Source organism: Mustelus asterias, chromosome 24, assembly GCF_964213995.1.
Source record: "Mustelus asterias chromosome 24, sMusAst1.hap1.1, whole genome shotgun sequence".
In the NCBI taxonomy this organism is placed as follows: Eukaryota; Metazoa; Chordata; class Chondrichthyes; order Carcharhiniformes; family Triakidae; genus Mustelus; species Mustelus asterias.
In genome coordinates, this window is record NC_135824.1 from 21,104,569 (window position 1) to 21,176,657 (window position 72,089).

At 43.5% G+C, this 72,089-nt stretch overlaps 2 protein-coding genes across 9 annotated transcripts in view; one reads left to right on the forward strand and one right to left on the reverse strand.

The window, feature by feature from the left end:
* secisbp2l (SECIS binding protein 2-like) overlaps window positions 1-13,495 on the forward strand; it is an 84,723-nt gene extending 71,228 nt beyond the window's left edge. For all 8 annotated transcript variants that reach the window (XM_078241390.1, XM_078241399.1, XM_078241396.1 and 5 more), the window contains 2 exons: window positions 7,196-7,412; window positions 9,408-13,495. In XM_078241390.1, coding sequence (XP_078097516.1) covers window positions 7,196-7,412; window positions 9,408-10,048 — 858 coding nt within the window. In that variant the 3' untranslated portion in view covers window positions 10,049-13,495. The remainder of the gene's footprint in view (window positions 1-7,195; window positions 7,413-9,407) is intronic.
* Window positions 13,496-20,852: 7,357 nt separating this feature from the next.
* LOC144511051 (regulator of G-protein signaling 7-binding protein-like) lies at window positions 20,853-57,906 on the reverse strand. The gene is made up of 6 exons (XM_078241019.1): window positions 57,874-57,906; window positions 57,442-57,608; window positions 35,890-36,020; window positions 29,281-29,440; window positions 26,845-26,915; window positions 20,853-20,938 (listed from the first exon to the last, which is right to left on the reverse strand). Exons 1-6 carry the CDS (start codon window positions 57,904-57,906, stop codon window positions 20,853-20,855), a joined length of 648 nt encoding a protein of 215 aa, XP_078097145.1.
* Window positions 57,907-72,089: the final 14,183 nt, after the last annotated feature.

The following is a 72,089-nucleotide window of genomic DNA, read 5'->3' on the forward strand; positions in this document are numbered from 1 at the left end:
CGAAGTAGGGAAGGAGGTAGAAGAGGGGGAGGGGTAGCATTATTGGTCAGAGATTGTATCACAGTGTCAGAGAGGAGGTTTGATGAGGACTTATCTGTTGAGGTAGTATGGGCGGAGATTAGAAATAGGAGAGGAGAGGTCACCCTGTTGGGAGTCTTTTATAGACCTCCTAAAAGTTCTAGAGAGGTTGAGGAAAGGATTGCGGAGTCAATCCTGCTTAGGAGTGATAGTAATAGGGCAATTGTTATGGGGGATTTTAACTTGACTAATATTGACTGGAATTGTTATAGCTCTAGCTCGTTAGAGGGGTCAGTTTTTGTTCAAAGCGTGCAGGAAGGTTTTTTGACTCAGTATGTAGACAGGCCAACTAGAGGTGAGGCTATATTGGATCTGGTGCTGGGAAATGAGCCAGACCAGGTGCTAGACTTGGAAGTTGGTGTGCATTTTGGTGATAGTGACCACAATTCGGTTACGTTCACCTTAGTGATGGAAAGGGATAGGCATGAACCTCGGGCCAGTGGTTTTAGCTGGGGGAAGGGTAATTATGAGGCTATTAGGAGAGAATTAGGAAACATAGGTTGGACTAGGAGATTACAGGGACTGGGAACGTCCGACATGTGGAGTTTTTTCAAGGAGCAGCTACTGCGAGTCTGTGATAGGTATGTCCCTGTCAGGCAAGGAGGAATTGGTAGGGCTAGGGAACCGTGGTGCACCAAAAAAGTTTCTTTGTTGGTTAAAAAGAAAAAGGAGGCTTATGTTCGGATGAGACGTGAGCACTCGGGTAGTGCACTAGAAAGCTTTAGATTGGCTAAGAGGGAGTTGAAGAGCGAGCTTAGAAGGGCTAAAAGGGGACATGAGAAGACTTTGGCGGATAGGGTTAAAGAGAATCCTAAGGCGTTCTATAGGTATGTCAAGAACAGAAGGTTGGTTAGGGCAAGTTTAGGGCCAGTTATAGATGGCAGAGGGAAGTTATGTGTGGAACCGGAGGAGATTGGTGAAGCATTGAACCAATATTTCTCTTCGGTGTTCACGCAAGGGGACATGAATATAGCTGAGGAGGACACTGGGTTGCAAGGGAGTAGAATAGACAGTATTACAGTTGATAAGGAGGATGTGCAGGATATTCTGGAGGGTCTGAAAATAGATAAATCCCCTGGTCCGGATGGGATTTATCCAAGGATTCTCTGGGAGGCAAGAGAAGTGATTGCAGAGCCTCTGGCTCTGATCTTCAGGTCGTCGTTGGCCTCTGGTATAGTACCAGAAGATTGGAGGTTAGCGAATGTTGTCCCATTGTTTAAGAAGGGGAACAGAGACTTCCCCGGGAATTATAGACCGGTGAGTCTCACTTCTGTTGTCGGCAAGATGTTGGAAAAAATTATAAGGGATAGGATTTATAGTTATTTGGAGAGTAATGAATTGATAGGTGATAGTCAGCATGGTTTTGTGGCAGGTAGGTCGTGCCTTACTAACCTTATTGAGTTTTTTGAGAAAGTGACCAAGGAGGTGGATGGGGGCAGGGCAGTGGACGTGGTATATATGGATTTTAGTAAGGCGTTTGATAAGGTTCACCATGGTAGGCTTCTGCAGAAAATGCAGATGTATGGGATTGGGGGTGATCTAGGAAATTGGATCAGGAATTGGCTAGCGGATAGGAAACAGAGGGTGGTGGTTGATAGTAAATATTCATCATGGAGTGCGGTTACAAGTGGTGTACCTCAGGGATCTGTTTTGGGGCCACTGCTGTTTGTAATATTTATTAATGATCTGGATGAGGGTATAGTTGGGTGGATTAGCAAATTTGCTGATGACACTAAAGTCGGTGGCGTGGTAGACAGTGAGGAAGGGTGTCGTAGTTTGCAGGAAGACTTAGACAGGTTGCAAAGTTGGGCCGAGAGGTGGCGGATGGAGTTTAATGCGGAGAAGTGTGAGGTAATTCACTTTGGTAGGAATAACAGATGTGTTGAGTATAGGGCTAACGGGAGGACTTTGAATAGTGTGGAGGAGCAGAGGGATCTAGGTATATGTGTGCATAGATCCCTGAAAGTTGGGAATCAAGTAGATAAGGTTGTTAAGAAGGCATATGGTGTCTTGGCGTTTATTGGTAGGGGGATTGAATTTAGGAGTCGTAGCGTTATGTTGCAACTGTACACAACTCTGGTGCGGCCGCACTTGGAGTACTGTGTGCAGTTCTGGTCCCCACATTACAGGAAGGATGTGGAGGCTTTGGAGAGGGTGCAGAGGAGGTTTACCAGGATGTTGCCTGGTATGGAGGGGAGATCCTATGAGGAGAGGCTGAGGGATTTGGGATTGTTTTCGCTGGAAAGGCGGCGGCTAAGAGGGGATCTTATTGAAACATATAAGATGATTAGAGGTTTAGATAGGGTGGATAGTGATAGCCTTTTTCCTCTGATGGAGAAATCCAGCACGAGGGGGCATGGCTTTAAATTGAGGGGGGGTAGTTATAGAACCGATGTCAGGGGTAGGTTCTTTACCCAGAGGGTGGTGAGGGATTGGAATGCCCTGCCAGCATCAGTAGTAAATGCGCCTAGTTTGGGGGCGTTTAAGAGATCCGTAGATAGGTTCATGGACGAAAAGAAATTGGTTTAGGTTGGAGGGTCACAGTTTTTTTTTTAACTGGTCGGTGCAACATCGTGGGCCGAAGGGCCTGTTCTGCGCTGTAATGTTCTATGTTCTATGTTCTATGTTCTATTCTGACTGCCACAGAGTGCCCTAGCAGGATTCCCTCTGAAAATCTCGAGCGGGGCCTAGTCCCGCTTGATAGGCTGGCAGCATAGCACTGAGCAGGCCACTGCACATACGCCAACCTGTCAATGCCAATATTGGCGCATGTGCACTGGCCCCGCATTGCCAGCCTTCCGATCGCTGGCCAGGCCTGCAACACCCCCTCACTGGCCTCCCAGACCTCTCCAGGCAAGCTTCGTTCTCCAAATTTCCAACAGTCCCGACCACCTAGATGGCCAGCCCCATCACCTCCCTGTGATCCTCTGGCAGAGAGGCCTGAAAAGGCTGATTTAACTGATTTGCAGTATTGAAGTGCTACAGGAGCAAATTTTCATTGACAGTGCTGGAAAAGCTAACAATATGGCATACCATCAGTCAGCTGTTCCTCGATTCAAGGGTGATGTCTACTCAGGATCATGGATTTCTGCCATTGGCCTCCATATGACTGAACAGGCCTCTTCATGGATCTTTGGGATGTCCCACGAGGTCATGGACTCCATAGTGCAGGAATTGTTTTCCTTTTCTGACCTTCTCTGCCAGCATTCTGTCTCCAAGACATTGTGACTCAAAGTGTGATGCAGCTTGATGGATGAGTTTTTGCCAGTTTGAATGGTTGGTAGCAAGCTCTTCCCATTCATTACTGTCAGTGCTGCCGGATTTCAGGAAGAGCGTCAGAGTGTCTTTGAAGCATTTTCTTTGTTCTTCCCAGGTACGTTGGCCGTTTGAGAAAACAAGAACCGGTGGGAGGGGTTGGGGAAGAGATGATTTTCAACCATCAAGTCCATCAAAGTTGATTTTGCAGGAGCTTTGCCTGAATGCTTGTGGAGCTGGCTTCACAAAGGCCATAGCGTTTGTTTGACAGTCCTCCATTGAATCCGGCAGAGGCATTGCTGATGAAATTTCTCTGGTGCTCTTACGTGTTGCTGATGCACAGTCCAGGTCTCACTGCAGTACAGGAACATGGTGACAGTTTTGTTAACTTACACTCTTAGTTGTCAAACACTTGCTGCCGTAGTGAGCTGATGCAACTGATCTGGTGTTGGATCTCCTCATTAATGAGTTAGGTGGTTAGGTGCATTGACCCAAACGGGCGCCGGACTGTGGTAACTAGGGGAATTTCACTTCATTGCAGTGTTAATGTAAGCCTTATTTGTAACTAATAAGTTTTAACTTAATGGGTGGCTTTTTGAGAGTGGTGGTTGCCAAGGTATGGGGAATGTTCAACATTTTTCAGAGTCTCTCCTTCAACATAGTGCCTGGAACATGTTGCCGGGGGAGGTAGTGGAAGCGGATACGGTAGTGACTTTTAAGGGACGTCTTGACAAATACATGAATAGGATGGGAATAGAGGGATATGGTCCCCGGAAGGGTAAGGGGTTTTAGTTAAGTCGGGCAGCATGGTAGATGCAGGCTTGGAGGGCCGAAGGGCCTGTTCCTGTGCTGTAATTTTCTTTGTTCTTTTATATATTAGGGAGGTGGAATATTTGGCTGACCAGATGTTTTTGTTTTTCCAACGGTCACAACATGTCAAACATCTTTATGCAGATTCGAAGAGATTGTAGGGTGGCTTGCAAATGGGCCATGATTTGGCAGTCATCTGCAAACTATAGATCATGGTCAATTTGGTTTTCACATGGAGGCGATTGAGGTTAAAGAGCTTTCCATGCAGGTGTTATTTTAATACTGACACCAAAGGGCAATTGATCTTTGAGGGTGAATGGCCATTGTCAGGCAGTTTGCATCAAATCAAAGAAATATCAGGCAGTTTGTAAATAGTTTGGCAGCTGTCAGACAATCTTGCTTTATCCCGCTTCTGAAGGTGTCAGTTTCAGATCTCCTACCCAAGACAATTGTAGTCATGTCATCATCATGAAGCAATAGCAGAATTGTGATTAAAGTTTCTTGGACATCCAAACTTTTTTTTTTAAGAACAATCCGTAGGGCCTTGCAATTTACTGAGTCAAATGCTTTGGTCATGATTGTGAAGAAGAGTTCCTAGTGATCTCACTTTTCTTGGATTTGTCTGGCAACAGAGGCCATATTGGCGTTTCCGCTGGAAAGTCTAAACTCGCACTCTGGCTTTGGGAGGGTTTCCTCAGCCACAGGAAGTAGGTGATTCAGGAGAATGTATGTCAAGATTTTTCCCGCTATAGACGAGGGGAAACTATCTTGATAGTTACCAAAGAATGATCAATCTCCCATTCTTGAAGATGGTTACAATTGTCACATTCCACAATTATGCGGTTGGGGTAAGTTCTCTTTCCTCCCAAATCCGTAGGATGAATGCCTGGAGTTTTAATGTGAGTAAATGTCCTCCAGTATTTGAAGATCTCAGCTGATACCATCAAGGCCAAAGGTTTTGTCCTTTTTTCATCCATTTGGTTGCTTGTTGCAACTCTGCCATTGTTGCTGGTTCACCCATAGATTCCCCACCAGGGAATAACCTGGAGAGTATCACCTGTTCCTGTGGATTCCCAGTGGAGGAGTTGTTCAAAATGTTTTTTTCAGTGGTGACCTTGTCATCATTAAGAAATGTTGATTCCAAAGGTTTCAAAAAAGCTTTGCCTGTCATGATGCCCAGCATATTGTTGGATCTCTCAGGCTTTCCCTTCCCACCGTATGTCTTTATCTTTTGGATTTGGGAAATGCTGCTTCCTTAAGTCGAACGTTGGGTTGTTCTGCCAGGCAATGAAGGCTGCTCATTCTTGTTCTAGGAGTAACATTGTCGGCAAACCCGCCTTGGTGTTGACTATGCTCGTACACCATGGTCAGGGTACAGGAGTATGGATAACTGATCAATACAGTACGTGGCAGTTGGACCCTGGGTCGAAGTCTGCGCATGACTTTATTTAACATGGGGACTTTGGTGCACTGTCACGGTCCACACGATCTTGACAGGTTGGTGATCAAATTTTGGTGACATGTCAAATCACAATGGCCGGGATCACCTTGCCACTGTAGCCGTCCTGTGTCTTCGCAGCCGGTGGTACACACATTGCTTTTGCCTGCTCTGCCAGTAAAGACTTCTTGGATCACGCTTTGTCTGGCATCATCTTACTAGCAAAAGTTGCTTTTGCTACCAAATAAACCTGTTGGATTTTAACCTGGTGTTGTTAAACTTCTTACTGGGTTTACCCCAGTCCAACGCCGGCATCTCCACATCTTACTGCCAAGGGTAGCCCTATGAGGAGCAAGGAGCTCCTGATAGCATCACTCAAAAGATCATCGGAACGCACAAGCCTCTAACAAGTCAGGGTAGTGATCCATGCAGAGGAATATAGTGTATAAATCACGGTGAACAGATTCCACTGATCACAGGGGTCCAATTTGAGCGCCTTCGGTTTATTCCTATACTTGTTTCCTATTATTTGGCCAATTTGTTGTTTGATTTATTACTTCATTTATCTCAAGAATTTGAACTCTAGGTTCAAGAAAGTTAAGAGGCATCTTTTTGGATTATTTCTTCATATCTAATTACTCCCAACCAATAAAATCCTTAAATTTTCAAAATAATTCACACTTTTTTGAATGACATGCCTTTTTTTAAAAGAAAACTCAATTGGCTTTGAATGGCTGCCTTTTAATTTTATGTGCTTTAAATATTATAATGTTTTTCATAGTATAACTTTAAACCCATGGACCAATAATTTGCAAGGTATTTTAATCTTTGTTCTTAAAATTGGCAAATTGAAAAATAGGTAATCTTCTGGTACAGTTATGAACTACAAAACTTCTTATCCATAGCAACCCAAGTGGCTCTAATTTCCTATCTGTGCCGTGGGACTCTTAACCAGAAAAATGTTTTAAATGACCCGCAATTTCCTCTGGCTAAACATTGGAAAGACCAAAGCCATTATCATAACATTAGCCGTCTCCACTCCTGCCTTAATCCATGTTTTTCTGAAACTCTCTTGTCCATGCCTTTGTCACTTCCTGGATTCAAGTGTTCTCTTAGCCAACCTTCCCTTCTTTAATGCTATCTAAATTTCACCTCTTACATAAATTTGTATCCTATCCCTCACCAAGCTCACTGTCACAACATTGACTCCTAGTCCTCCCAATGCCTCTAATTTAATATTCTCATCGCTTTATTTAATTTCCTTCACGTCTTTGCTCTTCCTATCTCTGTAACCTCCTCCCACCCTGAAACCCACCACATCTCTAAAGCTCTTCATTCCTCCCCTACTGGGTCCTGGAATATCTTGTATTTATGTTCAGCCACCTGGCCCCATATTCCCTAGCTCCCTTACTAAATTCTTGAGCCACCCTCCCTTCCTTATCAACTCAGTAGCTTCACACATCATGGACAGGTAGGATTATTAACTGTTAAAGTATCTTAAGTGAACAATGTCCTTTGCGATTTTATCACTCTGGCTTACTGCGGTATGTTGATGGCTTCCTTTTGATAGATAATGTAACTTCAAATAAACAGTTGTTTAATTTCCATATTTAGAGCTTGTTCAATAAATTGGTGGCATTAACTGAGGAAGCCCGTAAGGCATACCGCGATATGGTGACGGCTTTGGAACAAGAGCAAGCTGAGGAGGCCTTGAAGCACACCAGAAAGGTACCGCACATGGGCCATTCTCGCAACCCTTCTGCAGCAAGTGCAATTTCATTCTGCAGCGTAATATCTGAACCCATTTCCGAAGTGAATGAGAAGGAATATGGTAAGCAATCAATCTTGGATCACATTTGCCATCTGGGTAACATTGTGTAATGCGCATCACTTCCACCACATTAAACAATAATGGAATGTCTTATGGTCTTATGGTCTAATTATGTAATAATGCAGACCTATTAGTTAATGTTAATCCCAAATTTTAAAAAGGCATTGGTTAACTATACTGTAAAAGGCAAAGTGTCTTTGTTAGCAAGATTGTGATTGGCCTTGATTTTCAAAAAGTTTACAGATTAGCCATTATGTCATTGAATGGCAGAGCAGCCTCAAGGGGCCGAATGGCCTACTTCCATTTTGTATGTTTATTGTTCTGGTGCATGTTTGAATTTTACTTTGTTATTAAAGACATATTTGTTATGTTAGAGTTGCCTTGGAATAGATCTATATTGCAGTAATTCAAAAGTAAAATACTGCAGATTTTGGAAATCAGAAATAAAAACTGATCCAATGAAGAATCATTGACCTGAACCATTAATAGAAACAAAGAAACTAGAAGCAAGAGTAGGCCATTTGGCCCTTCGAGCCTGCTCCACCATTCGTTTTGATCATGGCTGATCATCGAATTCAATATCCTGATTTCCGTCCCCCCCCCCCCCCCCCCTCCTCCCATATCCCTTGATCCCTTTAGCCCCAAGAGCTATATCTAATTTCTTCTTGAAATCAGCCAATGTTTTGGCCTCAACTACTTTCTGTGCGAGTGAATTCCACAGATTCAACACCCTCTGGTTGAAGAAATTTCTCCTCACCTCGGTTCTAAATGATTTACCCCTTAACCTCAAACTATGACCTCTAGTTTTGGACTCCCCCACCATTCGGAACATTCTTTCTGAATCTACCCTGTCTAACCCTGTTAGAATTTTATAAGTTTATATGAGATCCTCGCTCATTAACTCTCTTATCTCTCCACTGATGCTGTCTGACCGAAGTATTTCCAGCATTTTCTGTTTTTGCGTCTATATTGCCGCTTGCTTTCCCAAATGTAATATGTAAAATAGTGATTGGGATGCATGATTGAATTTGAGTAGCAGTAAAATTTTGTACAGATTAATTTACAAGCACATTCAGTTTTTCTATTGCACTTTTATATTGAGCTATAGGGAAAAGGTTAAATCGTGGATATTTTGTGGGTTACATCTCGCAGGTTTCTACCCTGTCTTTAGCATCAATCTTTATTTGAAAAATAGCCATTTGGATTCACTAAGACTTAAGAATTGGGTTTCTTTTATTGTATGGTGTATTATAGTTGTATGGAACTCTGTGTCCTGTGAAAATAACTCTTATCGTCTTGTTCATTTCTGTAATGTATCATGTTAAGATGCACAGTCTTTGAGAATTGAATAGTCATACAGTCATAGAGGTTTACAGCATGGAAACAGGCCCTTTGGCCCAGCTTGTCCATGCTGTCCATTTTTTAAGCCCTAAGCTAATCCCAATTGCCCACATTTGGCCCATATCCCTCTATACCCACCCTTGCCCATGTAACTGGTTTTTAAAAGACAAAATTGTACCTGCCTCTACTGCTACCTCTGGCAGCTTGTTCCAGAGACTCACCACCCTCTGTGTGAAAAAATTGCCCCTCTGGACCCTTTTGTATCTCTCCCCTCTCACCTTAAATCTATGCCCTCTAGGTTTAGACTTCCCTACCTTTGGGAAAAGATATTGACTCGCTGATCTATGCCGCTCATTATTTTATAGACCTCTATAAGATCATCCCTAAGCCTCCTACGCTCCAGAGACAGAAGTCCCAGTCTATCCAGCCTCTCCTTATAACTCAAACCGTCAAGTCCCAGTAGTATCCTAGTAAATCTTTTCTGCACTCTTTCTAGTTTAATAATATCCTTTCTACAATAGGATGACCAAAATGAAAAGTAATTTCAAAATGCCATCATTCTCAAGAATTTAGAAGATTTCTTGCAATGTTCCCTTTTTATGTACCTCCACAAATGTCATTTCATAATTTTAAAATGCCTTTTTTCTTATTTAGAAACAAACTGGCGAAATATGGTCGAGGCCACTGATGCACCTGAATGTCCTGAGAGTGAGAAACCCACACCAAGTGCAACAACTGTTCTGGATAAGTCTTCAAGTTTGCCAGCAGTCGTAGGCAGTGCCAGCAAACCAATCTTGGGGATAACCACTGGCTCTTCTGTGGGTCAGACAACCCATACTACAAAATCCTCTGGTTCAGACAAGGAAGAAGGGAAGACCGACGATATGTTAGAATGGGCCTCTCAGCAAAGCACTGAGACGGGATCCCTTGATGGTAGCTGCAGAGATGTTCTTAATTCCTCCATGATAAGCACCACCAGCACTCTTGTACCAGATATGCTTGAGGAGGAGGAGGAAGAGGATGATGATGATGTTGATGATGATGATGAAGAGGAGGAAGATTATGCCCCTGAACCTGTTGCCATTGTGGTAACATTTAGCAGCAGAATTGATGATTGGGTATCAGAAGCACAAAAAACACTGGAAACATTGCAGCTTGGCAAAAATATTGATAGTACAGAGGAAGATCACAATGGACAAAGTGACATAGAAGAACTAGATACAGTGGAACAGATGGATGCAACAACAGAGAGTGAAAGCTCTCAGCCTGCAGAATCAGAGAGCCAAGCCCACTAATAATTCTAGAACCTGGACCAGCAGCTCTTTTATACAACTACATTTATTTTAGGTAGACTCGTGGGATTACAAAAATCGTTTTGTCATTTCTTGCATTGAAACACAAGCAGCTGTTAAAAACATTGTGCTCCCCCCATTCAAGGTTACACTTTATTTGAAGCAGGTTAACTATCTAGTTTAGTACATATTGTTTCCCCAAGTCTGTAGTGTAAAAGCCATGTGTACAAAACCGCAAAATAATTGGAAGTTTCTTTCTTTAATACATTAAAGAATTAATTTGATTTATTTCTCCCTCTTGCAAAGTCTGAATTTATTTTGATCTTCTATCCTAGTAACTTACTATTTTCTTAACATTTGATTTGGTTAAAACAATATTCAAATTTTGCTTGTAAGCATGTGATTCAGAACACCTCTGTTGCCATTTCAATCAAATTGCATAGCATTATAATAAACGGCTAACTGTACAAAACCTTTTTGTGAGCAATCATTCGAGTCTACCTGGAGGGTTACTGTAAGCGAAACAACGACCTCAGGAACACTTAAACATGTATAGGAACAATTTAAATTAAGAACTTGCTCTTTGTAACCTTGTCATTTCAATCTTTCACTGATTTATGATCTGAATTAGAAATCGTATAGATACGTCGTCGTAAGATCACATGTTAGCAAGTTTTGTACCATCTCAAAACCTGTTCTCCATTGACCTAAATTGTTTGGTGTATTTTGAATCATAAAATAAATGTTTTTTTTTCTAGATGGTTTATGAAAGTCCTTTTGGAATCTTTGGAGAAAATGTAAAAATTGGTGGAGAAAAAGCCAGTAGTTCTATTTACAAGAAATTCATCTCGTAAGTGGCAGTAGTTTTATAGCAAGAGTTTAATTTGACTGATTTTTTTTTTAAGTTCTGTCTGTAAGGAATTTAAAAAGCAATGATGGTATTTTTGAGGGATCCACTCGTTGTACAAACTACTTCTTTTCATCTTCAAAGTCTAGTGGTATCCAGTTATGTGCAATAGCTTGAAGTTGATAAAAGATGCATGTGACCAGACTTGTGTATGTAATAAAACTGTTGACTATTACTGGCTGTAAAAAGAGCATTACTGGTTTATGGTGGATATTGGCCTGGAATTTGCTTATGGCAGGGTTAGATAAGTGTAGACCTGACTTATATTTAGAAAGTTGATTAAATGGGCAATTGGGTGTTATGCAGCCCTTTATTCTCAAGTTCTAAATTCCTATTTCTTCCTTCTACCCACTCACCCAAAAAAGATTTTTGGGATTTAACCTGAAACAATGTGAAACATTTCTATATTTATTAAATTTACAAGTACGTCCTTATGCATGCATGGGACAGTACTAGCAAATGCTATTAATTTTAAATGAGATGACCAAGCAAAATTCTTTTTAATATTTTCCTTACAGCATTGTGCTACATAGGTTTACAGAAACATGAACAAAAACAATGGTGGTTATATAGTTAATCAACTAATGGTTCCTTTTTTAATCTGATCAGGCTTGCAGTTTCTGAGGATGCAAGTTAGGTGTGTTTTTCTACAAACTTTGGAACCCTTTACTTGTATAGTTACACACTGTACCTGTGGTGCTGTAGCATAAGCAATGACTGCAGTAACTTGAGTAACATACTCAATGGATTATCTTTATGAATCTAGTTACTGAGGTAATATATTTTTGTGTCTTAATAATAGCATTTGAAAATTGACCCTGCATTCAAAAAAATGAGTAGCCTAGATCCATTTAAGCTGAAATTTCTTCAGCAAAAGTTATAGACCGGGCAAATCATACCTGTGACTTTATTTGCATCATGATCATTGTGCAAATAAATTTATTTTGTATTGAATTGATGGCAGTAGTTTTGGTAAATCCACAGGATGTATTGTATCATAAAATGCACAGGGGCAACATATTTTTAATGTCTTTAACAATTAATTATCAGATGTCAGTTCTGCTTGAATATTTACTAGGTTTAAATAAAAGTTTGCTAGTTGCAGTACTCGGTGTAAAGAAATTATGCTTACTTTTATTACTGAGTGGCAGGGCTTCAATGAAGTGTGCACTAACCAACTGCAGGTTTTCTCTATTGACATTTCTTGACTAACACACAAGCTAATCCCGACACATGTTGTGTTGTTTAACAATGGGTGATGCTAAGTTGCACATCTGCCTGAGCTAAATTTTCAGATGGTTTATGATGAAACCAAATTGGATTGAATGTTGCATCGCATTCAAAATGGACACGGAACGCCTGGCTGGTGATTCTGGTCACTCACGGAAACATTTTCACTATGGAAACTCTGTTGCTTTATAGAAATGATGGGGAAAAAAAAGCTATTGGCGTTTTACAGATGGTGTTTGCCGTTTCCACATTTCGATGTGCTTGGAAGTCTGTATTCCCTGGTCACACCAGTAGGTGGTGTTCAACTTGATCTATAGCAACCTCTGGTGCTGTTAAGACATTTAAGAAAATATTTTTAAACTTTTATCTTTTTGTTTGAAATAGTTAATTGCATTTGTAAATTGAATTTATACCTGCAATAGAACGATTGGTATACAAAATGGTGGAGACTTTTGAACAATCTCCAGTATTTAATTCGTAATAAAGAACTAATATATTAAGCAAAGCAACTTTCAAAATGAGTTGGTTACCTTAGTTTGGTTCCTTCATAATGTAAACTAATATCCTGAAGTAAAATCCTACATTAATACTGTTCGAAAGGAAGTGCATTCCATCAAGGTGATGGTTTTTAAAACTAACTTGAAATAGCATCCATGTTAAATTTCAAACAGTAGTTATCTGCAATTTATACATGAATGGTGTGCGGATAATCCAGTGGATCATCCTCCTATTCCAATCACAAGGAACCCCCGCCTTTTTTTTTCATGTACATTGCTTGTGTTTTGAATAGCAAAAGATTGAGAGACACAAACATTTCTGTTTGGATACACTCCCAGGTTTACATGCCGGTGAGTACAGGATTTATTAGGCTTCGAATGCTCAAGTGTCAAAGGAATTGCAATTGAGAGAACTGACCTGAACATGAATTGTACTTTATGGAAATGTGAACCAGATTGGCCTAATCAATCCTGTAAATTAAGTTGTGCGATTGTGTTCCCTTCAAAGAGGCAAGGGAAAACATTCAGGAATGTACCCCTCGTTTTATGTTGAGTAAGAAATACAATTAATATCTTTTTTGTATTTTATTGTCTCAAGTTAATTTTAGAAAATGAATCAAAACAGAAAGGAAGGTGCAAAGTAAAGATTGGAAAATTAGTTATATGAAGGTTATATGTTATATGTGCATGAAATTACAACATACTGCATTGCATTGTAATGTACATAATTCAGAAATTAAAAAGGCATACTTTGCACTATGTAAATATCAGTAATTTCTTTCCTTCCATAACAAATAAATTATCCACATTATTGAAGATTTTCTTGCATTGTGTAATTCATTCATAGTTTAATTTGTGCTCACAGCATTTAAAGATGGGATTCAAATGTCCACAACTTGGCTGTACAAATTCTGTTCCATAGGTTTAGGAGATGAACAAATTTGGAGTATTGTACAGTAATACTGAAGAATCAGGGCAAATAATGCTGTTCTATAGTATTGTCTAGTATGTTTGTATACATTGCCATCCCTTTGTTTAAGTTATACCAATATTACAGTTTGCCTTTCAGTAAATCAAAAATAAAGTACATTCAACCACTCCATTGTTATCATCTCCAGTGAAAATGAGAGTGTGGGTAATTTATCCGAATCCTTTGTTGCACACATGTATGTTTGGATCCAGAATCTCAACATTAACCAAATGTAATTAGAATATATGAAGTGACATTATGAGCAAACTGGTTTTAAAATAAAAATTGAACATTTGAAGCATGCCAGTTTTCTTATGCAGCTAATGTTACAATCCTTTATCATTTTGTTTGTCAACATGCTCTATGACCTTTAACCAAGGAGCCAAAGGACTTTGCAGAAACTGTTTTTGGTAGAATTCTGTAATTTATAAAGGTTGCAAGAACATCCCTTATGCGTGTGGGTTTTTTTCTGGTTTACATTCTGATGTTCTCCTGGTACATTTTCTCCTCTGAATCCCTTGCTGGAGTAATGTTCCTTCGCAGCAATCTACCTTATGCTTCTGCCTAAGTGGCCATTCTTACCTGAGCCTTATTGGTGAGTCTCGAGTTTTCTGACGATGGAATATCCAAACTAAATCCAAATTAATCCCTACATGAAGTTGACACTCTCACTTCTAGAAAAAGTGAGAGGGCATGGAATCCAAGGTGCTGCTGCCCTGTGGATCCAGAACTGGCTTGCCCAAAGGAAGCAGAGTGTGTGTATAGATGGGTCTTTTTCTAAATGGAGGTCGGTCACCAGTGGTGTGCTCCAGGGATCTGTTCTGGGACCCTTGCTGTTTGTCATTTTCATAAATGACCTGAATGAGGAAGTGGAGGGATGGGTTGGTAAGTTTGCCGACGACACGAAGGTTGGTGGGGTTGTGGATAGTCTGGAGGGATGTCAGAAGTTATAGAGGGACATAGATCGGATGCAAGACTGGGCGGAGAAGTGGCAGATGGACTTCAACCCAGATAAATGCGTAGTGTCCATTTTGGCAGGTCAAATGGGATGAAGGAGTACAATATAAAGGGAAAGACTCTTAGTACTGTAGAGGATCAGAAGGACCTTGGGGTAGGGTCCATAGGACTCTAAAATCAGCCCCGCAGGTGGAGGAGGCGGTTGAGAAGGCGTATGGTGTGCTGGCCTTTATCAATCGAGGGATTAAGTTTAGGAGTCCGGGGATAATGATGCAGCTAAATAAGACCCTCGTCAGACCCCACTTGGAGTACTGTGCTCAGTTCTGGTCGCCTCATTACAGGAAGGATGTGGAAAAGATTGAAAGGGTGCAGAGGCGATTTACAAGGATGTTGCCTGGATTGAGTGGCATGCCTTATGAGGATAGGCTGAGGGAGCTCAGTCTTTTCTCCTTGGAGAGACGAAGGATGAGAGGAGACCTAATAGAGGTATATAAGATGTTGAGAGGCATAGGTCGGGTGGACTCTCAGAGGTTTTTTCCCAGGGTGGAAATGGCTGCTACAAGAGGGCATAGGTTTAAGGTGCTGGGGGGTAGGTACAGGGGAAATGTTAGGGGGAAGTTTTTCACAGAGGGTGGTGGGCGAGTGGAATCGACTGCCGTCAGTGGTGGTGGAGGCAAACTCAATAGGGTCTTTTAAGAGACTCCTGGATGAGTACATGGGACTTAATAGGATGGAGGGTTATAGGTAGACCTAAAAGGTAGGGATATGTTCGGCACAACTTGTGGGGCCGAAGGGCCTGTTTTGTGCTGTAGTTTTTCTATGTTTCTATGATGTTTTACGTACAACATGATACTGGATATTACGTGCAAATTACTCTTTTTTTCATCTATAATATTGATCGTATCCAAACCTTTTAATTATTCACTTTATTAAGTGGGTTAGCTGTTAATTATTAACACTCTTAAACACTCAGCTATGCATACTCAAGTAAAACAGCATAAAAGGAAAGTAAATTCTCTTTCCCCACCACATCACAGCTGTGTTAGATTGTTTCAGGAAGGTTACTGGCGCACACAAACGGATGATCTTGGTACTATATGGCCGGAATTCTCCAGCCTCCCACCATTGGGTTTCTCGGCAGCGATAGGCGGCGCGTTGTTTGCTCGCGGCGGGATCCTCTGGTCCCATTGCTGTCAATGGGATTTCCAATTGTAGCCACCATCACCCCCCCCCCCCCCCACTGTGAAGTGTTTTGTGGTGGAGGTGGCCCATCATTAGCTGCAACAGGTCTTCCAGTTCTGTCAGTCAATGGGCTTTCCCATTGTTCACACCCTCCACTTCCAGGGAACCCACCGATGGAAGCAGCTGGGAAATCCCACCCGATGGGGCAAATGACAGCCTCCTATACTCTGATGAAGGGTCATCCAGACTCAACGCTGGCTCTATTCTCTCCCCACAGATGCTGTCAGACCTGCTGAGATTTTCCAGCATTTTCTGTTTTTGTTTGATTCCAGCATCCGCAGTATTTTGCTTTTGCTTCCTATACTTTAATCATTTTATAATACAATTTACAATGACAAGATTATATATAAATCAGATGGGACATCCATGAAATGCGATATATTGCTGCTTGTATATGGTTTCACCAGTCATGCCTACAGAGCTGCAGCAGCACCTAATTGTGAATTATATGACTCTTTGTTACTCAGAAGGATTTCCCATGTCTATTATCTGTTAAGTGAAAGATATCCATCTTCCGCGGGTGGATTCACATTAAAGACATATACCGCCGAGGGAAAGAGACTTGTTCTGTGATGTCTGATTCCTTCACAAACCTAAATTGGTATGCCTGCATTCATAGAAACATAGACGATAGGAAGAGGCCATTTGGCCCTTCGAACCTGCTCCGCCATTCATCACGATCATGGCTGATCATCCAACTCAATAGCCTAATCCTGCTTTCTCCCCATAACCTTTGATCCCATTCGCCCCAAGTGCTATATCCAGCCACCTCTTGAATACATTCAATGTTTTGGCATCAACTACTTCCTGTGATAATGAATTCCACAGGCTCACCACTCAATGGGTGAAGAAATGTCTCTTCACCTCCGTCATAAATGGTCTACCCTGAATCCTCAGACTGTGACCCCCTGGTTCTGGACTTCCCCCACCACTATCAGCCGATGGCTCTGACATCCATCATTATGAAGTCCTTTGAAAGGTTAGTCATGGCATGAATCAATTCCGGTCTCCTGGACTACTTGGATCCACTACAATTTGCCCACTGCCGCAACAGGTCCATAGCAGACGTCATATCCCTGGCCCTGCACTCAACCATGGAACACCTAGATAACAAGGATACCTATGTCAGACTCTTATTTATTGACTACACTCAGCCTTCAACACTATTATTCCCACGGAACTCATCTCTAAACTCCGTGGCCTGGGCCTCGGCACCTCCCTCTGCGACTGGATCCTGAACTTCCTAACACACAGACTACAATCAGTAAGGATAGGCAACAACACTTCCTCCATGATCATCCTCAACACCGGTGCCCCACAAGGCTGTGTTCTCAGCCTCCCTACTATACTCTGTATACACCTATGACTGTGTGGCCAAAATCCCCTCCAATTCGATTTTCAAGTTTACTGATGACACCACCGTACTGGGACGGATCTCGAACAATGATGAAACAGAGTACAGGAATGAGATAGAGAATCTGGTGAACTGGCGTGGCAACAATAATCTTTCCCTCAATGTCAACAAAATGAAGGAGATTGTCATTGGCTTCAGGAAGCATAAAGGAGAACATGCCCCTGTTTAAATCGATGGGGATCAAGTTTTTAGGTGTCCAGATCACCATCAACCTACCCTGGTCCCCCCATGCTGACACTATAGTTAAGAAAGCCCACCAACGCCTCTACTTTCTCAGAAGACTAAGGAAATTTGGCATGTCAGTTACGACTCTCACCAACTTTTACAGATGCACCATAGAAAGCATTCTTTCTGGTTGTATCACAGCTTGGTATGGCTCCTGCTCTGCCAAGACCACAAGGAACTACAAAATGTAGTCCAATCCATCATGCAAACCAGCCTCCCATCCATTGACTCTGTCTAAACTTTCCGCTGCCTCGGCAAAGCAGCCAGCATAATTAAGGACCCCACGCGCCACGGACATTCTCTCTTCCACCTTCTTCCTTCAGTAAAAAGATGCAAAAGTCTGAGGTCATGTACCAACTGACTCTAGAACAGCTTCTTCCCTGCTGCCATCAGACTTTTGAATGGACCCATCTCACATTAAGTTGATCTTTCTCTACATCCTAGCTATGACTGTAACAATACATTCTGCACTCCCTCCTTTCCTTCTCTATGAACGGTATGTTTTGTCTGAATGGAATGCAAGAAACAATACTTTTCACTGTATCCCAATACATGTGACAATAATAAATAAAATTGAATCGAATGAAATCAAATCAAATTAAATTCAAATCAAATTCAAATCGCTCTTACAAATTGAAGCCAGGGTGAGAATTCCCCACAAAAAGACGCAGTAAACTTCACTCTGAGAGTGGGATTGTGAGGCCCGTTCGATTAAACATCATGGACTATCGGATCCGGAGTTGATCACGTACCAACCAACTCAAGAACAGCTTCTTCCCTGCTGCTGTCAGACTTTTGAATGGGTCTACTTTGCATTAAGTTGATCTTTCTCCACACCCCAGCTATGACTGTAACGCTACATTCTGCACTCTCTCGTTTCCTTCTCTATGAACGGTATGCTTTGTATAGCATGCAAGAAACAATACTTTTTACTATGTTAATACATGTGACAAATCAAATCATTGAGAATATCCTCCCTGCATGTACCCTGTCTAGTCCTGTTAGAATTTTCTAAGTCTCTGAGATTTCCCCCTCATTCGTCTGAATTCCAGCAAAAACAATCCTAACCTAGTCAATCTCTCCTCATACATCAATCCCGTCATCCCCGGTATCAGCCTGGTTCCCTTGTTTTACTTTCCCAAGTTGTTTCCTGAGCCTCAACAAAAAGCCCCAGCAATGTTCGTATAACCTCCCACTGTCAGAAGGCTAAGAAAATGTCTGATTCCTAACATGATCACAGAATAAATGTTTCAGTTGCTATGATCAGGTGAGGATAGTTAGAGTGGCTTCCCTCTCCCCGTTTGACCACAACAGGCTTTTTTTTTGTTTGAAAAGTTTATACTTGCCAATCCAGTGAGTGAAATGGTGATCATAAAATAACCAACAGGAGAGGTTTTCTTAATTTAATAAAAAGGTTGACATTATACTCAAACCGATCCAATTTAAAATGATAAAATACACTTTCCTCTCATTCATACACATACAGATTGGGTCGGTCAAATTGGAGTCCATTTAAAAAGAACAGTTAAGGACTATACAGTCAGTAGTTTGGCAACTTGATTAAGGCAGAATTCGATGCTTCCGACTTAAATTTGTGGATGTTTTGAGTTGGTTATTCTCCTGGAATTGAGTTATTTTTTTAAAGTATCTACTGCACATGGAGAGAGAATCAAAAATAGCAGATGTGGCCCAAAAGCTTTCAAGTTGGGTGGAGAAAGAAGGAAGAATCTTGGCTTCTCACCTGTTCAGTTCTGCAGTGAAAGCATATGTTTAGAACACACAAAGGGAGCTGGCTTATTATGTGATCGCCTTCTCCTACTGACGAGTAATTTGATTCATTCAGGTCAAGGAATTCATCTTAATGTAGTAGAGAACTGCTTTTAAGATTGGCCTTGTTGGTGCAGTCTTGTGCAACAATGCTTAAGCCACCTCTTAAATATTAAACCCATTTTCATCTTTGGCACCACTGTTAACATAGTTTAAACCATGCGATGAATAAACAAGGGAAAAATAAATACTTGCTATTTTCTCTTGAAATTTATCTAACCTTCTTTATCTCTTGCTCTGTGTGATTTGGAGTATTTGGACGTGATTTGATTTAACTCCTTGAAAGTGGAGTCACAGAGTGGTGAAGAAGGCATTCGGCATGCTTGGTTTCATCGGTCAGAACATTGAATACAGGAGTTGGAATGTCTTGTTGAAGTTGTACAAGACATTGGTAAGGCTACACTTGGAATACTGTGTGCAATTCTGGTCACCCTATTATAGAAAGGATATTATTAAACTAGAAGGAGTGCAAAAAAGATTTACTAGGATGCTACCGGGACTTGATGGTTTGAGTTATAAGGAGAGGCTGGATAGGCTGGGACTTTCTTCTCTGGAGTGTAGGTGGCTGAGGGGTGACCTTATAGAGGTCTATAAAATAATGAGGGGCACAGATCAGCTAGATAGTCAATATCTTTTCCCAAAGGTAGGGGAGTCTAAAACTAGAGGGCATAGGTTTAAGGTGAGAGGGGAGAGATACAGAAGTGTCCAGAGGGGCAATTTTTTCACAGAGGGTGGTGAGTGTCTGGAACAAGCTGCCAGAGGTAGTAGTAGAGGCAGGTGCAATTTTGACTTTTAAAAAGCATTTAGATAGTTACAAGGATACGATGGGTATAGAGGGATATGGGCCAAATGCGGGCAATTGGGATTAGTTTAGGGGTTTTAAAAAAGAAAGGGCGGCATGGACAAGTTGGGCCGAAGGGCCTGTTTCCATGCTGTAAACTCTATGACTCTATGACTATAACTAATTTTGTTTGCTATGCATTTATTGCACTCATTTCAAAGCACTTATGTCGAAAAGAATCAATCTTTTATACGTTTAAAATATCCACCATAAGAATCATTTCAGAAGAAATTATTGCTGCATGCAATTTATTTTTCAATACGGATTGTCGCAGCTTCTTCACGCAAAATAAATTTAGCCACATCTTACTGACCATCTTGGTCTGTACGGCAGGTTTATTATTCATGTTTAGTCCTCACTTTTTAAAAAAAAGAATGCTTTTATATTTCATATCTCAATACAAGGGAGAGGAATTTTGTAAAACCAGCAAGGCACAAAAAAAGCTAACACAGCATTAAATAGCAGTATTGTAGCATTTTAAGAATCCAAAATAAATAGCCTTGTGCTGTTAAGACAAAACAGAATTCCACATTGGTAGCTATTCTACACCACAGATTAGAATTACTCAAGCAGTTACTTTGATATTGCACTTGGTTCACTGAATGTTTCACAACCAAATATATTCAACAACTTTAAACACCTTTTGATTCCTAAACTATGACTTCATTAGTAAGAATTGACGGCACAACAAATGGATTCATTTCTTTATACAACATAGTCCGCACTTCCGCCTCTTCCGAATTTTTGGATGTGTGGGTGATGGGGTCAACAAACAGGTTTCATCTGTGGGAAAGAAAGTACAGAATAAGGAATAAATCTAGATTTTACTAAGATTTTAAAAATAAATTAAACACCAGTTTTTGGTGAATCATATTTTTTTTTTAAGTTTTCAGATTTTCTAGCCAGGGTGTCTAATGGAGTGGATTTGTGCACATCTGTCCCAAAAATGTGATGTGGAGATGCCGGCGTTGGACTGGGGTAAACACAGTAACAGTTTTAACAACACCAGGTTAAAGTCCAACAGGTTTATTTGGTAGCAAATACCATTAGCTTTCGGAGCGCTGCTCCTTCTGACGCTAATACTAATACTAATGGTATTTGCTACCAAATAAACCTGTTGGACTTTAACCTGGTGTTGTTAAAACTGTTACAAAAATGTGTAGCCAGACAACAGGTTTATGTAAGCCAAGCATAAATCCCCTCTGAGATATTAGTTCTTTTATCCACACTTGGATGTACAAGGATTTTGGAATACTCGTCTATATCGGACATTACTCTTTAGGGAAAAAAATCAATTTGATACTTCAATGAATTGTGCCATTAAATGGTAAGATCTCAGAAACTGATTTGGGGCCACTTGTCTTGCATCAGGCAGCATTGCAGAGCCATGGGACCATGTCACCTGCCTGATGTAGGTTGTAAAGTGTACAGAATTTGAACTAATGGTTTGGTTGTCATCAACCTATATTTATTTTTTTTGTGTCGTTTTATTTCCACTGCGGTATTGCTGTTATGATTTAAAAGTCAATTTTATTTTGTTGCATCAAAATGATCTTTTTGCCATTATGTTTGGAAAATCATGACACGAGTGGTTAGCATTGCTGCCTCACAGCGCCAGGGACCCAGGTTCGATTCCCGGCTTGGGTCACTGTGTGGAGTTTGCACATTCCCCCCGTGTCTGCGTGGGTTTCCTCCCAGGTGCTCCGGTTTCCTCCCACAGTCCAAAGATGTGCGGGTTAGGTGGATTGGCCATGGTTAAATTGCTCCTTAGTGTCACGGGGACTAGCTAGGGTAAAGGCATGGGGTTACTGCGATAGGGTTCAGTGCAAACTCGATGGGCCGAATGGCGGCCTCCTGAACTGTAGGATTCTATGATTCTATGAGTCATATTTAGCAGTAATGCCTACATGTTTAAATTGAGTAAAATGGGTATTGTGCTACTTTTTTCCTTCCCCCTCCTCATCAACCACACCCTGGGAATTTTCACGTGGATTGAGAAAGAATGTCAGCCCTCAAACAAATTAACATGGGCACAAAGGAATCTGTCAAGATAGCCATCAAAATGTTAGCCAGTTGGGCCAGTGGGCTGACGAATGGCAGATGGAGTTTAATTTAGATAAATGCGAGCTGATGCATTTTGGTAGATTGAACCAGGACAGGGCTTACTCGGTTAATGGTAGGGCGTTGGGGAGAGTTACAGAACAAAGAGACCTAGACGTACATGTTCATAGCTCCTTGAAAGTGGAGTCACAGGTGGACAGAGTGGTGAAGAAGGCATTCGGCATGCTTGGTTTCATCGGTCAGAACATTGAATACAGGAGATGGGACGTCTCGTTGAAGTTGTACAAGACATTGGTAAGGCCACACTTAGAATACTGTGTACAGTTCTGGTCACCCTATTATAGAAAGGATATTATTAAACTAGAAGGAGGTCAGAAGAGATTTACATGGATGCTACCAGGACTTGATGGTTTGAGTTATAAGGAGAGGCTGGATAGACTGGGACGTTTTTCTCTGGAGCGTAGAAGGCTGAGGGGTGATCTTATAGAGGTCTATAAAATAATGAGGGGCATAGATCAGGTAGATAGTCAATATCTTTTCACAAAGGTAGGGGAGTCTAAAACTAGAGGGCATAGGTTTAAGGTGAGAGGGGAGAGATACAAAAGGGTCCAGATGGGCAATTGTTTCACACAGAGGGTGGTGAGTGTCTGGAACAAGCTGCCAGAGGTAGTAGTAGAGGTGGGTACAATTTTGTCTTTTAAAAAGCGTTTAGACAGTTACATGGGTAAGATGGGTATAGAGGGATATGGGCCAAATGCGAGCAATTGGGACTAGCTTAGGGGTTTAAACAAAAAAGGGCGGCATGGACAAGTTGGGCCGAAGGGCCTGTTTTATTGCTGTAAACCTATGTTGTCCACCCATTTAACGACAGTAATTAGCTCAGGGCTAGCATGCGTAGTGCATAAATCTCAGAGAAATTGACATTCTAAGCCTTTTCCAGATGGATACATTCCAAGCATATTAAGAAACAGGTATTTGTAGAACTACACAATACTGTCATCTGGAGAAGCTGTGCAGGAACCGAGGTGAATATTTGCATTGTTGACACTGCCTTTGTGCCTTCAATGCCAATGCTGCAGTTGACCAGTTTAAACATTCACTTCAACAATCTTCACCTAGTGACGTGACTTAGTGGGACTGCAGCTTTCTGAGCAGCATCGAGCCAACTAAGTCTCCAGTCTGGTTAACAACATAATTCATGTTTGGACAACAGCCTGCTGTGCTGAATACAATCTCTCAAATTTTCAGTATTACAGCTTTATGTAACTATACAGTGTAGGTTTTGTTTCCGTAGAATCATGTAGCATAGAAGGAGATTATTCATGTCCATTCTGGCTCCCTGAAGGAATATCCAACTAGCCTTACTCTCCTGCTCTTTTTCCTCGTTCCACAATCCCTTCTTTTTAAGTATATATCCAATCCTCGTTTTGAAAGTTAGCACTGAAACTGCTTCGACCAACTTTTCAAGAAGTGCGTTTCTGACCATTATAATTTCATTTTCTTAAATCTCCCCCTTGATCTTCTCCATGGAGAACAATCCCAGCTTCCCTCATCTCCTCAGATAACTGAAGCCCTTCACTGCAGGTTCCATCTCCTCTGATGCCCTGTTGAAGTTTTTGAATTGTTTAATTGAAAAATGTATGATACAAGACTTTTTATAAAGGAATTATATCAAATGAGCGTTATCACCTCTAAGTCACACAATACTTGTAATGTGCTAATGGTTGCATGTAATTATGCCTGTATTCATTAGAAACCAGTTGTAGGGGACATTGTACAGAGTAATTGGGTATCACAATTCTGCTTCATGGATTCAACATTTAAAAATAGTCTAACCAATTATGGTAATTAGCACTTCACTGCTTGCATTATAAAATTTACATGTGAAATAGATTTTTGATTTTATATGCTTTGTCCAGTATACTTCTTTATCACTATTATAGCACCAAAATATATAATATTGTGCTGAGTTCTGACACATTTGGATTCAAAATTAACCATCTTCTGGTAAATCTAAACTCCAGTGATACCCATTTAAAAGAGCTGGCATATTGTTTTCTATCTCATCTTTCATTCAAATTTTTAACATTAGTCATTTTAAGCCGATATATCTATGCAGATTACTTTATATCAACGTATTATTTACATCTTAACTAACTGCATTGGGGAGATAGTTTTGTGCTTATCAAGGTGAAGATGTATTATTACCGTTGAAAGATGGGACACATCCATATCCAATGTGGCAACAAGTATTCCCAAATGGGTTACAGAGAACAATTCCTTATCCTCAGTCTTTTCAGAAACATTGGCATGTCTGGACTGGTTACATCTAGCAGAAGCTGCCTTGTCAGTTTTTGTTTTAACAGTCCATTCCCCAGGGACCCTTTGCAATCTTGCTCATTGGATGTCTCATTCTCCAATTCCATCATGCTCATGGAATACTCTCAGTTTTGAAGTATCACTGTTCCAGTGCCATCAGAAGTAAGGCGGGGGGTGGGGGGAATGGTTGGGGGATTGTTTTGGATGCAAAGGGGGAAAGCAAAAGTGAGACAAAAATGAGGGAGGAAAATAAAAGTGGAGGAGAAATGTAAGCAAAGTGGAGGAAAGTAAAACAAATGAGATAAGTAAGGGATTGGGAGAAAAAGGGGAGGAAGGTATTTTTAAAAATCAGAACTTTTTGTTTGGTTTAATGCCACAAAGGAGCTTTATTGTACGGAGGAATTCCTTTGAATATTGATGCACTTCTGAGGAATTATGCATCCTTACTTCTTTTGTGGGATGTGGTCTTCACTAGCTGGGCCAGTGTTTGTTGCCCATCCCTAATTTTCATTGAGAGGTGGTGAGCTGCTGCCTCGACCCAGTGCAGACCAAGTAGTATAGGTACACCCACAGTGCTGCTATGGTGGCACAGTGGTTAGCACTGCTGCCTCACAGTGCCAAGGATCCAGGTTCGATTCCTGGCTTGGGTCACTGCCTGTGCCGAGTCTGCACGTTCTCCCTGTGTCTGCATGGGTTTCCTCCCACAGTTCGATAGACGTGCTGGTTAGGTGCACTGGCCAAGCTAAATTCTCCCTCAGTGTACCCGAGCAGGGCGCTGGAATGTGGCGACTAGGGTATTGTCACAGTAACTTCATTGCAGTGTTAATGTAAGCCCACTTGTGATACTAATAAAATAAACTTTAAACTTAAAGTAGTTCCAAAATTTTGATTCAGCAACAGTAAATGGATGGCAATTTAGTTCCAATTCAGGATGGTGTTAGGAGGAGATCTTGCAAGTTGTGCTCCTATCCATCTTTACTTACTGCCTTTATAGAGGTCACGTGTTTGGAAGGTGCTGTCAAAGAAGCCTTGGTGTGTTGTTGCAGTGCAAGTTGCAGATGGTACACACTGCTGCCATCATGCGTCAGTGGTGGAGGGGTGTCAGTCTAGTGGGCAGCTTTGTCCTGGATGGTGTTAAGCTCCTTGAGTGTTTTTGGAGCCACACTCATCCAGACAAGTGGATAGTGGTTCATCACATTGGAAGACAGTGCTAGAATTTAGAAAATAGCGGTTTGACCCGGATGGATTTACAAAAGGAAAATCGTGCTTGACAAATCTACTGGAATTCTTTGAGGATGTAACTAGTAGAGTTGGAGGGGGAGCCAGTGGATGTGATTGATTTGAACTTTCAGAAGGCTTTTGACAAAGTCCCACATGAGAGATCAGCATGTAAAATTAAAGCAATTGGGACAGAGAGTCTGATGACTTGCTTCTCCATTGTGGGAAACCTGCTTTATTGGCATTTCAGCACAACTAAAGGACAAAATTCTAATGACTTCAGGATTCTTTCATGGATCCTCTGGGTGCCGAGGAGCCCAATGTGAAAATCCATGCACCATTGTGGGTTTTCCCCATTTTCCACACCAATCATCTTTATGCCCAAATAATGTCAAACTATCTTTTTTGTGTTTTGAATTTGCACCCTGGTGAATCAGATTGAGATTCCCAAATAATATTTCATTTGCCTACTCCAGGGACCATGCCCCAAGAGGATATTGGTGATCATGGACTTCCATTGGATTGATCCATGATTACGCTTGGCAAAATACTGCAGTGGATTGCCATTGCCTGCTGCAGTGTGGCTGACCAGGAATCTCTCCCACTCTTGCCACCTGTCACCAAGCCTATTAGAAGGATTTACAGATTGATCATCAACCTGTTTGACCCTGTTGTGAATACGCCCACATTATGTATATGCCTTCCATAGCCATCAAGCCCCGAAGTGGGACTTGATGCCAAAGCTCCAGACCCAGAGGTGGGGACGCTACCCATTGTGCCACAAGAACACCTATTTCATTTTCGACCACTTTTTATTATTATTTGATTCAAACCTAGGGCCAAAGGTGTTGTAACGCACTGCGCCACTCAGTTAATATATCCTGTCTTCCTAAAGCTTTATTATAGTCTGATCACTACCCTTTAAGGGTTGTGATTTTAAACCGAATGGAAATATTTCGAGGTGATGTGAATATTTTCCTTTGCATCTGTTTAGATAGCATGCAAATATAAATTAAACATATTGTTCCAAAGGAACTTTTCAAATGTGCAGTTTTTGCAAGCTTACACACACAAATATGTCAAATACATACCCTGTATTTTAAGATATTGTGGCACGGATTCGCTGTGATTTCTCAGAAGGTACCTCATTTCCTGAATGTCACTGAAATGACAATTATAAGAAAGTCTTTCAATGTTTTTTCGAAGAATCTATCAGCATTGTATTGCAAACAATCTATGGGCTCTTCAGTTTCAATGATGCACTGTATTTGAGTGGGTGTCTGAAAGCTATTAACCCTTATCATAAATTAATTATCAAACCATTACATGATTTGAAGATGTAAATTAGAATTCCTGCTTTTCACTTGGGTAGTCCCATTCATAGCAGAAATCATGATATTTTCAAAGGTAATCACCATGACAAAACCACAAAGGAGGATGCTGAAGCCATCAACAGTCAAAGATAAAACGAGTGCCATGATTAAAGTGAACTCAAATAAAACACGGTGATTGTAAAGGCAGATGCCAGTTATTAACACATGGGGCGACACAGTGGTTAGCACTGCTGCCTCACAGCGCCAGGGACCCAGGTTCAATTCCAGCCTTGGGTCTCTATTTGTGCGGAGTCTGCACATTCTCCCTGTGTCTGTGTAGGTTTCCTCCGGGTGCTCCGATTTCTTCCTCCAGTTGCAAAATGTGCGGGTTAGGTTGATTGGCCATGCTAAATTGTCCCTCCCCCCCCCCGCCCCCATAGTGTCAGGGAGATTAACAGGATAAATGCATGTGGTTATGGGGATAGGGCCTGGGTGAGATTGTTGTCAGTGCAGGCTCGAAGGGCCGTATGGCTTCTTTCTACACGGGTAGGGATGCTATGATTCTATGATGCGCTATTAATTCAAAAAGGGCTGGGTGTTGCACTTGCATTCTGCATCAAGGAAGCCAACCAGAATGGCTAAATGCAGGACCACATTTCTAAGCAATTCCTTGCTTCCCTGCAATTTATCAGTTTTAGACCCCTAAACTCACTCTGTTTGACCTTCCCGTCTTTGTTGTCTTAACTGCGCCCAACAAATTCAGGAAAAATATGAAGAAAGGTACCTTGTCTCCCTCTGGCCTATCTGCAGTCTTCCGATGTCAATATTGACATCAACTTCTGACTTTGGCAACTCCCACAACTTTCCAGTGAGAATCTCTCAATCCATTTCCACCATTTTATTTGGGAACCATTTGCTTTTCTAATACCTTTCCACAGGCCTGACCGAGCTGAGTTCTGTGAAGTTGCCTGTCTTGCATTTTTAAAAAATCACTGGTTCTTCAATTCATTCACATGCTATCGGTGAAATATCTGTCTTTGTGATCTCCATCTGTTATTGTCCCACTCTCTCTGTTTTACTCAGTCCCAGAAAGGGGACTCTTGTTCAGAGCAAGAGAGTTTTAACGATGAATCTATCTAAAAGGCTAACCAGATTTTCAGCATTCTGTTTGATTATTTTTGTAACGTCACCTGTTTGGGATTAATGTTGCATTTAACTGTCCTTATCTGCTTTTGTATGGTGGCACAGTGATCAGCACTGCAGCCTCACAGCGTCAGGGACCCAGGTTCAATTCTGGCCTTGGGTGACTGCATTCTCCCTGTGTCTGCGTGGGTTTCCTCTGGGTGCTTCAGTTTCCTCTCCCAGTCCAAAGATGTGCAGTTTAGCTGGATTGGCAGTGGTAAATTGCCACTTAGTGTCCCAAAATATGTAGGTTAGATAGATTAGACATGGTAAATTTGTGGGGTTACGGGGATTAGGAGGGGGAAAGGGTCTGGGTAAGATACTCTGTCAGAGAGTCGGTGCAGATTTGATGGGCCGAATGGCCTCCTTCTGCACTGTAGGGATTCTATGGGTGCTCTGGTTTCCTCCCACGGTCCAAAGATGTGCGGGTTAGGTTGATTGGCCCTGCTAAACTGCTCCTTAATCAGGGGAATTAGCAAGGTAAATTGCCCCCCATTATGTCAGGGAGATTATCAGGATAAATACGTGGGGTTATGGCGATAGGGCCTGGGTGGGATGTAGTCGGTGCAGATTTGATGGGTCGAATGATGGTCTCCTGCACTGTAGGTTTCTATGATTCTATGATTGAGACGTATGAAATATTGTACGGTAGCACAGTGGTTAGCACTGCTGCTTCACAGCTCCAGGGTCCCGGGTTCGATTCCCGGCTCGGGAAACTGTCTGTGTGGAGTTTGCACATTCTCCTCGTGTCTGCGTGGGTTTCCTCCGGGTGCTCCGGTTTCCTCCCACAGTCCAAAGATGTGCGGGTTAGGTTGATTGGCCAGGTTAAAAATTGCCCCTTAGAGTCCTGGGATGCGTAGGTTAGAGGGATTAGCGGGTAAATTAGCGGGTAAAAAAAGGGATTAGCGGGTAGGGCCTGGGTGGGATTGTGGTCGGTGCAGACTCGATGGGCCGAATGGCCTCCTTCTGCACTGTAGGGTTTCTATGATTCTTTTCTATGATTTGCAAAAATGTAAAGCCTAAAGACTTTACCTTCCTGTGGATTCAATTTCCAGTGCTGTATCTAATTGACATGCCAACATGTCCAGTTCTTGTGAGGACGATGAACAGGTGACATCTTCTAGGAACGGGGCCTGAGAATGTTCCTCTTCCCTTTCACAGGTGATTCCAGGAGCTGAACAAGTCACTTGTTCTGAAACAGGAGAAATACTCTTTAAAAAATTTACGGGCTTCAAAAAAGACTCCAGTCGCAGCATTTTGTAATGTTGCTTATGAAAATATTTGTGATGTTTTGAAACCATTTCAAACTAAATATCTTCATTAAAATGGAAGCAAAATATTGCAGATGCTGAAAATGTGAAATAAGAACAGAAAACGCTGGAAAAACTCAGCAGGTCTGGCAGCATCTGTGGAGAGAGAAACAGTGTTAACGTTTTTGAGTCCGTATCTGGACTCTGTGGGCGGGGCACAGTGGTTAGCACTGCTGCTGCCTCACAGCATCAGGGAACTGGGTCTGATTCCCGGCTTGGGTCACTGTCTGTGCGGAGTCTGCACGTTCTCCCCCGTGTCTGCATGCATTTCCTCTGGGTGTTCCTGCTTCCTCCCACAGTCTGAAAGACGCGCTGGTTAGGTGCGCTGGTCGTGCTAAATTCTCCCTCAGTGTACCCGAACAGGCACCGGGAGTGCGGCGACTAGGGGATTTTCACAGTAACTTCATTGCAGTGTTAATATAAACCTTCTTGTGACACTAATAAATAAAGTTTAATTCTGTTTCTCTCTCCACAGATGCTGACGGACCTGCTGAGCTATCCCAGCATTTTCTGTTTTAATTTCTTCATTTACTCGTTCATTTTGGTTTTCTCTGTTAAACATCTAATTTATTCACTATATCTTACTGCATTTCTCTAGCAGCATTTGTTATCTGTGGGCGTACATATACACTTCTCCATCTGTGTGAAGCTATACTCAATGCTCTATCATCAACAGATCTGCTTCGACATTCCATCATTCCCGATCCTAGGTGAGGATGATTATTGCAATGGTTCAAGTGTAATTTCTTAAGGGATAATGAGGGATAATCTTCATCTGTCACATATCAGCATATCACCAAGCTCACCCTCCAACTTTAGATTCTGCTTGCAATCTTAGGAGTTAATAAGTACTTGGTCGTATTCACAAGATCAAAAAGTAACCTATTTTTTGCGTAACTATATTTGCAAACAAACCAAGGCGTTCAAGCAGCATTAACTTAAAACTGGCACAGACACTAATAACGGCCACGGTCTTTGACTGTTTTGGTTCTTTTACTCGTGCCTCTCATTTATCCCAATACCTTATTCCAGGTCAAAAAACAAAAAAATACTGGAAAATCCAGCAGATCTGACAGCACCTGTGGAGAGAGAACAGAGCCAACGTTTCAAGCCTGGGTGACCCTTCGTCTGAGATGTTCCAGCATTTTCTGTTTTAGTCTCCGATTCCAGCATCTGCAGTGATTTGCTTTTACCTCATTTCCAGGTTTTCTCCTTTTCCAAAACAACATGCCTCATCAACTTTTCATTCCTGTCCATTTTCACATCATGTCCTTTATTTTATCCCTTTCACTTTGCTGTGGTTCAGTAATTCAGGACGCAGGAGGAACCAACATCTGCTCCAAACAGCGCTCATTAGCAAACATGACTTTGAAACCAAAACTCTATAATTTATTTTCAGCATATAGTCATTTATTTTTTGTTCTAAATATATTCCACTTGCTGTCTGTAACTAGGGATTATCCCTCACTCTTCTATTCCTTCTTGACTGGCTTGCAAAGCATTAAGCTTCCCATCCCATTTAATTCCCATATATGTCATTCAATGGCCAGATCTAAATTTGGGCTGTTGCTAGCCCGGGAGATGTTTGCTGCATGCTTGCATTTTTGCTTCTTCACCCGGCTACCCCCATGATAACCTGTCCACTAATATTGTCATCTTCTGAATGACTGACTAATAAATCACGATAAGAAGTCTCACAACACCAGGTTAAAGTCCAACAGGCTCACCTGAAGAAGGAGCGAGACTCCGAAAGCTCGTGCTACCAAATAAACCTGTTGGACTTTAACCTGGTGTTGTGAGACTACTTATTGAGCCCACCCCAGTCCAACGCCAGCATCTCTACATAATAAATAATGCACAGTTTGATACTGTTCATGTATCAATTTGAATCATTTTTGCAGACCACTGAATTTCTCGCTATATATATACTTGTGTTTAACACTTATTGCTCTTCTCTTGCTTTTATGTTACAGATCACCAGAATCATTATTGTAAACTAACTTTATTAAGATTTAATTTTTTTTTACTGTTCTCTACCTTTTATTTCTTTTTATCTATCTTTATTTTTCTTCCTCCCCCCACTCTTTCCTCCTTCTTTATCCCCCCTTTCCTTACCTTTCCTCCCCCTTGGCTTCCCCTTTTCCCCTTTTTCTCAACCCCCCCCCCCCCCCCCCCCCACACACACACACACACACACACACACACACACACACATCTTCATTTGTCACAGATTACCCTCTGATTTCAGCTTCTCTGTTTGGCCATTCACACCCTTTATTCTCTCTGTGGACTGCCATTAGCAGCCTTTCCCCTTGTTTCAGTGGTTATGACACATCTGTCATTCCCTCACCTGCAGTATAAATATCTCCCACTTTCTATGCCTTTTAGCTTTGACAAAGGGTCATCTGGACTCGAAACGTCAGCTCTTTTCTCTCCTTACAGATCCTGCCAGACATGCTGAGATTTTCCAGCATTTTCTCTTGGTAACTTTATTAAGAACAGAACATGGGCACAACTGTAGTCCTGTAACTTGCATCCACTTATGTTGTCTGACCTCTGACTTCTCCATATACAGAAAATTCAAATAGCTTCATGTACCAAAAAAAAGCTGTACAACATATAAGTTCCTCATCTACAGAACATCCAAGGCTCACAAGCACCAGAAATCTTTGGAAGCCTCAACACTAACTATGGTTCTTTAAAGTTATTTTATTTTTAGTCATTCATGGGATGTGGGCATCGCTGACTGGCCAGCATTTATTGCCCATCCCTAGTTGCCCTTGGAAGGCAGTTGAGAGTCAACCACATTGTTATGGCTCTGTGGTCTGCTCATGTAGGCCAGACCAGGTAAGGACAGCAGATTTCCTTCCCTAAAGGACATTAGTGAACCTGGTGGGTTTTTCTGACAATCAATAATGCGTTCATGATCATCAGTAAATTCTTAATTCCAGATATTTAAATTCACAGAATTAGACTCCTGGCTGTGATTCCCAACTGGACAAAAAAAGTTGCTCCCTCATTGGTCTAGATCTACCAGTCAGAGAGCAGCCTTTGCCTGTAATGAAAAACGCTGGAAATCTGAAATAAATTTTTGGAAACTCTGTGTTCTGACGAAGGGTCAGCACGACCCCAAAAGTCAACCTCTCCCAGTTCTCCAAACCTGCGAGGTTCGGAGCTGACACTGGAATCCCCTTTTCCCAAAAGTGGTCTGCCTTTACATGTCTGGGTAATTAGCTGCACTTTCCTATTTGTGTAGAAAAAAAATGAAATTGAAGCAGATATTTGGATTAAGGGTTTGTTCTGTCCACTCTGCACATTGGCCTTTGTAATGCTCAGAAAAGAATAACTTTATTTAAGAATTTAAGGAAATAATTGGAGCATGTTCAAAAGTCTAAGCTTAACACAGGATGAGACCATTTCTGATAACTGCAGTAAAACAAATTGTTGCAATGCTTTCACCTTTGCAAGTTAATATTCTTGTATTGAAGGAGTTTTGGTTTAAATCTCTTACTGTAACAAGCCTCACTTATAATCTATTACATTCCTGCTCCAACCCACTTTGTAAATGAACTTCCCATCCCAATCCACAAAAGTCTCCTTTGACACATGATATGATGTCTGGCCTCTTTTTAATAATACCCCTGAACTGATTACTGGTAAAAAGGTAAAGTTGTCATAGTCCCAGATGACTATAGGCTGCTCTCCCCTTTGAGGGTCACCACACCTCAGGCAAGGAGAAAGGTTGAGAAGGTGGGGCTTTCATGAATAACTGCTGCTGATATGGGAATTGAACCTGCACTGTTGGCGTCGCTCTGAATCACTAACCAGCCAACTGAGCTAAACCAATAGTATTTTACTATCAAATACCTTCCAGTAACAAAGAAGCTAAACGATGGCACCTTTGGTTCACTCTACTGATCTCAACCAGGTGATCTGATCTCTTCCTGGAGACAATGGCCACTAACAAATATTATCCAGATTTCCTAACCACCTCCAAAACTCAACAAAACACCAATTTGCAAGAATATTCACTGGCTGGAATGTTACCACTGTTCACACTGGCGGGATTTTCCCATCCTGCTGCAGTGAATGGAGATTTGGCTGGCTGCCAAATTCTCTGACCTCGCTGCAGCAGGAGTGGGGCATGAACGGCATTAAAGCAGCCCGTGTTTGACATCTGGGAAGAAATATTATAGTGAAGGCTATGTGGCAGAGGTATGCAGATATAATGTTATGACCTGGAACTTGCATCCCTGATAGGAGTTAGAGGAAAAATATTGAAGTTGATGCTATGAAACTCTCTTTCAATGCTTCCAAGTGCATCATCTCAACTAACCAGCTCTTCATCGATTTAGCCTACACCACTTGAAGGAAAGATGCTGTACAAATCATTGAGGAAGTGGTTAGATGGGGAAGCATAACTCCCTATGTGAATAGGTGGTGGCCACTAGATGCAATCAATCGTAAGTGCTGTGATAAGATCATGAGCATACATTATGTGGGAGGCCATCAGACTCAAATAATTAGCCTCATTCTATTCCTCCCTTTCTTCACTGACCTTGTGAATGGCATCGGAAGCAATTGACATAATCCTCCACAAATTTATTAATTCTCCATCTTGAACTGAGCTGCGACTAAATCATTGTCAGTAAATATGAACAAAACTTGGCAGGTGAACAGACAAAAGATGTTCTACCTTCAATAGTTAATAAGATCATGATCAAGTTAGGAAAGATGCTCTAGTGTGATTTATTCTCCGATAAGTACACTAGATGGTCTTCAGTCACAAAAATTCAGTTTTTTGGCTTTTGTCTGAACAATACTAGAACTAACAAATAGTGGAAATGTTTGGAAAATGAGTATAAGAATGGCTTCAATTCAACTTGATGCCATTGTAGAGCACTAATATTGGCAATATTAGTGCTCTACAACATTTACGTCCATTCAATGATGAATGTTAAATTTAGCATGATACAAAGGAAACCTGTCTTCATTTGGAAGTGGTGTAGTCCAAAGCCATGTGGACCATGGATTTTACAGAGAAGGCCTTGCAACCACATATCAAAACTCAGCCTATGCAACATTGGTGAGATGTAGCTGTGTTGACAGTCATTGTAAGGTTGTGACAATAACAGACAAGAGTCGCGCTAGCAACAGGACAGCTGCACCTCATAGTTCCGTATAAATTTAAACAGTTAGCATGATGCAGAGATTGAGGCTTTATGCATGGGGTTATGGGGATTGGGCCTGGGTGGGATTGTGGTTGGTGCAGGTTCGATGGGCCAAATGGCTTCCTTCTGCAGTGTAGGAATCTATGATTCTATACTGTATTTTCCTTGCCTCTGCAGTTTTTTCCCAATACCATTTCATGAATAGAATTAACCATTGCATGTAGACTTGTCAGTGATTGTTCACATTACAATGAAGCAACATTATTGAAATCAATTGGCAAAATCTCTGGCTTGTTTACTTGCAACTTGAGAAGAAATTCTCCCAGTTGATTTTTGCTCCCACCAACCGCCAAGGTCAAATACATTAAACATTTTTATAGCAATCACCCTGTCCGCACCCTGTGTTCCGTTCTGCTTCCTGTCATGTCCTTTATGCACCCAAATTAAAAATCAACACATGAACCAAATTTCACTCAAGGTTACAAAGCTCTAGGTGCAAAATTATTTCAATTTACAGTCAAAGGAGTATAGAAATGTTTATATTTCTAAGATCAAATATGCTTTACCATTTTAAATTACACTCAAAATAAAATTCCTTCCCATGTTGCTATCACTTGTTAAATCAAATCAGAATTCTTTTTGTGAATAATATTGGTAGAATAACACTAACTGCTGCTGGCATCTTCCAAGGATGCCCTATTCTTTATACCATGATGCTGTGTTCACTTTACAAACTGAAACAGCAACATGTAATGGCAGATTTTGCCTTGACATTTTATCAAGTCTGCTGCAGTCTGACTAAATCCAATTCCTGTCGAAACCAACTCCTTCCTCAAACCTGTGGAGGGTTCCACTGTAGGAGTAGCTAATTGAGAGAATCCAAACCTTCAGTAATGTTTTCTGTGGCTACTCTTTTAAAGATAAGCTGTGTTGTGGAGCCTTTAGTCTCCATACTGATCTGAGCCACAGAATCAATACAGATAGTCTCCTTATTCATATGATGTAGCCAGTAGTATATCTTTGCAATGCTTTTCTAGTGTATAAAAGTCTGTTTCCAAACAGCAGTTAAATATTTTTCCACACATCTTCAGTACTTCACAATCAGTTTGCAATTTAATAAATTTTCGATTTGTAAGAATGTCAGTAAATTCAAAAAGTACCTGTTTTTCGAAGTTGAAAAGATTCCATTAAGTATGCTGATTTAAGCATTTCAGTTATAAACATCTCCAGACACCCATAAAACAGGATATGAAGTCTGCAGATGCTCAGCTGCAAATTTTCATCTTCAAGGCTATAGGAATTTCAGCACAGAGAAAAGCAACTATTAAATCAAAAATGCATTCTTTGTATGGTTTTGTCATGCTTCCCGCCCCCCCCCCCCCCCCCCCGGGCCAACCGTGGGCCATGGGCGTCACTGGCTGGCCGGCATTTATTGCCTATCCCTAGTTGCCCTTGTTCAGGGAGCAGTTGAGAGTCAACCACATTGCCATGGCTCCAGAGTCACATGTAAGCCAGACCAGGTAAGGATGGCAGATTTCCTTCCCTAAAGGATATTAGTGAACCAGATGGGTTTTTCTGACAATCGACAATGGTTTCATGGTCATCAGTAGGTTCTTAATTCCAGATATTTTTTTTGCTGAATTTTGAATTCCACTATCTGCCGTGGCGGGATTCGTACCCGGGTCCCCAGAATATTGGCTGAGTTTCTGGGTTAATAGTCTAGCGATAATGCCACTAGGCCATCACCGCCGCCTCTTCAAACAATACGTATTGTACATAAATATTTTATTGATAACTGTTAAAACGGAAATGCTGAAATATAATTTTTTACACATGTAGGATTTGAAAATTCCATTACCATTAGCAAGGCAGCTGCGGCGCAGAATGTTAGGGGGGGGGGGGGGGGATGATCATTGCGCACCCAAAATGGATGAAAAGGGAGCATTTGAGTCTGTGACATTTGTCCAATGCCTTGATCACAAGTGGCTGCAGCCATCGAGATTTGGTCTCCATGGGATCAAGGTGATGAACCATGGGCATTTTTAAAGAAACTTATTCATGGGATGTGGGCATTGTTGCTAGGCTAGCATTTATTGCCCTACCCAAATTGCCCCCAGCTGAGGTAGCTTCTGAGGCCATTTCAGAGGATGGTAAATGAAGGCCATGGAGGCCAAGCTTGGTGAGGATGGCAGATTTCATTCCCTGAAGGAGCATTAGTGAACCAGATAAATTTTTACAACAATCCACAATGCCTATTTGGTCATCATTAGACTTGTAATTCCAGGTTTTTGTTGGCGGCATGGTGGCACAGTGGTCAGCACTGCTGCCTCACAGCGCCAGGAACCCGGGTTCAATTTTGGCTTTGGGTGACTGCAAACTCCACATTCTCCCCGCGTCTGCGTGAGTTTCCTCTGGGTGCTCCAGTTTCCTCCCACAGTCCCAAGATGTGCAGGTTAGGTGGATTGGCCGTGCTAAACTATTCCTTAGTGTCTCCAGATGTGTAGGTTAGGGGGATTAGTGGGGTTAATATGTGGGGTTCCAGTGATCGGGCCTGGATGGGATGCTCTGTCAGAGAGTAGGTGCAGACTCAATGGGCTGAATGGTCTCCTCCTGTACTGTAGGGATGCTATGAATTCAAATTTCACTACCTACAATGATGTTATTTGAACCTGGGTACTCGGGTCCCAGGGCATTGTGCTGGGTCTGTGGATTACTAGTACCGGAGACAATATTAAACCACCATATCCATTAAATAGGAGAAGCTTATTTATTTTGGTAGGATAAAAATTGACTATTGCATGGATCAAGCCAACAGGTGAGGCCAGTTGTGGGGAGGGGGATGAGGGGGGGTTACAAAATTGGCCAGCAAAATGTTGAAGGATTTCTGTGGTGCTGGGAGGAGCAGATTAAAGCTTTATCCATTTGGACCCGTAAATTACAATCTGAGTCCCGTAACCAGCATGAGTCCTTGATCTGAATACGTAAATCAGGATGTTGCCTGGTATGAGGAGAGATTGAATAAACTGGGACTGCTCTCCCTGGAAAGATGGAGGCTGAGGGGGCGACGTGATAGAAGTTTATAAAATTATGAGAGGTATAGATAGTTGGAAGCTTTTTCCCAGGGCAGAAATGACGATTACAAGAGGGCACAAGTTCAAGATAAGGGGGTAATGGTTCAGTGGAGATGTGCGGGGGAAGTTTGTTTCACACAGACGGTGGTGGGGGCCTGGAATGCATTTCCAAGTGAGATGGTTGAGGCAGTTACGTTAGCCACATTTAAGACTTATCTCGATAGACACATGAACAGGCAGGGAATAGGGGGATATAAACGGTTGGTTTCGATAGGTAAACGTGATCTTGCAAGCCTAGAGGGTCGAAGGGCCTGTTCCTGTGCTGTACTGTTCTTTGTAAACAGTCCTGCCTATTTTAGGCAGGTGCCATTTAATGGGCAACCTAAAAATTGAATCGGATCGGCCTAAACTAAAGCATCAACTTTTTTTTCTTGCTCATTTTCCTGTTTTATAGGCAGAACTCAGATGGCCAGCAGTTGAAAGTTGCCCCTGTGTATTTTAGATTTTTTTAAATGCCAAACACATCAATATATTAATTTGGTTTCTGGATCATTTGGAAGACAATGCCATTGTTTTATGTTTTACCCGGTGGATAAAATCTATTGCTTCTGATCATTTTTTTACATGGTTTAAATGTGAGAAAGCGCAAGAGACATGGGAAGATGGATTAGGACATGTGTCTTTAACTATCCACAATTACTTTATCCTACATAGTTTCAATTTCAAGGTTTAGTGTCCTTTTTGGGTCAGCTGATTTGTGGCGTATTTTGCAGATTTGTTGCAGTTCATTGTTGATACATTGTTGAAATATAGAACTTGAGACACAGCAGTAACAAATTCGATCCTGGGCAATGATTTCCCTTATTCCTGTTTGAGATTAGTCCAGGATTATGAGCAAAATCATGGGGGCGATTTTCCCAAAAGAAATATAAGTGCACAAGCGCACATTTTTTGGGCGTACTTACTGGGATGGATTTCTGGCTCTCTGTGCTTTACAGAGTCTGTCAGGGGAGTCACGCCGTTTGAGGGGGGAGGTGGGGGGGGGCTGCAGGCCGGGACCTCATGCCACCAGATCGCCGATCTGTCACTATGGATATTGGTGCATGTGTACTGCCCCCTTTCCCCCTCCATTGCCGGCCTCCCGATTGCCCTTCCCCCTCCCACCTCCACCAATCCCTAATACAGAGTGCGCAGCGGTCCCATCCCCCACTAGGCCCCACCCCCTCAGGCCTCACCCCCCCCCCCTTGGCACTGTCCGGTGCCCAGTGGGCAGTGCCAGGGTGCCTGGCTGGCACTTCCCAAGGGGCACACCTATGCCCTCAACCTCCCGGGGGCCTCAATGGCCTCTGTCCCCACCAGCGAGGTGATCACACCTGGTCCCTGTTGACGGGGACTAGCTTTAATATCCACTGGTGGGAACTCTCCCAGGGGGATGGTGGGGGGAGACAATAGCTAACCTGGACAATACTGTCCTTGCTAATGATATATGGTAATTGACATTTCCATGGTAATCAGTCTCCCTTCTGCTGATTTCCAGTGTGAGGCTGATGATATTGGAAAAAAGGGGCCTGGGAAAGTTGCGATCAGCTGGATGGCAGTTGCGATTCCTGCTACTGCCACCCCACTGATATTTCCCGGCTCGCTGCCATACCCAAGCTGGAAAATTGCGCCCCAAGTCTTGCAATTGTAAAAGGAAAGGTTAACATGTGTTTAAAACTGACCTGGCATTGATCCATTAGAGCATAGTTTAAGAATGTCTGTTTTGAGGAATTGACTGGCTCCACAGTACCCATCTCATTGACCTGTGGATCCCATTCCACTAGCTGCTGCTCTGTTTATTCACCCACCTTGCAAAGCTTTTTTTTATTTGTTCATGGGATGCGGGCACCGCAGCTAGACCAGCATTTATGCGAAAGGTAGTGGCGAGCCGCTTTCTTGAACCGCTGCAGTCCATATGTTGTAGGAACATTCAGTGCGGCAATGAAGAAATGGCGATATAGTTCCAAGTCAGGATGGTGTGCGACTTGGAGAGGAACCAGCAGGTGGTGCTATTTTAAGGCCCTTGCCCTTCCAGGTGGTAGAGGTCACAGGTTTGGAAGATGCTATTGAAGGAATCTCGATGAGTTGTGGGAGGACATCTTGTAGATGGTACACACTGCTGCCACTACACGTCAGTGTTGGAGGGGATGAATGTTCAAGGTGATGGATGGGCAGCCAATCAAGCGGGCTGTTTGTCCTGGATAGTATCAGGTTTCTTGAGTGTTGTTGGAGCTGCACCCATCCAAGCAAGTGGAGAGCATTCCATTACAATCCGGCGTTACCTGCCTCAGAATTCCCAGTCTCTTGCAGCAATAGTATTTATATGGCTGGTCCAGTTCAGTTTCTGTGGTAGCCCCCAGGATGTTGATAATGGGGGATTCAGTGATGGTAATGCCATTGATTGCTAAGGGGAGATGGTTAGATTCTCCCTTGTTGGAGCTGGTCATTGCCTGGAACTTCCATGGTGTGAATGTTACTTGCGAGTGCTCAGAGACATGGGATGGAATTTTCCCGTCTCACTCGCCACGAGCGGGCAGGACATGGACCATGCAAAAGTCTGTTGACCTCGGGTGGGATTTTCCAACATTGGGGCTAGTGCGGCCAGAAAATCCCGCCCATTCTTTCCATAAAATCCTACCTACAGTGCCGAAGGAGGTCATTCAGCCCATCAAGTCTGAACTGACTCTCCGAAACAGCAGCATACCCAGGCCCACCACCTCCTGCCCTATCCCCGTAAATTATAAATATATATTTTATGTATATGCAATGATTTAAAAGGAAATATTTTGGGCTTGTTTAGAAAGTAGTATCATTTTCCACACTACTTTATAGTGTATCTGGAAGATGCGGCTTTAATATTGTTGGTTTTGTTTGCTTTCATTGTAACACCATTGGGACAAGAACATACCGTCACATCTCAGCGAAATTTATTCCTTTGTCTTGTTTTCTACCTCTTCATATTCTAACATGTTAGCTAATTAACAAGTTAACACCTCAGCAAATCCTTATAACAGTTCTTTGTTTACAATATCCCTTTGGCATTACAGGCCTTCTCTCTACAATTAGCTATTCAGCATATCCGACCAGCTAAAATAACTGGCATTGTACAGTATGTGCAGTTTCCAGTTTCTGAAGGCACAATAATTCTTCTCAGCAAAAACAACATCTACTTTACGTTCCAGTGTCCACCTATGAATCGAGACAAAATGTATTTTCAGTCATATTTTGTATCAAAATAGGGTTGCTACATGATAAATGTTATAATTGTAAGTTTTTATATACTAAAAATATTTATTTCTACTTGGTATTTTATTGAAATAACATGTCCTAATTTTTAAAAGGATAATTTCCAAATTTAAAATTATTCATGCTAATTTATTTACTTTTTAAACAAGTTTTCACTTCATTTCCTGAAGATCTCACTCCTGAAGTAACAGCATGTTGCAAACAGTGTTTCAACTAACAGTGCTCAAAAAGGTATGAGTCTTTTTAGCCTCTGGCTAGCTTTGAGAGTGCATAGCGTGCATCTTCAGAGAGATAGTCAAATCCAAATTGAAGCACATTGTGATGCGACTGGCTGGGGAGGATATCAGTTTTAGATCAGAAGAGAAATAATAACTCGTATTCCAAAGAAAGACCCATTACCCTCTTTATTTTTTAATATTCATTCGTACGGTGGCACAGTGGTTAGCGCTGCTGCCTCACAGCGCCAGGGACCCGGGTTCAATTTTGGCTTTGGGCGACTGTGTTGATTTTGCACATTCTCCCCCTGTCTGCGTGGGTTTCCTCCGGGTGCTCCGGTTTCCTCCCACACTCCAAAGATGCGCAGGTTAGGTGGATTAGCCATGCCAAATTGCCCCTTAGTGTCCAAAAGATGTGTAGGTTAGCTAGATTAGCCCTGGGAAATGCGTGGAGTTATGCAGGCCTAGGTAAAATACTCTTTCGAAGAGTCAATGCAGACTCGACCGCCACCTTCTGCATTGTAGGAATTCTATGGTGCTATGTGGTTGTCACTGTAATGGGATGTCAGCATTTGTTGCCCTTCCCTGGTTGTCCCTCGACTGAGTGGCTTGGTGTGCCATTTCAGAGGATCTGGAGACCAGGTAAGCACTCTAAGGGGCATTTGTGAACCAGCTGGATTATTACAATGGTTTTTTGATCATTGGACTTTTCCAGATTTTTTATTAAATTCTAATTTCACCAGCTGCTGTGGTGGGATTTGAACCAATGGTCCCCAGAGCTTATCCTGTGTCTCTAGATTACTAGTCCAGTGACAATACCACTACTCCACCACTTCCCCGAATGATTATGCGTTTGGGTGCAATAGCACACAGGCCCTGGAATTAGAGAGAGGACATTTGGATTTTTAACCTAAACTAGAACATAGGAATTATTACTAACAAAAGCACCAAACAACTGTTCCTTCTGCCCAGAAACCAGACTAAGTACTGCCCTCTTCAGAATAAGCTTGGGAAGAAACATATAAATGTATGGTATGTGTGCTTTGCTTTGCTTTGCTCAAAGGCACGGCTTAGGATCACTATCTGCTGATGCCACATCCTGAGCCAATTTTTGCCATTACCTTCGTCTCTCAGGCAAGACCCAAGTCTACCTCGGCCAGAACGGGAATCGAACCCACACTGCTGGTGTCATTCTGAACCGCACCTCAACTATCTAATCTAACCTCCCCCTACCCCCAACATATAGATACGGTGTAGGAAAGAAATGCATCAGTTTCGGGTCTTGTTTATCGTGCTCCGTGACAATGAAATTGCAGGATAACCTGATATTTACCGATGGAGGTTTCAGCGTTTCAGGAGGAGCTTCTTCACCCAAAGAGTTGTGAATTAGTGGAATCCCTGCTCAGTGATGCAGTTGAGGCTACTTCACTGAGTGTTTTTAAGGCAAGGATAGATAATTTTTTAAACAGTAAAGGAATTAAGAGTTATGGTGAGGGGGAGGGTAAGTGGAGCTGAGTCCGCAAAAAGATTAGCCATGATCTTATTGAATGACGGAGCAGGCTTGAGGGCCTACTCCTGCTCCTAGTTCTTATGTGATCTCTAGTGTGAAGAGGTGAACACTGTTGCAGCGATTTGCCCCTGTCATGACTGCAGAGATGTTACCAGCAGGATAGGAAATACTTCAGCACAGTGGGCGGTGGCACGGTGGTTAGTGTTGCTACCCCACAGCGCCAGGGACCCAGGTTCAATTCCAACCTTGGGTGGCTGTTTGTGTGGAGTTTGCACATTCTCACAATAACTGCGTGGGTTTCCTCCAGGTGCTCCGGTTTCCTCCCACAGTCCAAAGATGTGCAAGTTAGGTGCATCGGCCATGCCAAAGTTGCCCCTTAATGTCCCAAGATGTGTAGGTTAGGGGGAATTAGCAGGGTTAATACACAGGGTTATGGGGATAGGGTGGGGTGGGCCTGGGTGGGATGCTCTGTCGGAGAGACGGTGCAGACTCGATGGGCCGAATGGCCTTCTTCATCGCTGTAGGGATTCTATAATTCAGCAACGTTTCTTTCTTAAGCAGTGCAAGCTAACCATCATCCAGATCATCATATCATAGAAATCATAGAAACCCTACAGTGCAGAAGGAGGCCATTCGGCCCATCGAGTCTGCACCGACCACAATCCCACCCAGGCCCTACCCCCACATATTTTACCCGCTAATCCCTCTAACCTACACGTCCCAGGACTCTATGGGGCAATTTTTTTAACCTGGCCAATCAACCTAACCCGCACATCTTTGGACTGTGGGGGAAACCGGAGCACCCGGAGGAAACCCACGCAGACACGAGGAGAATGTGCAAACTCCACACAGACAGTGACCCGATGACCAGTTAGCATTTCTGGAGAGAGAAGGAGAGTTAACATATCAGATCGATGGCCTTTCCTCAGTTTGAAAGACCTTCAGCCTGAAACTTAAATCCTAAACGTTCGCAATATTCTTCTGTTTTTATTTCAGATTTCCAGCATCCACAGTATTTTGCTTTTATGCAGATCGCAAGCTGGTTAGGAGTGTCAGGGGCCAGGTGGTGTAGCAGAGAATCCAGTGGTAAAGTTATTCTAGTCCAATGTCTGTTTTTTTTTTGTTGGTTGCATTTGACAATGCTAACAAATAATTGTATAACATTGCTGGAGTCAAAATTCCTTTCTAAACTGTGCAGGTTTGTCCTATTGATTCTGTCACTCCACTATTTTTCTTTCCAGCATTTTATTGAGCTGCTGTCAGGTATTATACTTTTATTAATCAGCCTAAACAGTCCTCTTTGTTAAAGTCTAGACACTCACCTCAAATGACTTCATCTCGATGTCAATAACCAAGAATCTGGGCACTTTCTGCATTTCAATCACCCAATGTCAACAATATACACTATCTCGTCATCCATCTCATTTGCTGCTTGTGGGACCTTGAGCAACAGTTCAGGGGCTACAAACGAAGAGTACTTCATTGGCCGTAAAGCATTTTGAAACATCTTGAGGATGTGACAGGTGCTACGTCAATACAAATTTATCTCTTACATTTACCAAAACTGCATACCAGTCACACTTTTCAATGCCCTTTAGAAACATGGGAACAGGAGGAGGCCATTCAGCCCTTCGAGCCTGCTCCGCCATTCATTTTGATCGTGGCTGATCATGATCAGGAGATACTATTGCTGCTTAATTGACCACAATAAAATGTCTGTGTTCCATGAGCTTGTAGAACATTAGAATTGAAGTCCAGCAGTACAGAATGGGGGGGATGAATCAGGGGGATTGTGAAGAAAAACCTTTTTACCCAGAGGGTGGTGATGGTCTGGAATGCACTGCCTGGGAGGGTGGTAGAAGCGAGTTGCCTCACATCCTTTAAAAAGTATCATTCATGAGTCACAGAAAACTAGCATGCAGGTACAGCAGATAATGAAGAAAGCAAATGGAATGTTGACAATTATAGCTAAAGGAATATAATATAAAGGTAAGGAAGTATTGTTGCAACTATAAAAGGCATGGGTGAGACTGCACCTGGAGTATTGTGCACAGTTTTGAATCATAGAATTCTACAGTGCAGATGGTGGCCATTCGGCCCGTCAAGTCTGCAACAACCACAATCCCACCCAGGCCCTATCCCCATAACGCCATGCATTTACCCTAGCTAGTCCCCCTGACACTAAGGGGCAATTTAGCATGGCCAATCCACCTAACCCGCACATCTTTGGACTGTGGGAGGAAACTGGAGCACCCAGAGGAAACCCACGCAGACATGGGGAGAATGTGCAAACTCCACACAGACAGTGACCCAAACTAGGGATCGAACCTGGGTCCCTGGCACAGTGAGGCAGCAGTGCTAACCACTGTGCCACCGTGCCGCCCCTATTAGTCCCTTTTTTTTGAGGAAAGATGTAGTAGCATTGGAGGCAGTTCAGAGGAGGTTCACTGGATTGATTCCAGAGATGAGGGGTTTGTCATATGAAGAGAGATTGAACAGTTTAGGCCGATACTCTCTGGAATTTAGAAGAATGAGGGAAGATCAAATTAAGGTATACAAGATGATAAAAGGTATGAATGAAGTAGATGTGGTGCGGATGTTTCCTCTTGTGGAAGTACACCCCTTAGGATAAGGGGTAGCAAATTCAAAACAGAGTTGAGGAGAAACTACTTCTCCCAAAGAGTTGTGAATCTGTGGAATTTGCTACCCCAAAGTGCGGTGGTTGCTGGGACAATGAGTAAATTTAAGGAGGAGTTAGACAGATTTTTAATTGGTAATGGGTTGAAGGGTTATGGGGAGAAGGCAGGAAAATGGGGATGAGGAGCATATCAGCCATGATCGAATGGCAGAGTGGACTCGATGGGCCGAATGGCCTAATGCTGCTCCTATATCTTATGAACTTATGATGAGCACTTGGCACATCATAACATTCAGGGCTATGGGCCAAGTGCTGGCAGATGGGATTAGGTGGGAGTTCAGGTGTTTCTAATGTGTTGGTGCAGACTCGATGGGCCAAAGAGCCTCTTCTGCGCTGTACGATTCTCGATTGGTCTTTAGAGATTGCTTCTGATATGACTTGTAGCAAGGTTACTTATAATTATAGTACAATGGAGTATGTTAGATCAGGCTTGTCCAAGGAAGGGCCCAGGGAGGGACTGGATACAAAACCCCACTCGGCCGCCCGAGGTCAGTTTTCAGAATTCCCGTCAACCAGTTGAGTTTCAGTGTGAGATTCTGCAGTCCTGAGAAGACTTGACACTGGCGAAGGCGATTCAATTCAGTCGGCAAGCAGTGATCGGGAGGCAAAATTGATTGGTCAGAAGAGAGCGAGAGAGAGAGAGATTCAGCTCAAATCCCAAAGTAGCAGATACAGACATAAAAACTGGAGAGAAGGAGAGACACGGGACATGAAAAGCAATTAATGGCGGCAGCCCAAACTAACGTTTGTGGGTGAGGTTTTGAAAGGCACGGGTACAGGAATTGTCCCAAAGACACGCAGTGCCAATGGTAACGGGAGAGGTAGTGGTAGTATCACTGGACTAGTAATCCAGAGGCCTATTGAAACAGAAGATCTAGAAAAATGCAATATTGAATTTGCGGGAGAAATCCAGCAGCTTGTCACAATGACAGTCCCTACATGGCCAGCAACCGCACAAAGATTCAGTGAAATCAAAAGAGGCTCAAAAATCAGATAAGGGAATGTAAGCAGGTCAGAGAATTTTGTATTAGACACATAGGACACGTCGTCCTATCTTGAGATCGTACTGTGAGCAGAAAGCACATCTGACAGTGACTGATGATTTACTGGTATTCACTGATAGAACTGTAAACGAAGAGGGTGGAGACTTGAAATCTTACAACCTGTACATCAAGGACTTTTGGGTATTTCCAAGGGCAGAACCAAAGTATGGTATTCGGTTTGGTGGCCAAGTCTCTTGAAGCCACTGTAAGAAATGATATCCAGATGTGTCACATGTACAATTCGCATGGGAGTCAAAAGAACCACTAATGTCATTCTCTTTTCCTACAAGGCCGTGGGCTTGCCTAGGATTGGAGTTAGTTGCGCATTAAAGGGAAAATGTTCACCTACTCGAAGTGAATTAAAGTGAGACAGTAACATGGTCACACATCGGAAGCAGTGATAATATCATTGAAAGAAATGCTTGCGATCCATCGGGTTTCTGACATTGTGATATCTTTAAATTTATTTATCAGTGTCACCAGTAGGCTTACATTAACACTACAATGAAGTTACTGTGAAAGTCCCCTAGTCGCCACACTCCAGCGCCTGTTTGGCTACACTAAGGGTCAATTTAGCATGGCCAATGCACATAACCAGCACGTCTTCCGGACTGTGGGAGGAAACCGGAGCACCCGGAGGAAACTCACGCAGACACAGGGAGAATGTGTAACCTCCACACAAACAGTGACCCAAGCCAGGAATCAAACCCAGGTCCCTGGCCCTGTGAGGCAGCAGTGGTAACCACTGTGCTACCGTGCCTCCTATTATCAGATCTTTGACAGGGAGAATAGGTTTGGATCTGAGATCATGCAAGACTTGGAGAAATAGTGGAGAGTTCCCCACACCTCCAGATCCTATGTGGTTCAGACTGAACAGGAAGAAGAGCTTTGACTGCAAATTGAGCAACAGAGTGGAAAACAGAGGTCAGAGAGCTCGCAATCATCAGAAATGAAAGAAGACAGCAAAGCAGGTGATTCTGAAGCATTTACTGGTTCAAGTTTTATTCAACAGCATCCAGAGGAGGAGGCAGTGCCGCAGTGGTATTGTCGCTGGACTAGTAATCCAGAGACCCAGGGTAATGCTCTGGGGACTCTGGTTCGAATCCAACCAAGGCAGCTGATGAAATTTGAATTCAATAAAAATCTGGAATTGAGAATCTACTGATTGTCGGAAAAACCCATCTGGTTCACTAATGTCCTTTAGGGAAGGAAATTTGCCGTCCTTGCCCAGTCTGGCCTACATGTGACTCCAGAGCCACAGCAATGTGATTGACTCTTAACTGCCCTCTGAAGTAGCTGAGCAAGCCGCTCAGTTCAAGGCCAAGTAGGGATGGGCAATAAGTGCTGGCCCAGCCAATGACGCCATGTCCCATGAATGAATAAAAAAAGCACCAACAGCAATGTTGGAGTAAACTCAAAATTAAAGGATACAACATGGTTACCTGGCACAAAATAGACTCTGGGAAAAGACATTGAGATATGCTGACTTGGGCACAGACATTGCACAGCGACTTAAAACCTGTTAGTGTCTAAACTACTGCGGGAAATAGATCAGACCTTGAGGCACCTTAGCTTGAGATAAAGCAAAACCAAAACAATGAGTTTTGATAATGAGATCAGTCGTTGATGGGGGACATAAATGCATAAATGTATCTACTCTATGTATAACAATGTGCTAATGGCTAATGTCTGTACTTGTCTATTATTTGAAAATGTATAAAAGATGTTCAACTGCCATTGTAAAGTTGAGAAGCTGACTGCGTGCACTGCGGAGAGCCCAGCACTTCTCCCAAAGCTTGGTCTGATAAACTGCGTGTTGAATCTTTAAGTCTGACCCCGAGTGGTGATTTTCCCACAACAAATTGGCGTAGTCGGCAGGATCTCACTGCTGGTGAGTTGATCGGTTGGCCTCGATCGGCGAACTGGAGTAGAGATTATTGAATCTGTGGGAGTCAGACCGAGCCAACAATGCAGTTGGAAATGGGTGGAAATTAGGGGAATTTATGGTACTATCGGATAGAAATAAGTATTGATTGTTACTTGTGCTGATCGACTAAGGACAAGGAAGTACCTGTCTCAAACGTGCAGCCTTAGGCCGGTTGTTAAGAGGGGAAATCCCCCACGCGAAGGTGAGGAGCCTGAAGTGGGCGTGGAGGCACAAGGGCACTTAGGATTGTGAGGCACAAGTGACAAAGGTCATTTAGCATCAAACTCTGTAGTGGTGAACAAACGCAGAGTTTGCCACCTGTTGCATGAAAGTTTGTGTAGTTTGTGTACTTGTCTGTCACGTTGTAAAGCGGTGCGGTAAAGAGCTGATCACTCTGACCTAGAGCTGGACTCCGGTGGAGGAAACACGTTGCCGAGGAGGTAATCGTGGCCGTGAGTATAAATAGAAAACCTAACGGTGGAGAAAACACGTTGCTAAGGAGGTAATCGTGGCCGGGGGTGTAGAAGTCTGTGAGATGGCAAATAGAGAAACTAAGTGGGGACCTGCGGGTTCTCTCATTGATAAATATATGACAGACAGACACGCGTTAATTAAGAAGATGCAAAGGGATGGCTGGGCTGTTTCTCAGACCTTAGAACAACAGAGAAAGTGTGTAGATGGGGAAAAGAGAGACAAAACAAAAAAGGCAGGGGTATTATTAGTACGTCAATTAGCTGGACTAATTGAACAAGTAGTCGCCTCCACTAAAAAGTGGAACAAGGATAAGGAAAAGATTAGAAATTTAGAATCCTGAGTAAGGGAATTGGAGAAAAAGAATCGAGTATTAGAGGAGAATCAATGGGGAGGGGAAGCTGTTCCTCTGCCCCCTTAAGAGTCCATACAACAGGGACCAACCGCCCCTCCAGAGGAAGGGCAAGCGCCGACAAAAACTTGGCATCAGTAACCCGAGGGGGAACAGACGCGCAACCAAAAGCAAATTACAAACCATTTACCCCGGGTGAAAGACAACAGATAATGGCCTCCCTGGGAAAACTACAACCTAGAAGCGCAAACACTAAATTTTGGGAAGAATTAGATACAGTTTGGGTAGGACACCAACTGCACCTAAGGGATATACACCAACTGGTCAGGGCCGCATGTCCAGCGGATAAATGGAGGCAGGTAGCCGGAGGGCCCGCCAGTCCCCCAGCACAAGACTACAGTGGGGGACGTTGGACACACGCAGTAGCCCTAACAGCAGAAATAGATGCCCAACAGGCACCCTTCGCCCTGTTTAAAACAGGGTACAATAATGGGAAATGATTTAATGAAGGAGTATGAAATTTTGATTGACTGTGGGAAGGGAGAATTAATCTGGCCAAAACGGGACGGCCGGAAAACCGGAATGGGAAAACTCACGAGTCATCTCGAGACTATCAAGGTGGCCACAGCCACCACCAGAGATTGGCGACTAGAAACAGAGGGGTTTGGAGCCATCTGTGCCTCCGTCCCCGGAGTATGGGCCGAAATGAAATTAGACACTGGCCTAACCAAAACTGACCCGATAAAGGTGCCCGGACTGGAGCATAAGCCCCACCGACAGTACCTGATAAAACCGGAAGCAAAGGTAGCCGTAGTAGAGATAGTTAAAGGGTTAGTGGAGAAAGGAATCCTGAGGGAAACTACGAGCACCACTAACTCCCCCACCTGGCCAGTGAGCAAACCCGACGGAAGTTACAGACTCACAATAGACTACACTGCCCTCAATAAAGTCACGTCCAAATTACACCCCATTGTAGCAAGCCCCTCGACAATCCTGAATGGATTGTCACCGGAGCATAAAATCTTTACTGTATTGGATATAGCGAATGGATCCTGGCCCCTACCCTTGGATCCCGAATCCCAAGACAAATTCGCATTTACAGTGGGAGACAAACAGTACACTTGGACTCGCCTAACGCAGGGATTCCACAATAGCCCCGCTATCTTCCATCGAGAAATGAGTGACATCCTGAACAGGGTAGAACTACCAGAGGGTAGCACGATTCTACAATACGTGGATGATATATTAATAGCTTCAGAATCTAAGTCAGGACATCAGGGAGCACTATACCTAGTGTTGAATGAACTGAAAACCGCAGGGTTAAAGGTGAGCCCCAAAAAGGCACAAATCGGGAAAGCACAAGTCCTGTACCTAGGACATTTAATATCACAAGGGCTTAAAGAAATGCCAACAGACCGAAAGAAGGCGGTACAACAAATGCCGCGGCCAGTCACCGTAAGGGGAGTCAGGAAGGTGCTGGGACTGTTTAACTATAGCCAAAGTTTTATCCCGGAATTCGCAAAATTGGCAGAGCCTATACAGAGACTAGTTAAAGGGGGAAAGCCAGCTTTAAACCCCGTAGAATGGGGACCTGAACAAGAAGAGGCCTATAATAAATTAAAGGCAGAACTGATATCAGCCCCCGGACTCGGACTACCAGATTCCAATAAAGATTTCCACATACACTGTAATAATGAAGGGGGGTTCTACTCTGCAGTAGTAACGCAAGAGCATGGCGATAAACGGAGACCCATAAGTTACTACTCAACAGCAGAAGGGCCGGTAGTTACTGGACTGCCAAGGTGCAGAGCCGCCTTCGATTGCGCCGTCTGGGCCGTAAAGGTTAGCGAACCGATAATAATGACAGGAAATATAATCCACCACACTAAACACACCTTGGTGGAAATGCTAAATACATGAAAGTTAAGGTCCGTCTCGAACATAAGAAGGGCTAAATGGGAAGCCGTCCCCCTACCTCCCAGCAAATCAGTTATAATAGTAAGGGATACAGGAGATAACCCAGCAGAAAGAATTTTGGATACAGGAGAACCACATAACTGTGGAGACGTAGATACGGATGTAGAGGAAGGTAGGGTAAAGGATGTACCTTTAGCAACAGCTGAGGAGACCCTTTTTGTAGATGGCTCATGTAAATATGTGGAAGGATCACCCCGGACAGGGTGGGCAGTAGTAAATGACAAATTGGAAACGGTAAAGTCAGAAAGAATTGACGGAGGTCTATCCGCGCAGGTGGCGGAACTAGTGGCACTCACAAAGGCACTAGAATTGTCTGAAGGAAAGACGGTAAACATATATACCGATAGTAGGTACACATTCGGGGTAATACACGATTATATGACGGCATGGGGTAGAAGGGGGTTTGTAACCACGGGAGGAATTCCTATTAAACACCAACAAAGGATCGAGGCAGTACTAAAAGCCAGTGAGAAACCCCGAGAAGCGGCAGTAATAAAAATCAAAGCGCATCAGAAGGAACCAGAAAGGGACAACCCAGATTGGGTAAATTACAAAGGGAACCAAGCCGCAGATAGAGCAGTGCAATTAGCATCAAAGCAGGAGGCAGTTGGCGAGCTGCCAATAGCGGTAACGGGCCAGACAGGAGACAAAATAGATATTCGGGACTTACACGAGGATACCTCGAAAGAGGAAAAGGGGAAGTGGGAGGCACAGGGAGCGAGCAGAGGGACTGATAACGTTTGGAGATGAAATGACAAGGTAATGGCACTGGAGTGCATACAAAACACCCTCTTGGAACTACACCATGGACTCTCACATGCGGGAAGAGAGGCCATGGCAACTAATATAGGAAAAGAATGGTGGTGGAAAGAAATGGGAAGAGACATCTGCAAATAGATTTCACAGGGCCACTAACACAATCCCACGGCAAAACCTATTGTTTGGTTATTATAGACCAGTTTGCGAGGTGGGTAGAAGCGTTCCCTACTAAAAATTGTACTGCTACCACGGTGGCTAGAACATTGGCTGAGGAGGTAATCCCCAGATGGGGAATACCCACACAAATTGATTCGGATCAAGGGACACACCACCGGAAAGGTGGTAAAAACAGTGTGCCAACTGATGGGAATAAAACAAAAATTCCACATCCCTTACCACCCGCAGAGTTCTGGAATGGTGGAACACATGAACAGAACCCTTAAGAATGTCCTGGCCAAGGCCATGCAAACGTCAGGAAAAAGATGGACAGTAGTATCACCTACTATATTAATGAGGTTAAGAGCCACGACAAACCGGACAACCGGATTAACCCCTTATGAACTAATGACAGGAAGGGCGATGCAATTACCAGAAAGCATCATAACAGGTGGGGCTGATGTAGGTCCACTAAAAGACAAAATTAAACAATATGTTTTGGAACTAAACGCCCAACTAAAAGGGATGTGTAAATTAGTAAAGGATAATCAGGAAGAAAGAGACGCACAGAGAGAGCTTGAAATGCTCCCTGACGTCCCAACAGCGGGAAGCCGCGTCTTGGGAAAAACATTATCTGAAAAACCAGGGTTTGCACCAAAATGGAATGGGCCATATGAGGTCATAATTAGTGGAGATACCTGTGCCTGTCTGGACATAAGGGGAAAAGGTGCATGGAAACATTGGACCCAGCTGAAATTATACAAAGAAACGAATGAGTGATATTAAAGTGACCAGAGTGCTTTCCCCAAAACAGGTGATGACTACAAGCAAGATTAACTGACGCGTTCGGGTTGGCAATGCAGCCTTTGGAAAGTTGTTAACATAAAGTAATAAGATTGATACTTGCCTGGTGCGAACATGTCTAAGATCGCGTATATGATTGCATTACTCTATGTTGTCGCGATTGTAAGATTGACAGGGCTAGAGGATAACTTATTCTACAAGGCTCATGTACATTTACACGGTAATCGAACCGTGTGTTACCCGCTAGCCCAATCTGTAGAGGCCCTATTTGTGGCACCCCTGGGTGGACCCCCCATGACTTATATACAGCAGATAGCTCGGACACACCCTGTAAAGGACATACAGGCAAATATAAAAGGGTATACAGGGAAGATGTGTGGAACTAATAAACTCCACAGATCCTGTGTGCAGGGGGCTCCAAGGAGTGGGAGGAAGAGTATGCTCAGATGATGCAAGCTACCCGCTTTGCTTCTCGGGGCAGGGATGGGGATGTGCATATGCCTTGGTCCCCAAGAATGTTTCCTGTGAACAGACACAGTGTGTCCGTCAGCACTGTCGGGTAAACAGAAGCCAGTTCACTTGTACCTGTAATGGGCAAAGATGCCTGAACATAACCGCGGGGAGGCAACTCATTTGTGGTCAGTGTAATGAGACTCATGTCAGCTCAGCCGAATGGACATACCCGTTTGACACTTGCCAATTAGTAGGATCGGGCAGAAAGTCAAGTGAACCGAGCAATTGGCGGTATATACAGTTCGTACAGACCAATAACCAGGATATTAAATGCTACCGGGCCAAGAAGGGATTTGTGTTCCTCCTCAACGGCACCTTTGCGACGGCAACACCCGCCCTCCCGATCCTTTTTGTTCCATGCCCTCAAAAGGGGCATATCCGGAGAAAGATAGTGACCCGGGCCATCAGCAAGGAATTCTGTGCCGATTGGGAAGTCCCAATCACACTGGGATTGTCACTCTGCTACAGGTTTCTTGGGACCCTGTCTCTGGCGGGGGGCAGCAGGAGTAATTAGTGCCAAAAATAGAAACCATCTTATCTGTGGATTAACCATCCTGGGAAACAGCACATCAAAGGCACTGGAGGCCGTCAACCAAGAACTGGCTGAATTAAGATTATACACACAGCAGACCCGCTATGCCGTAGACTATCAGTTATCCCAACAGGGGGGAGTATGCACAATAATAGGAGACAAATGTATAACGCATGTTACAGATGAATCCTACACCATCACCCAAGTCATTAATGACATAAGAAAGCAGCTCGATGACTTTAGACAAGACCCCAAGAAGGGGAATAGCTGGCTCGAATGGTTATTGGGGGGATCCTGGGGGTCCTATTTAATGCATGAACTGATTATTCTCGTTGCAATAATAATTGTTTGTTGCCTAATTGTCGGATGTCTTAATGTCTGCTGTAAAGTCATGATGACTCGGATTGTGCCAGGGGCCAGTGTGGTCACCGAAGAAGAATACCTGATGGGGACACCCGAAGACACCGAGGACAACAACGATGAAGGAAAGGACGAGAAGGTGGATGTCTACCTGTGGACACACGACCTGTTGGTTACGGGTCAGGCATATCAATTGCTGGACCCACGATGCTGCTGTTGTTGGTCTGTGGATTATTAAATCATAATCCTAACCAAAAGTGGGAGTTGTTGGAGTAAATTCAAAATTAAAGGATACAAGATGGTTACCTGGCACAAAATGGACTCTAGGAAAAGACATTGAGATGTGCTGACTTGGGCACAAACATTGCACAGCGAGTTAAAACCTGTTAGTGTCTAAATTACTGCAGGAAATAGATCAGACCTTGAGGCACCTTAGCTTGAGATAAAGCAGAACCAAAACAATGAGTATTGATAACGAGATCAGTCGTTGATAGGGGACATGAAAGCATAAATGTATCTACTCTATGTATAACGATGTGCTAACTGCCGATGTCCGTACTTGTCTATTATTTGAAAATGTGTAAAAGATGCTCAACTGCTATTGTAAAGTTGAGAAGGTGACTGCGTGCACTGCGGAGAGCCCAGTGCTTCTCCCAAAGCTTTGTCCGATAAACTGCATGTTGAATCTTTAAGTCTGACACTGAGTGGTGATTTTCCCACAACAGCAGAATGGGCAAGGATTGGTTGATGAGTGATGATGAGTGAAGGAAGCACATCAGTGCTGGAGGATATAAGGACCTTAAAGAAACTGGAAGCTGGAGAGAGAAGAAAACATGGAGAGCAAAATAAATGACATTTACCCATGAGAGCATAAAGAGGTCATATTTCCATCAAGACTTTGAAACTTGGAAATGTTTAGAATGACTAGGAGACTGAATCATTGGGTTTCCAGGGACGTGAGAGAACGTTGAAGTCAGAACAGAGACTTGTGGGGATAGTATAATGATGCATGTTGGACTAAGTCCCATAAAGGGTTATCTGTAATTTTCTGATGCCATAGAAGGGAATGCCAAATACTGATGTGATATGAGACTCTAGGACTGTCTAAAGTGAAGTAGAAGAAAAGCAAGCAGGGTCAGGAGCTTGCAAGAGTATTCTCCAAAATCTGTAAATATGTTCGAATGAATCTTTATAACTAGCAGTTTTCTGTAATTATTGAAACTACTCCAACCCAACAACACATTACTATAGTAGGAACTAGAGGCTACCAGGCAATTCGGGTCAATAATTAGGATTAAAGAATTAATCCTAAAATCACTAATACTACACAGATCAATGAATTGGTTTGGTTGAATTTAGACAAGTTATTTCTGCATTCAAAATAGTCAAAACCTGCTCCAGCTCATTCCGTTCATATGTTTAAGTGAAAATCTCATTCTTCTTCAGTAATGTCTTTACAGCTCTGACACTTCTCTTAACCTCTCCATTAGCCTGAGGGAACTTCAGTGAACTTTTTGTGTGAACAAATCCAGGGGCAGGAGATTTAGAGGGGATTTGAGGAAAAACTTTTTCACCCAGAAGGTGGTGGGAATCTGGAACTCACGGTCTGAATGGGGAGGAAGAGGCAGGAAACCTCACAACATTTAAGAAGCATTTATATGAGGGCTTGAAACATACAAGGCTACGGACCAAGTGCTGGAAAATGGGATTAGAATACATAGGTGCTTGATAGCTGGCATGAACAAGATGGGCCGAAGGACCTCTTTCTGTGCTGTAAAACTGTATGGGTGGAATTTTCCCATCCCACCCACCGTGGGAATCGTAGTGGGCAGGACAGGACTATGCAGAGGTCCATTGACCTCAGACAGGATTTTCCAGTCTTGGAGCGAGTGCAGCTGGAAAATCCCACCCTATGACTCTAATCTATTGTAAGATACCTGAGCGTGACAGTACATCACCATGCATGGGGACGATTTTGTTCTAATGTAAGTAAGGAAGAACTTTTCCTGGGGTGGGGTGTTGGAGATAGGGGGGGCTATAAAAGAAAAGATTTAAAAGGAAATGACGCATTCCACTGGCTTGTGTTTGGGAGCCAGGAGTCAAACTGGCCACTTGAACCAGATAACCAGTGTAGCAAAAACAATCTCACACCAGAGGAAGCTCCAGCCAACAAGAACCAAATGATCCGGAGATCTGAAATAAAAATAGAAACTGCTGGATAAACTTGGCAGTTCTGTGGAAGGGAGGCACATAGGTTAACATCTGGGAGTCCAAAGTGATTCCTTACCTGAATCCTTACCTTACTAAAATGCTGGAAGTCTATGTTCCCCATCTATTATTGTAATTCGTTCATGGGGAGTGGGTGTCACTGGCTGGGCCAGCATTTATTACCCATCCCTGAGGACAGTTGAGAGTGAACCACATTGCTGTGGCTCTGGAGTCACATGTAGGCCAGACCAGGTAAGGACGGCAGATTTCCTTCCCTAAATAACATTCGTGAACCAGATGGATTTTTTTTTTTACAACAATCGACTGGTTTCATTTGACTTTAATTCCAGAATGTTATTGAATTCAAATTTCACCATCTGCCATGGTGTGATTCGAACCTGGGTCTCCAGAGCATTACCCTGGCTCTCTGGATTAATATCTCGAGCGACTAATATCACTACCCACTGCTCAAGGAGCTCGACTTGACTCACCTTCTGTTTGATCAGAATGTAGTGAACTTTTTATTTGAACTGCACCAGATTCATGAGTCAGGCACCCATTCGATTGAGCTTTCCAGATATTTCAAACCTCTTATATTGGACCTTGCAGCCAGGCCAATGTTTGCAATTTATTGTCAATTGCTGCAGCTCGGGCTGCAAAGCCTTGCTCTGCTGGGGGGGGGGGGGGGGGGGGTTTGAAACTCTGGGGGGTTAAAGCCCTGGGGGTGGTTGAAGCCCTGGAGGGGATGGGGGTTAAAACTCTGGGGGGGGGGGGGAGGGGTTGTAGCTTGGGGGTTATAGCTCTGGGGGTTATAGCTCTGTCTGTACTTACCTGTAGAGAGGCGCACAGACCCGCTCGGATTTTCTGGCCAGCTCTTTGCAGGTGCTCCTGGCAGTTTTGATCTCCTTGCGGACGGCCGGAGAGTCGCAGGAACCGTTCCCGATGGAGATGACCAGTTCCCTAAAGAGTGCCACCTGAATATTGAATTCCTGTATCACCTGCCGGGGAGGGAGAGGAAGCAGAGAGTTCAACCCAGAGAACAACTACATCGAACAATACAAAACCTGCCCCATTCCTGGCTCCTAAATTAGGGGAGGGGGGAGGGGAGAATTTTAGGAAATCCTTTGAATTTGAAACACTTGCCATTTTTAAATGTTTGAGAGAAGGGCTGGCCATGGTGGGGTTAAACTGAATGGTTCCCCCCTTTACACTGGGATACAATCCGAGGAGGAAATGATTAAACTCAGTTAAGACCAAACCTACCAGGTTACATTCTTCGATCTGTCCTTTGGTCATATTCCCCCCGCGTCTCTCCGCCACCTCCTTCTCATTGCAACACTTTCAGCCGATAAACAGCCCGCTTCCCTCTGGGTTCAGCATCCATCCAGCAGTCAGGACAGTTGCAGCCTCTGACAGGCAGCCCGGATCGCTGTGTGTGTGTGTGTGTGTGTGTGTGAGATAGGAATCCAATTTCATGTCAATTACCCCGCGTTCCCCCGCTCGCAGCAAGGAGACATCCTCCCCTTGGCTATAACGTGGCGATAGGGTTGGGCAACATGGAGCCAGCCTGCTTAATGAGCTGGAGATGGTCTCTGGATATCTTAGCCCAGCAATAACCGGGGTGGGAGGGGGGCTTTCCCCACTGACGGGGTAACTCTAATGGGATATTCGCCTCCCCCCCCCCCCCCCCTCACATTCCAGCTGTACAGAAGGAGTCCTTTTCCACAATATAAAGATATATTACTGCAGATGCTGGAACCCAAACCAGAAAAATGCTGGAAAATCTCAGCAGCTCTGACAGCATCTGTGGACAGAGAGAATAGAGTTTCCAGTCTGGGGGACACATGCTGTCAGACCCGCTGAGATTTTCCAGCATTTTTCTTTCCATTTCTACAATTCAGGTTTAATTATGACTTTGATCCAATATTTCCTGCTGTAACGCAGCTAGGGGAGGCACACACACACACACACACTCACACGGTCAATAGTAAGACTGTTATTTGAAAGGATAGAGGGGAGCGATTTTCCAGTCTCGCCGCAGCTGGCACAGATCTCGCTGATCCCGGATCCCGTGCGGGCCTAGAAATCGGCCACACGCCCAGCACCAAACGATTTGTGATCGGGTCCCTTTCTAATGATGCTCACCGTGTGGGCGGCACGATGGCACAGTGGTTAGCACTGCTGCCTCACAGCGCCAGGGACCCGGGTTCGATTCCAGCCTCGGGTCACTGTCTGTGTGGAGTTTGCACGTTCTCCTCGGGTCTGTATGGGTTTCCTCCCACAGTCCAAAGATGTGCGGGTTAGGTGGATTGGCCATGCTAAATTGACCCTAATGTCAGGGGATTAGCAGGGTAAATATGTGGGGTCACAGTAATAAGGCCTGGGTGGGATTGTCGTTGGTGCAGGCTTGATGGGCCAAATGGCCCCCTTCTGCACTGTAGGGATTCTGTGGATTCTATGATCTCACCCACGTTTGATGCCAAATTCTCCCAGCTCCCGGGATCTTCCAACCTTCGGGCACGGCACAAGACCAGCAAGAATCACTACTGGTCTCCACTCGCAGGGATGGATGCGATGGCCACATGGGGGCTCAGAGGCCATTGAAGCACCTGGGTGGTCGGGGATCCATCTTGCAGTTGGGAACTGCCAGTGTGCCAGGGGGTAGTGTCAAGAGGGTGGTGCCGGACTGGGGATGGGGCCTGAGCGGAGGCTCCTGACAAAGGGGACTATGCAGGGGTGGTCGTGCCGGGGTGGAGAACGAAGGGGCAATCAAAGGTCAGGTAGGGGGATCCAATGGGAGGGCCCCAATGCCAGGGAGGGGGTGGGGAAACATGCTACTGATGGAGAGGGGATCCCAATGTCTGTGGGGGGAGGGTGAGGGTCTCCCAGTGCATTGTGAGACCGGAATATCATTCCAAAACGGTTCCCGACTGGTTTGCAGCCAGGCTCATTGGTGTGTTTAGGCTCCGCACCTCCCAGAATCAGCACAAAACTCACCATTCTCCCCCCAAAAAAATTGAGTTTGGGATGATTACAGTCCAGACCATGCTGGATAGACCGATGCGGAATGCTCCAGATTTCCCGCTGTTATGACACTTCATAGCCAGAATGTGCAGGGTTAGGGGGAGAAGGCGGGAGACTGGGACTAAGTGAGTTGTTCATTCCAAGAGCTGGGGGAGTCAGGATGGGCCAAATGGCCTCCTTCTGCACTGTAACAGTTCTGTATTGGGATTTCTTTATAGGTGTTTGAAGTTTCTATGTTGAATGATTATATAAGAAATGACAATTTGGAGTGTTCATCATCCCCATTCTGGCCAATGCTAACCTCGTCCTTTCCACCACGATGCCCTCTCTAAGTTCCTGTGACTCTACGTGGCCCCCAGGAACTGACTGCCAAGAATCTTGTCCTTCTCAATTCCTTGGTAGTCCTTGCCCTCCCCTACCTCAGCAATGTTCATATACACCCACTTTGGATGATTCTGTGTTTCCTTCTTCCTCTATCTCAATATTGTCCATTCAGCCACTCTACTGTCCTCCACAATTCTCCTTGCTAAATCGCTCCATCTTGCTAACTTGCTCCCTGTTTTTTAATAACTTCTCAATGTGTTTCTCTTAGCCAGAGTTTGAGTTTTCCTCCCCTACTTGTTTTCACCTCCTGAACTCTGCAGTATGTTTTAATTTGTCCTTCTATAAGTCAGGGACACTATATAGAAAGCTCAATTGTCGGTGAGTTTGTATCAGAAAATCATAGAATCCCTACAGAGCAGAAGGAGGCCATTTGGCCCAATAACTCTCTGAAAGAGCATCTTACCCAGGCTCACTCCTGCCCTCGTCCCATAATCCCACGCATTTATCCCGCTAATTCCCTAACCTACAAATCTTGGGAGTCTAAGGGGCAATTTAGCATAGCCAATCCACCTAACCTGCGCATCTTTGGACTGTGGGACGAAACCCACGCAAACATGGGGAGAACGTGCGAACTCCACACAGACAATCACCCAAGGCTGGAATTGAACTAGGGTCCCTGATGCTGTGAGGCAGCAGTGCTAATCAGTGTGTCACAGGGGCAAATTGTAAACTAATCCCTGTACACTAATTCTACTCCAAAAATGCCCATTGGTCACCAACATGTAATAATAAGATCATTCTATAAATGCATCATTGAAAATTCTCAGACGTATTTGTATTAGATCATTATATTAGCTCAGATCTTCAAGAGCACACACTGTACTGGTTTTCAAAATTTGACCTTTATGGATCACATTGGATGATTTCACTCCTCATTCCCAGAACTACACAGCTGATGATACTCCAGACCATATAGCTGATAGTTATCTGTATTAAATTTGTTTTATGGACATATTGAGCAGACATTACCAAGATTTGTCTTTGGATATTGACCCACATAAAGTCATGTCATGGTTGTAATGGACTCTGTGACATTTTAAACTCTTGTGATGCAGCCAGTACCGTCCCAACCTCTGAATCAAAAGCTGCAGTTTAAAGTCCCACTTCAGGATTTGATGGCCAAGGAAGGTGTGTCCATAACATGGGTAAAAGTGTTGAATGGCAGCCTGTAATTCCTTCCAATTTGCCTGATGGCTTGTGGAAAGAGTAGGAAATTTCCCTGGTCAGCCTTACTGCAGACATCATTGTAATATTTTGCTAAGCATAATCGTAGGGTGGCACAGTGGTTAGCACTGCTGCCTCACAGTGCCAGGGTTCAATTCTGGACTTGGGTGACTGTCTGTGTGGAGTTTGCACATTCTCCCTGTGTCAGCATGGGTTTCCTCCGGGTGCTCCGGTTTCCCCTCACACTCCAAATATGTTAGATTGGTTGGCCATGTTAAATTGGCCCTTGGTATCAGAGGGATTAGCAGGGTAAATACGTACGGTTAAGAGGATAGGGCATGGGTGGGGTTGTTGTCCAATGCTCGTTGGACTAAATGGCCTCCTCCTGCACTGTAGTTATTCTATGTACCAATCCAATGGAAGTCATTGATTGCCGGTGCCCTTTTCGGGTGTGCTACCTGCATGAGTATTTTAAACTAGATGGATCTGCGTGGGAACCATCTTAATCATTCTTTGGATCTCTCCACTTAAATCTCTCTGCCTCTTGCCTTCTCTCTCTACCTTTAACAAAGCCCCCTAATCCCATCTCTTCAACCACCCGGTCATTCATGCCTCCCAATCTCTACTGATCTGGTCTGATGTCAATTTTTCTCAAATGTAATTGCGAAACAACTTGGAATGTTGCTCAGCTTTCGAAGCTGTTGTGTAAATTCAAGTTACTGCTTTGCCGTGGCCACTTTGGGAAATCACTTGTACACACCGTCGCCCACACCCCACTCCCTGCTGCTTCTAGCCTTCATTCCTATGTTCCTGCTCTATATGTTTGGACTACAAAGCAGTAAGTTTCTTCAGATGGTTATATCCACTACCTCAGAAGAGCAGGTTCTGCTGTAGCACTGCTCTATATTTCTTCGTACAACACCAGGTTAAAGTCCAACAGGTTTATTTGGAATCACAAGCTTTGGGAGCGCTGCTCCTTCATCCACTCCACTCACCTGATGAAGGAGCAGCGCTCCGAATGCTCATGGTTCCAAATAAACCTGTTGGACTTTAACCTGGTGTTGTGAGACTTCTTACTGTGCCCAGTCCAGTCCGACGTCGGCATCTCCATCTCACATATTTCTTCAACAGCAGGTCTGTCGAGTGATTTTACCTCTTCTTGTTGCACTGGGGTTTTGTGTTGTCCGCCGGTCCACTGTGCTGAGACTTCCCAAGCTCACTTTGTATGACACCCATAGCAGCTGCAGAAAATTATATCACAAATCAAAGTTCAAATTTTAACCTGGATCCAAGTAAAGGCTGGTGTCTAAGTCACTGTCTGGTTCCCTAAAATTTCCATGACCTCTATTCTATGTAACTGCATTTTTCACATTTGAGTATGACATCTAAATGTCCTTGGCAAGGGGAAGACACGGATTGCGGGTAGCTGGCAAAATAAATCCAACACAGTGAAGGGAATGGAGAGAAATATTTTCCTGTAACAAAAGTTATGATGTTTGAAAAGATGGTGGAGTGTGTGTGTGTGTGTCTGTGTGTGCTTGCGTGCGTGTGGTCTATGGAGAAAGATTAACGATAATTGAAAAGCTTTTTACACAGAATGAGAACAGATGCAATAGGGCAATTAGTCTTCTTCTGTGTTGCATCATTCTTCTATATCAACACAATCCAGGTGAGATCTCTTCAAAATCAGATTTGCAAAACCTGTACTTGGCAGTGGTAGGTCATCAAGAAATCAAACTGAGCTCGTTTGAATTTTTTTTTCATTCATGGGACATGAGTGCTGCTGGCTGGGCCAGCATTTATTGCCCATCCCTAGTTGCCCTTGGAGGGCAGTTGAGAGTCAACCACATTGCTGTGGGTCTGGAATCACATGTAGGCCAGACCGGGTAAGGATGGCAGATTTCCTTCCCTAAAGGACAGTAGTGAACCAGATGGGTTTTTCCAACAATCAACAATGGTTTCATGGTGATCAGTAGATTCTTAATTCCAGATTTCTTTTATTGAATTCAAATTCCACCGTCTGCCGTGGCAGGATTAGAACCCGGGTCCCCAGAACATTAGCTGAGTTTCTGGATTAATAGGCCAGCGATAATACCACTAGGCCAACGATTTAAGAAGTCAAAAGGTGCAAAGAGGCAATTGAACTGTGCTGATTGTTGTGATGTTGGATATTGGTGTCATTAAAAGTCAGAACGTGGAGATTGAAAATAAATTGCAGACAACCACCATTTACTGGTGGATCAATTCACTGGATCCATGGATCCAGTGTTGGGGCCACAGCTGTTCTCTTTATATATTAACGATCTAGATGACGGGACTGGGAGCATTCTGGCCAAGTTTGCCGATGATACAAAGATAGGTGGAAGGGCAGGTAGTATTGAGGAGGTGGGGAGGCTGCAGAAAGATTTAGACAGTTTAGGAGAGTGGTCCAAGAAGTGGCTGATGAAATTCAACGTGGGCAAGTGCGAGGTCGTACACTTTGGAAAAAAGAATAGAGGCATGGACTATTTTCTAAACGGTGACAAAATTCATAATGCTAAAGTGCAAAGGGACTTGGGAGTCCTAGTCCAGGATTCTCTAAAGGTAAACTTGCAGGTTGAGTCCGTAATTAAGAAAGCAAATGTAATGTTGTCATTTATCTCAAGAGGCTTGGAATACAAAAGCAGGGATGTACTTCTGAGGCTTTATAAAGCACTGGTTAGGCCCCATTTGGAGTACTGTGAGCAATTTTGGGCCCCACACCTCAGGAAGGACATACTGGCACTGGAGCGGGTCCAGCGGAGATTCACACGGATGATCCCAGGAATGGTAGGCCTGACATACGATGAACGTCTGAGGATCGTGGGATTATATTCATTGGAGTTTAGGAGGTTGAGGGGAGATCTGACAGAAACTTACAAGATAATGAACGGCTTAGATAGGATGGACGTAGGGAAGTTGTTTCCATTAACAGGGGAGACTAGGACGCGGGGGCACAGCCTTAGAATAAAAGGGAGTCACTTTAGAACAGAGATGAGGAGAAATTTCTTCAGCCAGAGAGTGGTGGGTCTGTGGAATTCATTGCCACAGAGGGCTGTGGAGGCCGAGACGTTGAGCGTCTTCAAGACAGAAATTGATAAATTCTTGATTTCTCGAGGAATTAAGGGCTATGGGGAGAGAGCGGGTAAATGGAGTTGAAATCAACCATGATTGAATGGTGGAGTGGACTCGATGGGCCGAATGGCCTTACTTCCGCTCCTATGTCTTATGGTCTTATGGTCTTATTTTCCTTGGAATTTAAAGAACTCTACCAACCACAACGAAAAAACATACATCAAACTAAAAAGTCTGAAAAAAAATCTTGCAGCGTGCAAGTAATAATCCTTGCAAACAACCTCATTTAGCGTGTTCTCTGATTATTAGCATTCAACAGAGTAAGGAATAATTTGTCATTATAAACAGCCCCCCCTCCCCCTCCCAGCGCACGATAAGTAGCTTGAACCACTTTATATTTCTTTGATAGATTTGCTAATATTGGTTTGTAAAGTCTGGAAGTCACATGATGAACGTTCAGTGTTCATAGTCTTCATTCGAGCTGTTAAAATTATTCTGTGTGGCTCTGTTGTTTGCTGCAGTCAGTCCCTGAATTTCAAGCCGAGTTATTAAGGGAGCTACATTCTTCACATATTCACTAATGAGTCACCTCCTGATGTGAACTCCTGCTGTGCAGAGTAAACTGTGATGTTGCAGGCGTTGCACAGAAGCACATCTTCTTATTTTCCTATTCATTTATAATTATTATCCCAGGTTGTAATTAATTTATGGTCGAAGTGGATGTTTATCTGTTTTTCTTAAAGTAGAAGACAAAATAATTTTCTCAATTACATTTCCACTGTTATCTTTTGCCCCATATCAGTTTCCCCCCCATTCTATTTCTGTTAAAAACAATCACTATGTTAGTTGTCCATATTTTTAGGTGAAACAACAATATTTTCTGAAATGTTCAGTAATATAGAAACAGAAAATAGAAGCAGGAGTAGGCCATTCAGCCCTTCATGTCTGCTCCGCTATTCGTTATGATCATGGCTGATCATCAAATTCAATATCCTGATCCCTCCTTCCCCCCCCATATCCCTCGATCTCTTTAGTCCCAAGAGCTATATCTAATTTCTTCTTGAAATCACACAATGTTGTGGCCTCAATTACTGTCTGTGGTAGTGAATTCCACAGATTCACCATCCTCTGGGTGAAGAAATTTCTCCTCACCTCATCCTAAAAGGTTTACCCCTTACCTTCAAACTATGACCCCTAGTTCTCGACTCCCCCACCATTCTTTCTGAATCTACCCTGTCTAACCCTGTTAGAATTTTATAAGTTTCTATGAGAACCCCCCTCACTCTTCTAAACTCCAGTAAATACAGTCCTAGCCAACTTAATCTCCCCTCATATGACAGACCTGCCATCCCAGGAATCAGCCTGGTAAACCTTCGCTGTACTTTTTCTATCCTGGATATCAATGGATCTACTCTTTTATCCCTGGCAGCCATTGATCTGTTCAATCATACCTTTAGTGTCATTGTCCTCATCAAAACCATCACTCTTCCTCACCCTGGCCATTCTCCTTGGTATGGCCCTCATTTTCACTCACTTAACTCCAAGGAACTTGAACATCTATGGTGGACAATCGATTTAACTATTCATTGGTTGATCTGGTTAGACCACATAAAGCACAATTGGATCCTCCTTTCCAAAACCATTGAATATTCTAGGATCATCCTGGACCATAAGTCGTAAGAGCAGAAGTAGGCCATTCAACCCATCAATTCTGCTCCACCATTCAATGAGAACATGACTGATCTGATGTGATAATCCTCAACTCCACTTTCCCTCCTTAACCCCATAACCCTTGATTCCCTTACTGATTAAAAATCTATCTATCTCAGCTTTAAATGGCCCAACCTCCACAGCCCTCTGCAGTAAAGAATTCCACCGATTCATTACTGTCTGAGAGAAGAAATTCCTCTCTATCTCGGTCATAAATGGGCAACCCTTTACTCTGAGATTATTAAGACAAGTGATGGTTGCTCTTTTCCACTACAAACCATTTTCTTAAGCCTGTCTCTCCTACCTCCTCCAAACATCTCCAAAATGTTTAAGAAACTCAGAGACTTCTTTTGTCACAAAGGTTTGAATTATCCCTTCAGCTGCCTCTGCTGTTTCTCCCCCTTCCCCCTTGCCCATTGGACAAAACAACCCCCAAAGTTCCCCCCTAACCAACCCCAAGCTCTCACCTTGCTCTGATTTCTCTCCTTTCTTCTGTACTCTCTCATCTTGTCATGGAGAGCCACCTTCTGCTCCCTCCACTCTATCTCCATCCATTGGTGCAACCAACCAACTTTATTTCCTGCCTGCTTTGTAAGCTGATATTGTTAACGTATTCCCCTTCTCACTTCCTTTAAATCTTCCCTCTCCTGAAAACACCAATCCCTAGAGCCCTCTTGCCTTTGCAAAGTCACCCTCATCTCCAACTTCCTGTCACTCTCATCTCCAACAGGAGTAGGCCATTTGGCCCATCAAGCCTGTTCCACCGTTCAATGAGATCATGGCTGATCTGTGGCCTAACTCCGTATAGAATCCTACAGTGCAGAAGGAGGCCATTTGGCCCATCGAGTCTGCACCGACCAGAATCCCACACAGGCCCTATCCCCACAGCCACATGCATTTACCCCAGCTAGTCCCCCTGACACTAAGGGGCAATTTGGCATGGCCAATCCGCCTAACCCGCACATCTTTGGAGTGTGGGAGGAAACCGGAGCACCCGGAGGAAACCCACGCAGACACGGGGGGAATGTGCAAATTCCACACAGACAGTGACCCAAGCCAGGAATCGAACCCGGGTCCCTGGCGCTGTGAGGCAGCAGTGCTAACCACTGTGCCGCCCTAATCCTTGCCTTTGACCCATATCACTTAATACCTTTACTTAACAAAAGTTTATCTATCTCAGATATAAAGATAACTCATCCAGCAACAAATGCCATTTGTGGAAGAGAGTTCCAAGCTCTACCACCCTTTGTGCTTCCTAACATCTCTCCTGAATCTGGTTCTAGAATCTCATCTCATCTTGCTGGCTGTCCTGTCTGGAGACAATACACATCTCTTTAACCTGTGCTTAATGCTCCCTCCACTCACATTGTCTGTATCTTTAAGATCTGGTTGGCTGTAGGGATTCGCATTCTAATCAGTATTCTGTAACTTGATTTTGTGTCTCTGTGCCCTGTTTGAGAGCAGATTTCCACTCCATCGGACGAAGGAGCAGCGCTCCGAAAGCTAATGGTATTTGCTACCAAATAAACCTGTTGGACTTTAACCTGGTGTTGTTAAAACTCTTGCTGTGTTCACCCCAGTCCAACACCGGCATCTCCACATCTAGAATCTCCAGGCAGTGGAGGTAGTTGACCATTATCTACCCTGCCTTTTCCTGTTAAGAACCAGGAAAACAGTTTGCGATGTTTTAAGGGTTTTTTTTGGTTTTTAAAATTATAGGAATAGCCATGAGGACATCTATAAGATATTATTTTAAACTGTACATTGAGAGGTCTTAGTCACGTGTCAACATTTAACGTTAAAGATGCACAGTGGTTAGCACTGCCGCCTCACAGCGCCAAGGACCGGGTTCGATTCCCGGCTTGGGTCACTGTCTTGCGGAGTCTGCACGTTCTCCCCGTGTCTGCGTGGGTTTCCTCCAGATGCTCTGGTTTCCTCCCAAAGTCCAAAAGACCTGCTGGTTAGGTGCATTGGCCATGCTAAATTCTCCCTCCGTATACCCGAACAGGCGCCGGAATGTGGCGACTCGGGGATTTTCACAGTAACTTCATTGCAGCGTTAATGTAAGCCTGCTTGTAACACCAATAAATAAATGAACCATTCCAGTGGGTTCCAATGTAAACAATCCCGAATGGTGCTGTAATAGCACACAGGCGCCACTAGCTGATGCTGTAACTCCACTTTATCCTGTACCTTCGTCATGGGCAACACCGTGTTGTGTGTGTTTTGAAAGAAACTTGAGTCATATTGACTCTAGTATGTTGGTGAATTTTAAGGGATGTAATTTATAGGTTGATATATGTAATTCCACATATATAAATCAGTTAAGCCAATTGCATCCAGTCCTCCCACACCCAAGTAACAAATTTCCTATTTCAGTTCTTTCTTTCATTCAGTCGTGGACCATGGGCTGGACAGCATTTATTGCCCATCCCTAGTTACCCTTGTTCAGAGGGCAGTTGAGAGTCAACCACATTGCTGTGGCTCTGGAGTCAACATTGGGAACTGTATGTTGTTTCTTCAGTTATAGAATCCCTGCAGTACAGAAGGAGGCTATTTGGCCCATCAAGTCTGCACAGACCACAATCCCACCCAGGCCCCTATTACTGTAGCCCCACATATTTACCCTGCTAATCCCCCTGACACTAGGGTCAATTTAGCATGGCCAATCCACCTAACCTGCACATCTTTGGACTGTGGGAGGAAACCGGAGCACCCGGAAGAAACCCACGCAGACACGGGGAGAATGTGCAAACTCCACACAGACAGTGCCCCAAGCCGGGAATCGAACCTGGGTCCCTGGTGCTGTGAGGCAGCAGTGCTAACCACTGTGCCACCATGCATGAAGTACAGAGCAATGGGTTTAAAAGCAGCGGTTTGGATAATGGTCACATTTCTGTCACGTTGTCCTTTGTTTTGGGGGGAAAACGAACACCTTGCCTCTGTCTGTTTTGATGTCGGTTACAGAGCAGCGTGGAGCTATGATCGAACCAAATCTGATTCTGTAACGCTGCGCTCGCCTCATTATTTTCTATGCATACAGTGGGATGTAAGTGGCACTGCTTCCATGCCAGATGATGAGAATTTGCAATGCCATGCCAATATAAACACAAGATGGTTGTTGTCAAGGGCAATCTGCAGATGAATTAATTTAGACAGGATGAGGAGGAAATGAATCACATCCTTACTTCACACCTCTCACTGTGAACACTCAGTGAGTGTTGATGTAACTCCGAACCTGTAACAAATAATAACACGATTCAGTGAGAGTAATAATGGGTAAGATCAAAAATAATTCCTGGAAATAACTTGTCTTATCAAAATAATTCTGTTTTTTTTCTGCATTAGCAATGCTTTTCTGAGCCATCTGTCCTTTGAACTCAAATGTATGAGTGTTGGACAAAAGATTATTGGGTTGTTATTTTCAACAATTAAGTCTGATGCTGCGGTGGTTTTTCAGTGGCTTGTCATTGTGTAAGTTGCACAGATCAAAATGTGGCCTTGACACTTTCAACTTTTGTCAACCAATTTTTTATTCACACAAGGAGACCTTTGTGTGGTTTAAAATTTCTCAAAAATCTGTCATTCAAACTAACTTGAATCGATCAGGTGAATCCGTTCTCAATCATCACACAAATGAGGTTCTCGTGAGGGGGTATGAGGGCATTGAGGGAGAAGGGAGGGTGAAGCCCTCTGAGGCAAACTCTGAGGTAGTGCTGCCCTCTCCTCGATGTGTCTTGTCCTTCTATTAAACTGGAAGCAGGAAAGTTAAAGTTTATTTATTAGTGTCACAAGTCGGCTTACATTAACACTGCAATGAAGTTACTGTGAAAATTCCCTCGTCACCACACTCTGGCACCTGTTCAAGTACACTGAGAAAGAATTTAGCATGGTCAATGCACCTAGCCCGCACATCTTTGGAGTGTCAGAGGAAACTGGAGGACCCGGAGGGAACCCACGCAGACACGGGGAGAATGTGCAAACTCCACACAGTGACCCAAGCCGGGAATCACCCTTCGAGCCTGCTCCGCCATTAATTTTGATCATGGCTGATCATCAAATTCAATATCCTGATTCCCTCTTTCCCTCCCATATCCCTTGATCCCTTTAGCCCCAAGAGCTATATCTAATTTCTTCTTGAAATCACACAAAGTTTTGGCCTCAACTACTTTCTGTGGTAGTGGATTCCACAGATTCATCACTTTCTGGGTGAAGAAATTTCTCCTCACCGAGTTCCACAGCTGGATGTTCAACCACAATAATATCCAGGGCAACGAAAGCAGGTTTTGACGATGCTTCATTGAGGCTGCATTTTGAGATATGTTCTGCCTCTCGATTTGTACGCATGGAAGAAGAGAACGCCGGAATAGCTTGTGGTCCTGAGCGAGCCTAATCCTCAAAGCCTTCCTGAGTCATTCGCACCTATCTTGGCACGCTCAGGCACACCTCGGAGGAAGCTTGTGGAGCTTGCTTCAGGTGAGTCACAATGCATGGGCGAGGAGCAGCAAATGGTGCTGACAGATGATGAGATGCAAGGCCTAGGGATTGTGGCCTGACAGGATGGAGGAGGATTACAGTCTGAGCAAGATAAGGTACGAGAGACATTCGTGTTTGTGTGAAACACTCTGCAAAGACTGCATTAGAATATGGAAGAATCCACCAGGTGCATTTACACAGTTGAGGACAATTAGCTGCTCACACTACATGAAGAACGTGGCAACTCCAGGCATCTGCAGTTGAGTCTTCAGTGACACAGGCGTGAGGGCTCATGAATGCTCAGGTGGGTGCTGGGGACATCTTGGGCCTCAACCTGCAGGAGACTGTCTTGTACAGCTTCACAAGGATTGGACTAAAAGAAACTGGAGGCAAGATGTCAACTGTGTCATGTCTGGAATGATCACAAATAACAACCAATCCGGCAGAATTGCAAAAGATAATTTTTTAAAAATATATTGGTTAGGTGGTCAGAAGCACCCCTTAATGGGGCGGCTCAGAACTTAACCAAGAATCTCTTAGACAGGCACCTGGCACCCCAGTATAATTCAGTGCATTGATGTCTTTAGGGAAAGTTAATGGCACAGTGGTAATGTCGCTGGACTGGTAATCCAAAGGCCCAGGCTAATGCCCTAGGGGCATAGATTCATTTTCAACCACCCCAGCTGGTGAAATTTAAATTCAGTTAATAAATCGGGAATACCTAACCTCAGGTAGTGGTGACTATGAGAACTATAGAATCATAGAATCCTACAGTGCAGAAGGAGGCCATTTGGCCCACCGAGTCTGCACCGACCACAGTCCGACCCAGGTCCTATCCCCATAACCCCATGCGTTTAACCTAGCTAGTCCCCCTGACACTAAAGGGCAATTTAGCAGGCCAATCTGCCTAACCCACACATCTTTGGACTGTGGGAGGAAACCGGAGCACCCGGAGGAAACCCACACAGACATGGGGAGAACATGCAGACTCCACACAGACAGACAGTCACCCGAGGCCGGGATTAAACCCAGATCCCTGGCATTGTGAGGCATCAGTGCCCAGCCACCGTGCCGCCCCTATCATCGATTGTTCTAAAAACCCATCCGGTTCCCTAATGTTCCTTTAGGGAAGGAAATCTGCCATCCTTACCTGGTCTGGCCTACATGTGACTCCAGAGCCATAGTAATGTGGTTGAGTCTTAACTGGCAATTGGGCAATGCTGGCCAGTGATACCCACATCCCCTGCAATAATTTTAAGAAATGATCCTTCAATCATTGCGCCTTTGTGGTGATCGTGCATCCAGTATAGAGTTGGATAGAAAATTCTAATGATGAAGGAACGGTGAGATATGTGCAAATCAAAATGATGTGTGGTTTGGAGGGACATTTGGAGGTGATGGTGGTGCCATAATGTTGCTGTTCTTATTCACACTGGTGGGAAGTGTTGGATACATCCTGCTTTGACTTTGATTCCAGATTGTCAACTTCCCCATCCATGGCTGGACCTCCTTGAGCAGCAAAGTCATAGAGCAAGAAGAAAATGATTAAAGAGAAAACAAAGCACTGCTGGAAATTGTAAATTAAAAAAAGAAAGTTGCTGGAAATGTTCAGCAGCACTGGCAGCATT

Bases quoted from the DNA above. Each gene is read 5' to 3' on its own strand.
- LOC144511051 (XM_078241019.1), bottom strand. From the start codon at position 57,906: ATGACCAAAGGACAGATCGAAGAATGTAACCTG. The intron at 29,441-35,889 runs GTACTTTTTGAA...CTCCTGTTTCAG, and splicing joins TTTTCAACTTCGAAAAACAG to AACAAGTGACTTGTTCAGCT. The intron at 20,939-26,844 runs GTATGTATTTGA...TCTTTCCCACAG, and splicing joins ACAATATCTTAAAATACAGG to ATGAAACCTGTTTGTTGACC.